The following is a 72,089-nucleotide window of genomic DNA, read 5'->3' as shown; positions in this document are numbered from 1 at the left end:
GTGATAAATTTACCCCAAAATGGTACACCAGTGACAAATTTACCATTCGTTAGTTTTCGTTAAATTTAATAGTCAAATTGCTAAATTAAATGGCACGTGGCAGTTCATGGGTGTACCACTTTAGGATTTTCACCTTTTGTTTGCCACATGTGTATCAATTTAGGATTTTTCGTGATATTAACCCAATTTAACGAAGGGCAAATCTATCATAGATGTACCAGTTTAGGATTTTTCGTAGTCAAAAAATTAGTTTGGGATAAATTTATTATTGGTATACCAGTTTAGGATTTTTGATTGTCAAAAAATAGTTTGGGATAAATTTGTCACAAGTGTACTAGTTGAGATTTTTCGTGGTTAAAAAAATAGTTTGGTGTAAATTTGTCACAAGTGTATCGGTTTGGGGTATTTCATAGTATTAACCATTTTGATTAATCAACTCTCATTTGAGTTACATACCAATTTTTTTTAATTATCCTCTTTTCTGTTAAAATATCATCTTTTTTATTGTCTTGCTTACCAACTTTTCAAATTTACAGTCTTTCAGAATTTAGCTCAATTAGATTGATAAACAATTTTTATCCTATAAAATCACCAATTGCATTGTCAACTCTTACCTCTGATGACCCAAAAAAAAAAAAAAAACGAAATCTGAAACAATTTACTAAATTATTTATTTTTTTGCCAACGACTTAAAATCTATAATCTATGACATCTATTTAACAACCTTTCCTTGTGTGACTTGTCAATTTTTCTCCAAATAAGTTTTTTTTTTAATCCAGGGGCACGACTGTAATTAGCTAGATACTTAGAGGGCAACTAGCACAGCAATCTACCGATATTACCTCTGCTTAAATATAAGTTCCATATGACAAAACTTGAATTAACAATCATAAGTTCATAAGCCAATAGCATGGGAACCCCCTTAGCACTGAATTAATCCCATGTTGGGTTTCTCCCGATTAAGTCGCCCATTATTCTCACATTGCCAATTTAATTTTGAGTTGTTTATTAATATTTTTACGCCCAATACTATAAAAAAAGCTCCAAATTTAGCATCTGCCTCAATTATATCAAATTTTTTTGTCTCATAAAAAATCCACGGCATTTACTTTTGTTCAAATTCTACTGAGCTAATATCCAAAAAAACCATCAACTTTAGCATATGTTCATCAACTTTTACTTTTCTCTCAATTTTTACCACTATTAGCCTTCCGTGTATAATCACCGTTGGTTAATCCTATGTAGTATTTTCATGTCGTTAATGAATTACATCTTAGCAAAGCTGACATGAAAAAACCTCTCAAATTCTTTTTTGTTGTTTGCTTCCCCTACACATTGCCAAGAGATATAGAGCCACTCAAGATGTCACGTTTTAGATTCTCCCGGGCACTCAACAGTCCAAAGAATAGCTAGATGTGGAGATATGATTATTCAGATGAACGATTTCACATCTCTTCATCCTTGAAACTTGTTGTTTTCAAATTTCAAAGATTCATTGATAAGTTCAAATTCGAGCTACGTGATTTACTAATGGTGATTATGGACGGAAGACTAACAGTAGTAGAATTGGGACAAAAATAAAAGTTGGGAGTTTTTTATAAAACAAAAAAAGTTTTAAATATAATTGAAATAAATGCTAAAGTTGGGTTTTTTTTTTTTTTTGGTATTAAGCTAATAGAATCGAGACAAAAGTAAAAGTTGGGGGTTTTTATGAGAAAAAAATATTGGATATAATTGGAACAGATGCTAAAAGTGGAGTTTTTTTTTTTTTTATGGGTGTTAGGCCTTATTTTCTAGGGTTAATACCACGAAAAATCCCAAATTAGTATACATGTGATAAATTTACCTTAAACTATTTTTTACCACAAAAAACACCAAATTGGTACACCTATGAAAAATTTACCCTAAACAATTTTTCGTCTACCAAAAACTCCAAACTTGTATATTTGTGACAAATTTACCATAAACTAAATATTTTGACTACAAAAAACCTCAAACTAATACACATGTGACAAATTTATCCTCTATTAGTTTTCATTAAATTGGATTAATACCTCGAAAAATTTAAATTGATACACCTGTGACAAATATTGGGTAAAAACCCAAAATGTGTACATTCGGCAATTGCCAGGTGTCATTCAAATCAGTAATTTGATGATAAAATTTAACGAAAATTAACAAAGGGTAAATATGTTACAGAAACACAAGTTTGGGATTAATTTGTCAAAGGTGTGTCAATTTAGGATTTTTGGTGATTAAAAAAAATAATTTGTGGCAAAATTTATCATAGATATACCAGTTTGATGGTTTTCGTGGTATTAACCCTATTTTCTATCTAATGTAGCAACTTATTTGCCTTGTTTATAAACTTTTCTAATTTACCAACTCTTTTTAGAAATTATTAGCCTCAGTTAGAGTAATTACCAACTTTCTCCAGTTAAATCGCCAATTAGTTATGGTTACTAGTTCTTATTTGAGTTAGTTACCAACATGTACCTTTCTTACCTAGTTCTCTAATCTCTGACCAAAAAAAAAAAAAAAAGTTAACTTTTACGAACTTTTTGTTTTCCTTTCTCGACAACCCTTACATTTATTAACAACCAAATGAAATTACGAACCTTTTTGAGTGTGACTCACCAAATTTTTTCTGATTAAATTAACCAACTAGGTTTTTTCTGTTACCAACTCCAACTTGAATTAGTTAGCATTTTGTTTTTTCATATTACCGACTTCTCTTATCATTGTCAATAAAAGCTTATCTCATCTTATTTACCTCTCTTACTAATGTTTCAAATTTACCATGTGAAATTACCAACCTTTTTTATGACTTGCTAATCTTTCTCCATTTAAGTTGCCATTTTTTGTCTGTTTGACTTACCAAGTAGTTTTGCTTTCTAATGATTAAAACGCTACAGAGAAACTTCTCATATCTAATTATGAAAATTTAGGTATTGTTTAGCAATGCCTTAAATTACCAACTATTATAGGAAGTTGCCAATTTTATTTGAGTGATTTACAAAAAATTTCTAGATTAAGTAACCCAATAAAAGCTCGATTGATTAACTTAAACGAGAGTTGGTCATTAAAAATTTATTGATAACTAAATTAGAGCAAACTTGATAAGTTAATTAAACTAAAGTCAGTAATTTCAATATGCGTAGGTTAATTTAAGGCATAGTTAAGTAATATAAATAGAAGTTGTCACAAGATAAAAATTGGTAGGTAATTAAAAGATAAATTTTTTTGGTAAGTAACACAAATGAGAGTTGTAAAACTCAAAATTAGTTGGTAACTTAGTTGGAGAAAGATTGATAAGTCACTTTAATGAAGCTTGGTAATTTCCAGAAAGATTTAATAACTTTAAGGCCATGCTAAGAAGTGCAAATAAAATTTTGTGAGAAAAAAGAAAAAAAATTGTTAGATATAAAAACATTGCCTAGTAAGTCGAATGAGAGTCAACCTAATACTAAGTCGTAATTAGTGGGAGAAAAGTTGACGAGTCAAACAAATTTAAGTTAGCAATATCTAATAGAGCTAGTAAATGAAAGGGGATGCTACTTAAGGCAAATAAAAATTGGTAACGTAATAGAAAAGTTGGCAAATTAGAAAGGAGAAAAAAACAACTATATGTAACTATCCCAATGAAAGTTGGTAATCCAAATATTGGTATTTCACATTAATTTAGATTGTTAATTTTATGTAGTTAATTCAAGTCGTTAGTAACTTATGCAAACAAAGTTGGTAATTTTCAATAGCAAACTAAGAAAAACAAGATAGGTAATTTCATAGAAGTGTTGGTAAGACACCAACAAGTTACATGGGAAAATCGACCATTTTCTTTACCATCAATTTTATGACACTGACAAACTTTTATTGAAATTTACTAGCACAAAAAAGGGGAAAGTGTAAAAAAATTTCTAAACCTATTGCATTGGTTCCAATTCAGTACTAAACTTATTCATTGTGCCAATTTAATCCTAAACCTTTTGCATTTGAGCTAATTAAGCCCATCCGGCTAATTTTGGTCATATGTTAGTGACTTGGATGCCGATCGTCTTATGTGGTTGGCGGGGACTGATTTGGATATATATATTTTTATAATTTTTAATGATTTTTTAATTTTCTTTTCTTTACTCTTTTTTTTTTGAGGGCAAGCGACCTCTACTAGCCACCGGCGCCTAGCAAGGGCGTTGCGGCCCTTGCCTGGGGTTAGCGGGATCGGTTGGTAACTTTGGTCGGCCCTCAATAAAACAAGAGTAACGAAAAGAAAAAGAACAAAAACAAAAAAAAAAAAAAATGACATAAAATATTCAAAATTTCTAAAAAATTGTTCACGCTTGCGTTGGCCGTGCCACATGGGACGTCTAAAGTCCATGTTAGCGATTTTCGGCCAAAATTGATAGGATGGACTCAATTGGCCCAAATGCAAAAGGTTTAGGACTGATTGGCACAATTCGAACAAAAAAAAAAATTAGCATAATGAAAAGGTTTAGAGCTCAATTGACACCCATGTAATAAGTTTAGAACTTTTTTTTTACACTTTTCCCTTTTTTCTGGGCCGGTATATTTCAATAAAGTTGGTCGGTGTCATAAAATTGATGGTAAAATGTAACTTGTTGGTGTCTTAGGGCGCGCATGGCAACACTTCTGCTTTAAAAATCAACTTCTAGATAGATTGCTAATAAGAGAAATTCATCCGGTCATGATTGAAAATTTATACTTCTGAAACATAATTAACACAAAATCTTCTATAAAAAATTATTGTCGGCGGCCAAAAAATTTCTATTTCATTTTCAAACTTTTTGAATTTCTTCAAATAAAAATTTTTTTATTATTAAAAATATTATTTACTTTTAAAAATAAAAAAATTATTATTTAATTTTTATGCCGATGGACGGAGAGAGCGACTCGGCGGTAGCGGCTGCGGAGGTCGGCGGTAGACCATAGTGGTGAACGGCACGGTGGTTGATGGTGGTCGGCGGTTGGCGGGGGCTCGCGGTTGTAGCCGGCCAAGGTTGGCGGTTTGTGGCGGGTGGCGATAGTCGTGGGCAGCGATGGGTGGAGGTCGGCGATGGGCGCCGGTTGGCAGTGAGGATCGGTCGGTGGGTAGAGGCGGTGCGTGGCGGGCTATGATTGGGCGTGGTCGCAGGCGGTGATGGGCAGCCGTCGGTGGAGGTCGGTGATGGGCAACGGTGGTCGGGCGAGTGGTGGTCGGCGGAGGGGGGCGTTGTGTGGTGATGGCCGGTGGTGGGCGGCGGCAAAAGTGGGCATGGTCGAAAAGAGAGTGAGGCGAGAAGTGCTTCTTGAGGTTTTTTTTTTTTTGGTCTGGAAGTACTTCTTGAGTTAAGAAGCAATTTTTTTAACTTCTCAAATTGGGGAAAAAAACAAATTCAGAAGTGCAAATTCACTTTAGAAGTAGAAATTTCTTTCGAAGTAAAAATTTTTTACCAAACTAATCCCTGCTCCGGAAGTTACATTACCAAATGGATTTCTATTTCAGAAGCATTTTTGTAATAGAAATTCACTTTCGATAGTGTTATCATGCGCACCCTTACCAATAGTTTTATGAAATTACTTACCTTTTTATCATAGTCTGCAAAAACTCCATTAATATACGAAACTTCTAACTTTCTTTGAATGAGTTACTAACGACTTGAATTGGCTAACTTTTACATAAAATTAACAATCTAAATTAATGTGAAATACCAATATTTGGAGTACAAACTTTCATTGTGATATTTACAAATAGTTGTTTCTTTTTCTTTTCAAATTTGCCAACTTTTCTATTACGTTAACAACTTTTATTTGCCTTAATCAGAAACCCCTTTCATTTACTAACTCTATTACTTATCGCTAATTTAAATTGGTTTGACTCATCAACTTTTCTCACACTAATTACTACTTAATATTAGGTTGACTCTTATTTGACTTACTCGTGAATGTTTTTTGTCTATCAAATTTTTCATTTGTCACAAACCTTTAGGATGTAATTCATAAGCACATCGCACATTTGATTGGCTGACTTAGACTCCATTTATTTCGAGGAAAATAAATAATTTTGAAAATATTTTTCTAAAAATGATCTCTTATATCACATACAAAAATGAATGAACAAAAATGTTTACAACATCCAAAAAAATGTTCAAACATAAAGTATTGTCGATAATTAAAATATTTTCAATTAAATAATTATTTTAAGTGATATAAGTGAACATTTGTAGGAAAATATTTTCTAAATAGTTAATTTTTCGGGAAATAAACGGAGCCTTAAATTAAAATTTCAACTCGGACGTGGGAAGTATATTAATAATTTCTTGCTTGTTCAAATGCCAAAACCATTTCGGCCAAAAAAAAAAAAAAAAGACCAAAACCACAAGTTATATTCGGACTTAGAATTTCTGCTTTGATCAGATTTCCTTCAAGACTTAAATTCAAGACATAATCTCAATTAATCACCACGTTGACTTGAGTTTGAGCCAAGTCACAACCTATTAGTTGGAATTCAAATTTTGCTGCTCCTCTCTAACAATCTCTCATGAGCTCCTCAACTGCCACATATATCTTCCAAATCTAAATCGTGCTTGAACTTTGCTATCATCGCAAACCTCATCAGAACGCAAACTTCACTTGCACTTTTAGCTATTACATGTGGATTTCAGACACATATAAAATGAAACCACCTCATTTAAATCTATTAGGAGATTGAAGATGCACGTTGTCAAATTCAGCAAATACAACAACTGTTGGCACTAGAGGTTTCATTACACCACATGCACCATAGGTGTCAATTATTGCGCTAGCATCCGCTAACTCAGAAGCTTTTAGTTACATCTCACTATGAGCCTAACACCATCAAGATTCACATAAACACCGCAACAACCTCTCCTCCCAGAAGTATCAAACCTTACTTCTCTACTAATAACATGTGAATTTAGTTATGGGCACCACAATGATGGGCGCTCTTACCTTGTGGATAGCATAGGATTTTGCACTTTCTTACCCTCCCATCAAATATACTAAACTCACTCAAATATAACATGAGCAAACAAATTAGTTGATCACACTTCCTCATAAGTCAAACATTTCATCACAATCGATGGGAATCTATTCACTAGGTAGCTCGCGGTACTAAGCACATCCACTAAGAATTTCCTAGTCATACTAGTATTGGAGAGTATTTTATAGACAGACTCTAATAATATCATGCTCATCAACTTTATAACTTATTGTGGTTCATTAGCACCAATGCATTGCATTGTGCCACCATATCCTCTACCATGTAGAATTCATCCAACAATTTGCAGCAAAACTCCATAATACAACTAGTTTGCATATGCTTGATCAGTTTATCGATATTCTTTATAATCAATGCTCTCAACTATAGGATACCGACAACAACATCAACCTTATGCTTTAGCACAGGTCCTCTTTGTGTTGTCATCTGCAGAGTATCGTGCTTTCCTTCAAGTAGTGGTCAATAATTGTTAGCATAAATTTGATACTATTCATTGTAAGGAATGCACAATATTCTGCAAACATCCAAGTGAATCAACTCTAGCAACTCTTTGACCAAAAAAGAAAAAAAAAAAACCTCGATCAACTCCATGAATTTTCCGACAGTCGTCTTGAACTGCACTTTCCACTGTTTGCTTGAGTTAGAGCACATGTTTATATTCATTTCCTCAGCCACATAACCATATAGCAGAATTTTTTCATTGTGGGCGTTTAAGCTTCTTTTGCCAATGTGACTTGAACGTATATACCACAATTTAAACTCTTGAATAAAGCATTCAACATCTACATGGCAAAATCCATCACTACCTACCCTTGAAGCTCATATAGGCTCAGTGCGCTTGATTCCTCTCATAATCACTAGGGCACCTTGAATGACCTTTGAAACTACTCATTCTGAATTACACCGACACCTAGCTGAGTTTAGACACTCAAAGAAATCTGGTTCTTCTTTAACTCTAAAAATTGCCTCACTCTAGTCAATGTCTCCAAGGTACTATCATTCATTCTAATTTTGATATCGCCTACACCTACAACATTGCATTCATCATTGCTCTCTAATTGCACTTTACTACTGTCCTTGCACTAATAAGTGGTAAGCCCGTTCTTATTTGGCGTACTTTCAAAGGAACAACCAGAATCTATAACACATTCGTCGGATGACAAGTGGGGATTCTTGGGACTTTGAAACCAAAGTCCCATAAGAAGTTGAATGAGAAATGAGAGATGGAGAGTCCTACATTGAAAAAAGAGTAGATGGGAGATGACTTTAAATATTGAAAACTCACAAATGGGCTTGGGTCCCAAAGGACACCCCATTTTTGTGGAAAGAAGAGGATCTACGCAAAGCTAGCTTGACCCACACGCACAAGCTGCCGCTGCCCGCCTGCCAACTCTGCTCGGTTAGGGCTGGGCCCGGGGCCGTGCGTTCCTAATTTTTTTTTTACATACCCATCAGTTTTATTTTGTTTTACTCTTTTTAAATCGAACGGACACAATTCGAACATTTACTATTGAAAATTTCTGAACACTTCATTCATCCAAAGAGATGTGTTTGTTCGGGAATTTTTTCTTTGAACGAACATGTTGGTTTGGAAGGAGGTGTTTCGGTTCGTAATACTTCATAAACGAAACCATACGGTTTCGTGATTTTCGTAACTCTTCTTTCATTTGAAAGACAAATGTTCAAATTAGTGACTTTTTGTTCTTAGCCTCTTCTTTCGTGACTCTTCGCATCATTATTTATAAGTAAAGCTTTAGCCGTCACATTAGAGACTACTGTCATTTTCGTCATTCATACTTCATTATTAATCATTTGTGCGATTATTTTACGAAGTGCGTTTGAAGGTTTCTTCCGAAGAAGTACCGCTTTAGAGGAAAGACGATCCATTCTATCCTAGGAGGCAATTGTCCAAGATCATTGGGTGCCGATTGAGGGGACAAATTTGTCTTAAGGACACAACGTCATTTTGTTGGGATCGGATCATTCCTCTACATGCAAACTACTCATTTGCGTTTGGTTTCAGGTTTGTCGATCAATTCTACATATACGAACACTTATAGGCTACTACATATACCACAATTTAAACTCTTGAATAAAGCATTCAACATCTACTTGGCACAATCCATCACTACCTACCCTTGAAGCTCATATAGGCTGGTGCGCTTGATTCCTCTCATAATCACTAGGGCACCTCGAATGACCTTTAAAACTGCTCATTCCAAAGTATACCGACACCTAGCTGAGTTTAGGCACAACCAGAATCTATAACACATTTGTCGGACGACAAGTTACTATCAACTATTGCAGCATATCATCAATAGACTCAACACTAATTCTCTTACCCTTCTCGTTATTCATCTTAAGACAATTGCTTATGAGTTGCTCCATTTTACCATAATGACAATAGACAACATAACTGGTTCTAAACTGGCTATATCTATTAACGTTCACACTACTGCTAGTAACTAGTTATTTCTCTATCTTCGCCCACTCGTATTTAGAGAAATGCTCTACAACCGCTGCACCTATCTAGTAATGAAACTGATGTGCCATCAAGCATACTTTGTAGATCTCATAGCGTTTCTCATACATGTTTGATGGGGCATTCATCGGTATGGTAATGGTGCTATCTTATACAATGTTAAAAGTGGCGTTGTGAAACAATGTCAATCGAATAACATCTAACCGTCTATCTATCCGAGAAACCCCAATTTACTTGCTTCATAGACCCTGCCTTCTCTATAGACAAGGGAAAGTGCAGATTCCTTTGGTATAGATAATCTTCATTCTGCATCTTTCAATTTCCAAAATCCTTCTTGTCAAATCTGTTAATTTTTTCACCTTTTCTTCTTTTGTTGCCATCGATCTTCTTCAGCTCAGCCTAACTTGACTCTGATACCAATTGTTGCAAAAACAAAAAATAAAACATAATAATAAACAGAACAAGGAAATAAATCGGATACCGAATTTGCATGGTTTGATTGGTGTGACTAACTCCACAAAATTTGTCAAACTTGAGACATAATATAACATTTTGAATCTGCATGTAAGCAAAGTCAAAACAAGTCTTTCTTCTGCTTGTCTCAGTCAATAGTATGAATCTGCAAAGTAATTTCCTTTCGACTTTTCGCCAATTCCGCAACTTCAATGGCCTTAATGCCTCAGTCCGGGTCAAAGATCAGCTGTGCTGTTCAGTTGTCTTGGAACTTCCGATTTTCTAATTCCGAAAGCTAAGTTTCTGAAATGTCCCCATTTCTCAGTACCTTTCAAGCCTTGTGTTAATGTGGCTGTCTGGAACAAAATAAAAACGCGTCTTCAAAGTCCTCCAATCTGAAAGGAGAAGCTCTAGTGGGAACAAAGGAAAATATCTTCAAATCCCAGCATGTCAATTTCTTGAGGGTATTTTTTTTTTTTTGGGGGGGGAGGAAATCCAGAAGCATTTGAAGAAACTAAAAGAAGAAAAAATGGGTGAAAATCATGGAGACACGAATCCTATGCTAAATAAGATTGGATTACAATTGCCCAACATATTACTCCCCTTTGGAGGCACGGATGGGGATGATTAGCATCAGTCTTCCTGTATTTTACTCCATGTGCAGTCATGCACACGTCAAACATGGTGAAGGTCGAGGGCACTAAATTACGTCCAACATGCACAGTTAATAGCCTTTAACAAATTATAAACAAACAATGCTAAGAAACTAAACTCTGGCACTAAACGAGGGTTAAGGCAAATTAATTTCTTAAATTATCTAAACAACGCTAAAGTAAGTTTAAAATTCAGAATTTTTAAAAATACCGTATGCAAGTTAAATAGGAAACTATAAGCGACCAAGCTAACCAATACTAAGGAAAAAAACGATTTCCAATGAAATGTGAAACTTTGTGACCATAAACAAAGATGTGGGATAAATATTTAGGCTCTATTCGTTTCGCCAAAAATGCAATGTTTCTAGAAATTGTTATCCAGGAAGTTATTTTTCAGGAAAATTAAAATATTTTCCGGTGTTCGGCTAAAACCCGAAAATGATCTGAAAAATATATTTTCCTATTCGGTAAGGAAAATCAACTTTCTCCGAGCACTCCTTTTAATCATTTTTTATTTTGAAAAAAATTGAATTTTTAATTATTTTTCTTTTTTTCTCTTTTCTTTTTCTTCTTTTATTTTATATTTTATTTCTTCTTCTTTTGCCTTGTTCTTCTGCAGGTCGCCAGCTGTCGCCATGGCCGGTGACTGGTGGTGGAAGAAAGAAAAGAAAAGAAATAAAAGAAAACTAAAAAATTACAAAAAATAGAAAATAAAAATTCAAAAATAAAGAAAAGAAAAGAAAGGAAAGGAAAAGAAAAAGAATAAAAGAATTAAAAAGAAAATAAATATGAAGGAGTGGATTGAGAAAATATGAGGGAAAATTTTTTCTCTTCTCAAAAAATGTTTCGCCTCCCTTTTTTTTTTTTTTTGCACGGGTGGAAAATATTTTCCTTAACTTATTTATTTTCCATGAACCGAACGTCGGAAAATCCAAAAAATATTTTTCTAGAAGTTGTTTTCCACAAGACGAATGGAGCCTTCATGTAACGTGGAAGAGGAAGAAATCATACGATTTTGGCCTAGAAAACATTAAAAAGCCTCATGCGAACAAGGAACAATTCAAACCGATAGCGAAGGAATGAATATCTCAATTCTAACGTGCTTAATGGGATCCCACTAAGGGGTAAGGAAAAATCGTCTACTTAGGTAGTGCTTCCGGTCTTGGTCAAAGGAAAAGTCACACTTGGCTGCTTTAATTGGTCTCCTCTACCTGTCCAACTTTGATATTTTCCAGCCTCAAGGGTGCTTCCTCAGATATTCAAGGAAAGTAACATTTGCTGAATAAGATTGTGCGTACGTTACATGCCAGTTCTTCCCTTCGTCCCCTTAAATAACAGTATCAAGGGACTCGGTCATATCCCCCTTTCTCCATAGGTTCAAGTCCATGCACGTGCCAAACCCGAAAATCATGTCGAACTCGGTGTTTCGAGTTCTTTTGCTTCTGCTTTTTCTGGCGGCACAAGCATCAGGAGTTGCTTCTTCACTTGCAAAGCCTGGCTGTAATGAGACATGCGGGAACGTCACCATTCCCTTCCCCTTTGGAATAGGAGACGGGTGTTTCTTGGATGACTGGTACGAGATCGTTTGCCGCCAAAACGACTCGGTTCTCATTCTGAATAAGATTGGATTGCGAGTCCTCAACATTTCGCTCCCCTCTTCCCGTGCATACATGAACGGCATGATTGTCGTCACTCTTCCTGTAATCTACCAAAATGAAAGCTGCGGGAGCCAAGGACCTGTTGTGAGCTTAGAAGGAAGTCAATTTATCTTCTCCCAGACATGGAATGTCTTTAGATCGGTGGGTTGCAACACCCTGGCGACAGTGAATAGTACAGAATCAGCTGTCGTCGGTTGCAGGTTGAGATGCACTGCTAACACCAACGAAGGCTCTATAGATGCTTGCCAGACTACGCCCCCGCTTAACCTTCGGGGCTTTAGCGTGGATTTCAAAGAAGAAGGAGATGGATCGCGGGGGTTCTGCAATCAAGCTTTCCTGGCAGCTACAGCAAACTTGGCAGATTTAGGTATATACACGAGATATGGCGATATGGTTCCGGTGGTGTTGGAATGGGGGATTGCAAATGATACCAAGTATGCAGCTGAGCTTATCAGGCAAGATTACGCAATATACAGCTCGAGCATTACTGATCCTTTCATCTGTGGAAGATATAGTCTCTACAGCGGGTATCAGAATGGAAGCGTGTATCAGGATGTAACTGAGATGCCATTTATGCAGTGCTATTGCGGAAGGGGATATACCGGCAATCCGTATCTTACTTGCTGGGTGCCTAGGTAACATACTTCATCCTATCACATTCCGTATTTAAGGGTACACTCCCAGAATTTCTGCCCAATACTCTACAAAGTGAATGCACTTTCAAACAAAATCGATTGACTGAATATAATTTACTGGAGATGAAGGGGAACAGGACAGTCCTTTTTCATTACACGCACAGTATTTTAGCCATGGGATTAAGAATTTATGAGGAAATGCAACTTACTAGTCTTGCTAATTTTACTCAAGGACATGGGTTTCTCTGCTAATATGTTTGTTTCTCCTTTGTCATCAGATATTGACGAATGTGAAGATTCTTTCTGTGTCGACGGGACTTGTGTCAATGTACCGGGCGACTTTAAATGCGTCGTTGGTAGAAAGACAGCTAACTTCATTCTTATTGGTATGTACATCTTTTACACTAGAATTTTAGACCGCTTTATGTACAAGAGTAATGTTGGAAAAAGAACAGCATATCATATATTATGTTCAGATAAGGACCAGAAATGAGTTTTACCTTACCGTTCGTTCTAACATGATTGTCCATTCGACTGGTGTTGATTACAGATATATTTCAATTGATTGTATCTATCAAAACAATTTCACAACTACCTTTGCATACCAAAACTTATACCATACAGGGAAGTCCAAGTGCTTTTCTAATGTCGCAGCTCCATATCTATCGTAAGATATCCAAGGTTCCGGTTGATGTTATCACTATCACAATCAAAATTCAAGATGAATGCTGGTAGGAACTTTTTCACTTCCATCAATTGCTTGCTAAATTTCTTGTAAGGGAGGTCAGTTGTCCCGTGCACATGTATGTAAAAATTTCACCTGATGAGATTTAACAGGGGACCAATGAATTTTTCACGTTTGCTAAGATAAATGCGCATGAAAGGAGTCACTCTTTTATGTTTTGCTTCTAATCAGCTTCACTTAAGTTTTTGATAATAAGTGCCTTTATAGATTCTTGACAAGCAGGGTACACTTTTCTCAGTTCTGCCACTTAAATTTTTTGCAATGCAGGGGTTGGGGCAGGCCTTGCGGCACTACTTTTGTGTCTTTTCCTTTGGAGGTTGTACAAATATATCAAGAAGAGAAAAGAAATCAAGCTCAAGGAGTTCTACTTCAAACGCAATGGCGGTCATTTGTTGGAAAGTGACCGATCTTCACTAGAAGGCAATGTCGAGAAAAGCAAATTGTTCAACTCCAAGGATTTGGAGAAGGCCACCGACAATTTCAACGAGGATAGGATACTCGGGCAAGGTGGGCAGGGTACCGTTTACAAGGGTATGTTAACAGATGGAAAAATAGTTGCGATTAAGAAATCGAAAGTGATAGACAAGGAAAAAGTTGAACAGTTCATAAACGAAGTCCTCCTTCTCTCACAAATCAACCATAGGAATGTGGTTAAGATTTTGGGGTGTTGCTTGGAGACAGAACTCCCACTTCTAGTGTACGAGTATATACCAAATGGCACTCTACATCAATATTTGCATGACCCAAATGAAGAGTTTTGTGTATCGTGGGACACACACCTACGAATTGCAACTGAAATCGCAGGAGCCTTGTTCTACTTGCATTCAGCAGCCTCTATTCCCATTTATCATCGAGACATCAAGTCCACCAATATCCTCTTGGATGAGAAATATCGGGCGAAAGTGGCCGATTTCGGCACTTCCAAGTCTGTTTCCCTAGATCAAACTCATGTAACTACATTGGTGCAGGGGACTTTCGGCTACCTAGATCCGGAGTATTTCCAATCAAGTCAATTTACAGACAAGAGCGACGTGTACAGCTTTGGAGTTGTCCTTGTTGAACTCTTAACAGGGCAAAAGCCAATCATGTCGCTGAAGGAAAAAGAAGGAAGGAGCCTCGCGACCTATTTCATAATTTCGATGGAGGAGAATCGCTTGTTCGACATCGTCGATGCTCGGGTGTTGAAAGAAGGTAACAAGGAAGAGATTGCCACGGTTGCCAACCTTGCGAAAAGGTGCTTAAACTTGAACGGGAGGAACCGGCCTACAATGAGAGAAGTGGCGATGGAGCTGGAGGGTACAAGGAAGCTCCCAAATCCTCCGGGTATTCAGCAGAATCAAGAGAACCAAGAGGCAATACAATCTTATGATGCTGCTTTTGCATTTAGCAAGTCAAACATTGCTTTAGATGTCATTACAATTTCGGATGTTCAGCCACTCTTACCTAGTGGGTCGTGGTGAAGATCTTTCCTGTTCCCTCACTCTCATGAGTCATATCGCTCTTGCTCGTGGAAATCGGTCTCCGCAGCCAGAGAGAGAAAAGAAAGGAGGGAGGGAAACTAGTTCAGTTACTTTGGGTTGGTTAGTTGTTTATGTTTATGAGCTTGCTCTCAGCATTCCGGATTAATAAGCTGTAATACCATACCTATCCCTTATTTGTTCAGGTCCGGTTATGATCTGGGCATAATTGCAACCATCTTGCTCGATCACGATGCGTGTGATTTTACTTTGTCTTGAGATCCATGAATAATGCTTGTGTGTGATTTTTCTGCCTTCTTTTCCATCGGGTTCGCCTGTTTATTTTACGAAAAATACATTTGGAGAGCGAAAAATGAGCGATGGAAATATTTTTCGATTAATAAAAAGAAAAACCTTCTAAAATAGAAAAAAATGATTTTCATTTTTGAAAAAAACGGAAATCATTTCCCAATCTTTTTTCTTGCGTTATCGTCTCCTCAGGCTCACAGGCCCTCCTTTCCCCATCTTTCTTCCGCAACTTACCATCTCAGCCCTCATCTCCAGAGCTGCTCCTCCTCCATCTCTTTCTCCTCCTCCGCCTCCTTTCCCCATCTTTCTCACGTAGGCCTCGACCTCACCGTTCCAGGAGAGGGAGCAAGCACTATCTGGCAGAAGCGCTCGCGGAGTGATGATTCGGTTTTTGAAGGGGTTCAAGGAAGAGGAGGAGGAGGCATAGACGATCTTCGATTTGGGGCTAGCACTGGCGGCAGATGGCTTTCGGTTGGTCGTGGACGATTTGGGCGAGGCCAGACCAGATCTGGTTTGACTTCCGACGAGGAGCTCGAGCCTCGCCGCCAGATCTGGTTTGATTTTCGACAGCGAGCTCGCGGCCTCGCCGATGGCTCGCTTGAGGCTCGCGGTCTCACTCCAACCGCTTTCCGACTCGTCGACTGGCAGGGCAATCTTGATTTCCTCCACCATTAGCCTTTTGTTCTGCTGCTGCTTCGCGTAGGAGAAGAAAGGAGGAAAGGAGGAAGAAAATATAATTTTAAAAAAAGATAAAATAAAATAACTAAAAATTAATTATTAAAAAATAAATAAAGGAAATAAGATTGTACGGTGCAAATTGATTTTCTTACCAAACGGCAAAAAACATATTCCAATTTATTTTCAGGTTTTAGCCAAACATCGAAAAATATCTTCATTTTTTGGGAAAAAACGACTTCCTATAAAATATTTTCCAAAGAAGTTATATTTTACGTGAAACAAATAGAGCCTTCTTCCTCTTCTTTTTTCTGCCCAGCCATTCCCATTTATCATCGAGGTAAGATTTAATCGATAGTATCTATCGAAACAACCTCAAAGCTCTTGTAACCACACTAGTGCAAGGTACTTTTTTTTTTTTTTTTTTTTGATGACCCAGGGAACCCCCGCACGGCCGGGTAAACCCGGGGAACAAACCTAGCCACCACACACGTGCCACGGGTAAGTCACCCCGCAACCTCCCGGGATTTGAACACTCGACCTTTTGCGAGAGGAAGAGTGCGCAAGCCAGCTGCGCCACCTAGGTGGGTGGTTAGTGCAAGGTACTTTCGTTTACCTAGATTTGTAGTATTTCCAATCAAGTCAATTTACAGATAAAAGCGATGTGTACAGCTTTGAAGTCGTTAACCGGATAAAAGGAAAACTCGTCGCTGAGAAAAAAGAAGGGAGAAGCCTTGCAACCTATTCAGCATAATCAAAAGAGTCGTGAGGCGACTGAATCTTATGATGCTGCTTCTATTTATAGCAAGTCAAATGTGGATGCAGATATCATACCATCTTCCGGATGTGCAGCCCCTCTTCCCTAGCGAGACATAGTGAAGATATGTTTTGCTGGGTCACATTGCTCTGTTTCCAATGGAAACCGGTCTTCAAAGCAAAAAGAAAGAGAAAAGAAAGGGGGGAGGAGAACTTGTTTGTTCACTATTTCGAGGATTTGGTTAGTTATTTATTGGTTATGAACTTATTCTAGGTGTTCGGGATCAATAAACTGTGTTGGGTCATACCTGTCCCGAATTTATTAAGATTACCTTTGTCACGAGACATGTCTTCGTAGTACTGCTCCATCTCTTTTGTACATGCGATTGCTCTCTAACAATGACTGAAAATTCAAGCTAGTGACAGGGGAATAGCAGCACAAAGATCATTAACTAGAAACAACCATAGTATTTAACTTTCCTTTCTGCTAAACCATAACTGAGTCCGGAATATGCGATTGGTCCGGACATCTTCTAAAAGGACCAACCACACTGACCACACCCAAATCTAATAAAAAAAACATATGTATTGTTTGGAGACGTCAAGGAGAACTTGACATGTGGTCCTTTTCATTGTTGTCACATGTCCCACTGATATTTTCTACAAACTCTAAACAATTTTACTCAAAGAATCTTTCGAAGAAAAATGACATTGGAAAGTTTCATCGTTGCTATTCTTAAGTAGCCCCAAAAAAAAAAATCAACAATAAAACTTTCTAGGCTTCTAGCCACATTTTCACGAAAAGAATTCTGTGAAAATAAAAAATACTAAGACAAAATGACACGGCACAAAGTTGTATTGCGCCTAACTAACAAAATTAAAAGCTTTTAACAATTTATAAAAAAACAATGCTAAACTAAGATTAGAAAGATCGTATTTATGTTAAATCAGAAATTCCAAGCAACCGAGGTGATAATACTCAAACTTAAAAAGATTGGCAATGAATGTGGAATTTAATGGCAATAAGCAAAGATATGGAACAAATTTAATGTGTAAGAGGAAGAATTCACATGATTTTTGATCTATTTAAAATTAATCATTTCTTCAACCAAAAAAAAAAATTAAAAAGATCCATAAGTACAAGGAACAATTCAAGTTGTTAAGGAAAGCAATTAATATCTGAATTCTAATGTGTTTAACGGGGTCCATGACAGAGGCCCTGAAAAGTCATCCATCTTTCTCACGAGAGAGATGATGACAAAGTTATGTAGCCAAATGATGGGAAAAGTCAAGCCAGGCTGCTTAAATTGGTGTCCTCTACGGCTCTACCTATCAAGCTTTGATATTTCTATCTTCAGGGAAGCATCCTCAGAGACATATAACAGTATTGAAAATGAGATATCGTTAGTCTTCCTGGCAATGTATGGGCGTTTCGTTAGCAGCATTAAGGCATAGGATCTTCGTTCAGAGGTCCAGTCTTTCAGAGTCTGAACATCCATTTATGTACGGCGGAACAGTTAAGTTCAGTTTGATAGCTAGAGACCTTCCACTGATTCTTACATTCTTTGACTCCGTTTGATTCGCGAAAAATATAACATTTTTGAAAAATATTTTCCAGTCATTTTTCAGGAAAATGATGATATTTTTTATATTTAGCTAAGATCTGAAAATGAACTAAAAATATTTTTCATCTTTCGGTAAGGAAAATCTCATTTGATTTTATGCGTTGTCGTTTGGTCAAAAATTGCTGATGTGCACTTGCGTTAGCGTGGACAACTTTTGTAATTTTGCAAAAACATTTCATATTTCAAAATATTTTTATTTTTACATTTCTTTCTTCCTCTGTTGGTCGCCAGTGACGGGCACCTTGCCCAAGGCGGAAGGGCTCCATCTCGTCAGATTCGGCTAGGTGGAGCTCACCCGTGACCGGCAAGGTCAAGCCTTGCTGGCCTTAGGCGAGGCTTGGCCTCAACCGAGGTCGAGCTCACCGGCCACGGATGAACCGGACCGTGCTCGATCTAGCGAGGCTCAAGCTCACCAGCTTCGAGCGAGCTTGAGCCTTGCCTGTTGTTGGTGCTCGACAGAGGAAGAAAAAAAGAAGAAGAAAACAATAGAAAATTGTTAAAAGTTCAAAAATAAAAAGAATAAGAAATGAAATGATTGGCCGCCACTATTTTCACGCCATATGACTATTTTCCAAAAGACAAAATGGTCCTCAATCATTCAATTGACATTTACGGTGGTGGCCTCGAATTTACTTACCTTACTTTCTTTTTTTTTGTTTATCTATTTCTATGCAGGATTTAGTTGCCAAAAAGACAAAATTCCCATGTACATTAGAAGGAACTATATTTTCTTTAGTAGTTAGGTTTTATTTCCATAAAAATGAGTTTTTCCAAAAAGAGAAATTTCGAAGAATCCTAATTCTTCTCTATGTTGTCAGTCAAATTTGGACAGTCGACTAGAATCTCAAAAAAAAAAAAAAAACATAGCGTAGAAAATGTTTCCACACAATCATATGCTTTATAAATTTTCACTTTGATTGTAGATATCAACATCAAATCCCGTCTTATCAATCTTCAGCCAAAAAAAAAAAAAAATTCTTTGAAGATTTTCCAAAATAAAACAACGATTATATTCTCCAACTTGAAATTTTAAAGATTAAATTTAATTAAATAAAAAATTGTATAGAATGCCAAAATTTTGTTAAAATGCCAGTGAAACCTCATTATTTCTCAAAAATAAAATTTAATATCATCTATAAAGTGCTTATGAAAAAATATCAAGATGTCTTATCATGCTTTTCAGTATATTTCTAGATATTTTCATAACAACTTACATACTTTGTGTCAAAGTATCTAGCAAATAATAAGGAAAAAAGAGAAATTCTTTTATAAAGTTGGTTAAGAGACTAGATATATATTTTAGATTAATCAAATTAAAATTAAAAATTCACCAATAAAGTGAGCTTTTGAGATGAGAAAGAGAAAAAATAGATAAGTTAAAAAAGAGCAATGATGAAAAAGAGACTTTTAATTTCTTTACACTATCAAATAATTTGTCTTTTTTACTTACTGTCGGCGAGATACTTTTACACATAGCATGTAAAATGTTAAAGGAATATCTAGGAATACAATAAAAGAATGAAACATGTGAAATGCTTTATTATGGCAAGTATATTCCAAATATAAATAGACAGAAAGAAAGGAATGGGGAGGGCTATTTTATCTTTTTAGTATAAATAGGGGTAGATTTAGTCATATAAGGAGTGGAAATACCGTTGTGTAAATGATTTACTCTTTTCGAAAAGAAGAAACGATCTTTCCCGCTTTTGAATTTATTTTTTTTTCCATTGGTAAAAAATATTTTGCTTGAGTAGTTTATTTTCTGTAGACCAAATACCGGAAAATCTAGAAAGTCTTTTCCTCAAAGTTGTTTTTCGTGAAACAAATGAAGCTTTAGAATAGTCGTGGCTTCCTTCCTCTTCTTGGGAGCATTAGAAACTTCATGTGGGATTGTGCTCTTAGCATAGAACTTATGTTTCTATCAACCTGTTTGGAGAGGAAATTGAAGTTTTCCTGCTTATATCTTTGATCAAAAAAGAAACTTCATTGGTGGTCTAAGTCGCACTTGATGGGCTGCCTCAACACTCAACTGTTCATTGAGTTGTGCAACTATGCGAACACGTGCACTTATGGTGGCTCCTCTGAGGTTTGAACACGTTAACAATATGTCTTGAATCTGATCCTCGAACAGGGAACTTTATGAATTTGAATAGGCTTCCAAGTTGGAGTGGCTTCCTAAAAGGAGTTCCCTATTGTGGATCTAATTTTTGTTTATAAATAAGGAGTGAGTCTTCTTTGTAAGAATATCCAAGAGGTTGCCTTTTCGTGAATCAATCCGAGAATGTTGAAGCGAATAAATATTATAGTAAGAATTGTGGATTTCTTTGTGAGAATTTGGTGGGATAATCACAATGTGAGTTTTTGGTGTAATTAGGGGTTTAAAAGCACCGAGGGTATTTAAGTGACTTGAGTGTGTTTATTATCTTGGTTATATCACTTAATTTATACTAAAAACCTATCTTTTCGTGGATGTAGGCCATATCGACCAAGCGCGTAAATCGGGTATTCGATTTATTTTCTTGTTTGGTCTATTATTATGTTCGATCCCTTGTTTCCGCAACGAAATTGGGACATTCGATCATTTCTGATTGGTTTAGTTTCAATAATCCAATTTGTTAACTCAAAAGAACTCAAGAAACAAAACTCACAACTAACAAATCTTGAAAAATTCATTAAGCATGTACTAGATGTGCGTGTATTTGTTCTTTCGGTTGTTGTAATGCCGTCAAGTAACTACCCATCACAATGCATTTCATAAAAAACCAAAAGAGATCCGAACCCGTCTTGTCTTCAATTTTGGTTGAACTTGGTTCGGAAAAAGCCCGAACTGAATTATATGAAAACAGGTACAACTGCACATAGAACATAATAACAAGCTCCACGAGATTTCCGTAGCTAAATTATGGTCATCTCCGTGACTAAATCTGGAAAAACAATTTACTTGGATCTTTCCGCTAAATCTACATTGAACCAAGTAAAAAATGAGTCTGACAAAAAAAAAAGAGAGTAAAAAACGAGACTTTTTCTCTTTCTCTCAGTTAAAGAATCAAGCTTTGCTAACATAATAATTCGTGGGTGACTGTGAAAATTGTGAACCACATATTATTAAAAGAATGGACCCCACGACAATTTACTTGGAACTTTCCGCTAATCCCACGACTGCAATGGCCTTGATGCTTGAGTGCGGGTCAAAGATCACCTCTGTGGTTCAGTCGTCTTGAACTTTCCGACTTTTCTTACCCCGAAAGCTAAATGTCCGAAATGTCCCATTTCTCAGTACCTTCCAAGAGTTGTCCTAATGTGGGCTGTCCAGAACTAAAGACCGACTCTTCATAGTCCCCGAATCTGAAAATGACTTTAGGGGTAATATCTTCAAATTTCATCATGATAATGTCTCGTGTTTTTCTCAACTAGTTTCTTTCTCATATTTCCAACTGAGACTGAAAAATAACACGTTGCGATAGGAAATCTGGTCGATCGCATTCTTCTCCTTTTGGCTGCTAAACTAGGCGACCACTTCAGTAGAGAATTTTCTATCCCAGGAAGGATCTGAAGCTTTGACTATTCTGCTCTAGGAAGCATCCTCAGGCACGAGAAAAAGGCGTATAAACGAGCGCGTCATCTGTTCAATCCTCGAACAGGTCCGTGATTCCTGAGAAAAGAAGCAGGAACAAGAATGTTTCAGATTCTTCTCCTTCTAGGATCACTTCTACTTCGTGAACAAGCATCACTAGCAGCTCCTTTGGCGAAGGGTAATTGCACCCAAAAGTGTGGGGACATCACCATTCCCTACCCCTTCGGGATTGGAACCGGGTGTTTCCTCGACGAGTGGTACGAGATCACCTGCCAGGAAAGCAGCAACGGCACCTTCCCAGTACTGAACAAGGCCAACTTGAGAGTGCTCAACATTTCGCTACCTGAGTACTTTGGCAACAAGAACGGCATGATCAACGTCAGTCTTCCTATAATCTACTCTTCGAATGCGAGCTGCGGGGGAAATGGAAGCTTCACGCCTGTGAGCTTGGAAGGAAGCCAGTTCGTCTTCTCTGACTCAATGAACGTCTTTGTTGCCGTCGGTTGCGACGTACGTGCTCTGTTGCAAAACACGCACTCTGCTATAATAGGATGCGAGTCCAGTTGTGAAGCAGAGGACGCCGTTGTTAGGAACGCAAGTTGTTCGGGCAGAGACGGATGCTGCCAAACCACGATTACCTCAGATCTTCAGGCTTTCAGTGTCGATTTCCAGCCCAGCAGTGGAACAGGAGGAAACAATGAATGCAACTACGCCTTCTTGGGAGATAGGTCGCAATTTGTGGCTTCGACTACGGACTTCAATGAGTTGAAGGCGAGTGGGCGTTTCGCGGCGGTGCTAGAATGGGGGATAGCTAATACCTCAGAAGCTGCATTAGAGGTCTACAAGTACTACCAGGCTACAGACGCGGGGATTCCTATTACTGCAGCAAATATAGCTTCAATTCAGACTACTCCGTGGAGATGCCGTTTTTGCAGTGTTCTTGCTTTCCTGGCTTCGCCGGTAACCCCTATATTAAAGATGGATGCGAAGGTAAAACCAGTTAACTTTTATCGCAAAATCATCGGAAACTTTATGTCAAAACTCTCTAGTAATAAAGGGGAACAGGATAGTCCGTTCGTTACAATATTTAACCATGGAATTAACAAGATATATTGCTTCACTTTTGTCATCAGATATTAACGAATGTGAAGATCCACATCGTTGCAACGGGACTTGTGTGAACAAACGGGGCAGTTTTGAATGTGTAGCTGGTAGAAGGACAGCCATTCTTATTGGTAAGTGTATCTTTTTAACTTAGAATTTCGGACTGCTTTGGACTCGGAGAAAGAACAGAATAGCATAAATCATGTTTAGAAAAAGGTTACAGAAATAAGTTTTACCATACCTTCGTTCCAGCATGATCGTCCATTCGCCTTGTGATGATTATAAGTTACAATCGAAACGACCTCAAAACTTTCTTTTCGGACTAATACTTCTATTTGATAGATATGAGAACACTGGAACTTTTCTAATCGGATTAATCGCTCCTTTTTTTTTTTTTTTTGTTGCTTCTAATCCGATTCACCTAAATTATTGATGATAAGTGCCTTAATAGATTCTTGACAAGCAGGGTACAATTTGTGGACTTTTTGCCCCTTAAATTCTTGTAATGCAGGGCTTGGGGCAGGGCTTGGGGCACTACTTTTGTGTCTTGCGTTATGGAGGCTGTACAAATACGTCAAGAAGAGAAAAGAAATCAAGCTCAAAGAGAAGCACTTCAAACGCAATGGTGGTCTTTTGTTGGAAAGTGAGCTGTCTTCACCAGAAGGCAATGTCGAGAAAAGCAAATTGTTCAACTCCAAGGATTTAGAGAAGGCCACCGACAATTTCAACGAGGATAGGATACTCGGGCAAGGTGGGCAGGGCACTGTTTACAAGGGAATGTTAACAGATGGAAAAATCGTTGCAATTAAGAAATCGAAAGTGATAGATGAGGGAAAAGTAGAACAGTTCATAAACGAAGTCCTCATTCTCTCACAAATCAATCACAGGAATGTGGTTAAGTTATTGGGGTGTTGCTTGGAGACGGAAGTCCCACTTCTAGTATATGAGTTCATACCAAACGGGACTCTATACCAATATCTGCATGACCCAAATGAAGAGTTTCGTGTATCGTGGGACACACGCTTACGAATTGCAACTGAAATCGCAGGAGCCTTATTTTACTTGCATTCAGCAGCCTCTATTCCCATTTATCATCGAGACATCAAGTCCACCAATATCCTGTTGGATGAGAAATATCGAGCGAAAGTGGCGGATTTCGGTACTTCCAGGTCCGTTTCCCTTGATCAAACTCACGTGACCACATTGGTGCAAGGGACTTTTGGCTACCTAGATCCCGAGTATTTCCAATCAAGTCAGTTCACAGACAAAAGTGATGTGTACAGCTTTGGAGTTGTACTTGTCGAGCTATTGACGGGACAAAAGCCTATCTCGTCGTTGAGGGAACAAGAAGGAAGAAGCCTTGCGACCTATTTCATAATCTTGATGGAGGAGAACCGCTTGTTTGACATGGTCGATCCTCAAGTTTTGAAAGAAGATAAGAAGGAAGAGATCGAATCAGTTGCTAACCTTGCAAAAAGGTGCTTGAACTTGAATGGGAGGAACCGGCCTACCATGAGAGAAGTGGCAATGGAGTTGGAGGGGATAAGGAAGCTCCCAAATCCTTCGGCTGTGGATCAAAATAAGGAGAACCGAGAGGCAACTGGATCTTATGACTCTGCTTTTACATCTAGCAAGGCAAACGTTGAGATGGATGTCATTACATTGTCGGATGTGCAGCCACTCTTGCCCAGTGGGACATGGTGACTGTTACAACTCTAAAAGAAATCGGTCTTCAAAGCAAAAGAAAGAAAAAAGGAAGGAGGAGGAAAACTTGTTAGGTTACTAATAGGAGGATTGGGTAGTTATTTATCGATTATGAACTTATTCTCGGTGTTTGGGAGCAATAACCAGTTAAGTCGTACCTATCCCAAATTTTATTCAAATCCTGTAATTAGCTAGGAATTATCGTATTGTTCCAATTTGGCAAATACTCATAATCTAGCTCGAGCATGATGCAGTGATTCTACTTCATCTTGTGATCCACGAATACTTGCTGTGGATCTAATTATTGCAGAAATTACATCAGTGGGAGCAAGCATCTTTGTTGCACCAGCCTTGACCATTCAATTAGGTTGTTACTCGCAAATGCTTAAAAGTGACTTCAGCACATTTTGGAAAAAAAAAAAATCACTTCTCACTAATATGATTCGTTTGCCCTGATCATTTTTTTATGTCATGCCATAGGTTTGCGTGATACTACTCCATCTCTTATGTATTTGCGGTTGCTTTGTGTTGATGATTGAAGAATTCAAACAAGAAAGAGACTCATAGGAGTATAAAGATAATTAGTGGAAAATTACCGAGTCTTTAATTTTTTTTTTTAAACCATCGATTGTCCGCCGTTTTTGACATCCTCAGGCTTTGATGTTTCGATGAATTATCAAGTCTTCTTGTGGGGACCTGGATGTGACAACGTTACCTGAATTGCAGCCATTCACGTGGTTCATGGACATCTTTTGCCCTTTTTTGGGTGGCCCAGAAAATTCCAAGGTACTTCTATTGATGGCTTCAGCAAGAAAAGTATTAGGGCGAGAAAAATCTATCCCGGATCGAAAATTCATTTTAGAAATTATAGAATAATTATCGCTGCCCTTAAATTAATTACACGACGTCCACGCTCGAGGACGATAAAGAAATAGCTTCTTCTTTAATAATGAAAGAGACCGCGTCACTCGCATATTACATCACGATTAAAGACATTAAAAGCAAATCACTTTTGTTTTAATAAAAGTGAGTTTTGCTTTCTACCTTTTGGATTGACAAGATGCCGAAAATCATTTCATTCGTCAAGAACAAAAATCTTAGTTATCATGGTATAAGTTTGTCGGATGATTTTTTTTTTTTCGTTCGGGAAGAGATTCTTATTGTAGAAAATGGCTTTGGTTTCGAAAAAAAGGACAAAAAATGAATGGGAACACGAGAGCATCACAAGATACTTCGTTTCTTATACTGATGTGATTTTTGTGTTCGTCTTGACCAAGTGATAATTATCAAACTGATAACTCTCCTTCCATGTGTTAAAAATTGTCAAGTACAATCTTTCTTTCTAGCTCAATTCTAATGTGCTTAACGATGTATAAGATGAAGGGTTCTGAAAGGTCATCCAGTATGGTAATGATCCAACCAACCCCTCACGGCTCCTTACTTACCAAAATGGTCTCCTACGGATGGATTGGTGATATCTATATAAAAATGATAAAAAAAGCTTTAGAAACTTAGACGGAAAATAGAGTAATACAAGCGGGCTCATCACTCTACCAGCGTTGTTCATCATTTTCTCTCCTGTACATTTGTACATCTAAAAGTATTCTGTGTAGTGTTCTTGCTATTTTATAATCAAGTTATAAGCAAGTGTACGAGGGTGATAGCAATACTTGTAACTTGATGGTGTAGTCTATCATTTGATAGGAACAATACGTGTTGATTGTAACTTGGCTTGAAAATTACTAATGGTCCAACCATTGCTGAGGCTATTGCCTAATAAAGAAGATGTAGGCTTTCGGATAAGACCGAATCTTTATAAATCTCTGTGGAATCTTCTCCATCTCTTCATTATTATCTTCATCAGTCCATTATTAACTATGCTTGTCAGTAACACTTCGCACCTTTTACCACTGATCTGCCACTAATCATTGTCAAACTGTTGTTTTGATGTTTTAAGAGTCATAATTAGGTTAATTCCCCAAGAGTCTGTTCGGTTTTGGGAATTCTAAGAGTCTTTTGTTTATGTTTTGTTTTATCTCTATAAATAGAGGTGTGATCTCCATTGTAAGACATGACTTTAATGAATGAGAATATTAGAGGTTTGCTTATGTTTCTGAGCATATCTTGGAGAGTGGATACTTCTATTTCGGTTTCTTTATCCTCGGAGATCGGATTACTCCGTGGTGGTGAGCCAAGAAACCCTTTATCCTTGGCTGGTGGTTTGTCTTTTACGCCTTGGTGGTGAGTTTCTCTATCCTGAATTCCTTTATCCTTGGCTGGTGGTTCACCTTTAAGCCTTGGTGATGAATTTCGTTGATCCCGATCTCGTTCTTTGGCTGGTGGCGCGTCCTTTACGCCTTGAACAGATTGTATTCTATCTTGCATTTTAACATCAAACCTTCGATCCATCCCTACATACTCTGATCTTCTACACTTTCTTCCATAATCAATCAAAACACACTTGTCCTCCCTCACATCTGCATCATCATGTTGCTGTAAACCAATGGAAATCGGTCTTCAAAGCAAAAGAAAGAAAAAAGGAAGGAGGAGGAAAACTTGTCAGGTTACTGATAGGAGGATTTGGTATTATTTATTGGTTATGAACTTCTTCTCCGTATTTGGGATCAATAAACGGTTAAGTCGTACCTATCGCAAAATTTAGTCAAGTCCTATAATTAGCTTGGAATTATCGTACTGTTCCAATTTGACAATACTCATAATCTAGCTCGAGCATGATGTAGTGATTATACTTTGTGTTGTGATCCAAGAATACTTTCTAGCTTGTTACTTGTAGATGCTTAAAAGTGATTTCAGCACATTTTGAAAAAGAAAATCACTTTTCACTGATATGATTAGTGTGCACAATCATTTATTTATGTCATGCCATAGATTTGCATGGTACTGCTCCATCTCTTATGTATTTGTGATTGCTTTGTGTTGATGACTGAAAAATTAAAACTAGTAAGAGATTCATAGAAGTATAAAGATACTTAGTGAGAAATTACCGGGTCTCTAATTTTCCTCTTTTTTTTTGTGTATAAGTGAGTATTTTGTGGTGATCAACTGAGAATTCAAGCTAGTAAGAGACTAATATAAGCGAGCATGAGAACTTGTAATCTCATCAATTCAGAGTGAGCTATATGCCATAGGATATTCTCGTCAATTAGAGAAGGCCACCGACAATTTCAACGAGGATAGGATACTCGGGCAAGGTGGGCAGGGTACAACTTATAACGGAATCTTAACAGATGAAAAAATAATTGCAATTAAGAAATCGAAAGTGATAGATGAGGGCAAAGTCGAACGGTTCATAAATGAAGTCCTCATTTTCTCACAAATCAACCATAGGAATGTGGTTAAGATTTTGGGGTGTTGCTTGGAGACAGAAGTCCCACTTTTAGTGTATGAGTTTATACCAAACGGGACTCTATATCAATATCATCACGACCCAAATGAAGAGTTTCGTGTATCATGGGACACACGCCTATGAATTGCAACTGAAATCGCAGGAGCCTTATTCTACTTGCATTCATCAGCCTCTATTCCCATTTATTATCGAGACATCAAGTCCACCAATATCCTCTTAGATGAGAAATATCGAGCAAAATTGACTGATTTCGATACTTCCAAATCCGTTTCCTTCGACCAAACTCACATAACCACATTGGTGCAGGGGACTTTCGGCCCAAGTAGATCTTGAGTATTTCCAATCAAGTAAGTTTACATATAAAAGTGATGTGTACAGCTTTGGAGTTGTACTTGTTGAGCTATTGATAGGACAAAAGCCAATCTCATCACTGAGGGAACAAGAAGGAAGAAGCCTGGCGACCTATTTCATAATTTCGATGGAGGAGAACCGCTTGTTCGACATCGTCGATTCTTAAGTTTTTAAAGAAGATAAGAAGGAAAGGATTGAATCAGTTGCTAACCTTGCGAAAAGGTGCTTAAACTTGAATAGGAGGAACCGGCCTACCATGAGAGAAGTGGCAACGGAGTTGGAGGGGATAAGGATGCCCCCGAATCCTTCGGGCTTGGGTAATAATCAGGAGAACCGAGAGGCAACTGGATCCTATGATGCTACTTTTACATCTAGCATGGCAAAAGTTGAGATGGATGTCATTACATTGTCGGATGTGCAACCACTCTTGCCCAGTGGGACATAGTGAATATCTGTTTCCCGATGGTTATATTCTCAATCAATGGAAATGATCTTAAAGAAGAAAAGCAAAAAGGAAAGGAGTTAGGTTACTAATAAGGCGCATGTAACACTAATTCTATTTCATGGGCTTAAAGTGTTTGATAAAATTTGATCAAGTAGAAATCGTTTGGTAAAAATTGACTTCTTAGGATTTTCACTTAGCAAGATTTTCACTCAGATTTTCAGCCAATTTTAAGAAGTAAAAAATTTCTTATCGCCCGCACTTCGCCCGCCATCATCGTCTGAGGCACGACCATAATAGCCACCGCCCACCCACCGCCGCCGCCACGCCGCCACCGCCGACCACCACCCACCGCCGCCACCACCGCCGCCACCATCACCCACCCACCACCGCCGCCACCGCCGCCAGCCGCCACCGGCGCACCGCTGACCATCGCCCAAAATTTTGTTAATAATGTTTCAAAAATAGAAATTTTCAACCTTACCAAACGAATTTTTCCGATCGAAGTCAAGGAATAAAAAATCAACGTCTACTTTGAGGAGAGAGAAATCATTCGAGTTGATTTCTGAGAGAAGTCTTACCATGCGCCCCTAAGAGGATTTGGTTAGCTATTTACCGTTATGAACTTATTCTCGGTGTTTGGGATCAATAAACGGTTGAGTTATACCTATCCCAGTGTTTATTCAGGTCTGTAGTTTAGCTAGGGATTATCCTACGTGCCAATTCGGCAAGTTTCCGCAAATTGCAATAATCTAGCTCGAGCATGCACTACAAAAAAGTTTACAAAAACCAAAATACTAAAGATTCAACGAAAAACGCAAAATAACAAAAACTAAAGTTCACGTTAATTAGTGAAATTTTCGACAAACACCGTGGCAATTAGCAAAATAAGTTTGCTAATTAGCCGCAATTTACAAACCTTCGGGAAATAGAAAAACTAGCCTAATTAGCCAGAAAAAATTCGTCGCAAATTTAACACTAATTTAGTGACAAATTCGTTCATCCAAATTTACGAAAAAACAATGTTCGTCGCAAATTTGGGACGCCGGATAGCCACGGATCTTTTGAAAATAAAACCCAATAGTGACAATTAATTTTTGGAAAATTAGCAAAATTTGATTTCATCACTAAATTGATTTACTTGGACGAACCCGATGAATTTTTGCGCACTAGTGAAATCAAATTACCACAAAATATTATTCATCGCTAATTGCAATTAATGGCAAAAGTCATCAATAAACTGAAAATGAGCATGACATTTCAAAAAAAGCCAAAAAGCATTTAGTGAGAAATTAAAATAATTTAGTGATAAAATACACAATTTTTATTAATTCTTTAGCAAGGACTATGAATATGTTTAGGGCAATTTAGTGACAAATTTTATTTTTCATATGATAAAATCATTCTACTTTGATCTAAATTTAATAAAAAAAAATAATTACAATATATTTAACATGATAAGTACTAATAATATCAAAATTTTATAATAATAGAAAATCGAACATCATCACATTTTCACAAGAATACAAAATATTTTCTTTAGGAACACAAATAGTCTGATAAGGAGCCTCCAAGAGGTGACATTCACTTGACAACAATGCCAACGAATCAGACCACCTCAAACAATCAAGACAAGCCAATGTACAATCAAACCCCAAGGTATTTGCCAGCCGGGATCTCTGAGGTAATAAGATCGAGTTCTGAGAGCACCTCTTCCTCAACATTTATTAGCTGCATCCACACACGAACATGTCACAAAAGGTAAAAAACCAAAAAAATAACATCTACTGAACGTAAAAAAAAGGGAGCCAAAAATAACAAAAGGTCTCACAACTGACTTTCAATTTCTATGCCAACGCAGTAATATTTTTATTTTAACATACTAATATGGCATCAAACGGAACACATCAAAAAGACAGGAATCATATCAAAATTTGAACATGGAGTAATAATCAAGAAGAAAGGATCCAAGTTACCCCGGTAAACAATGATCGACTAAATCCCACAGTAAGATTAAGGAAAAAAAATCCACCATTAAAGAATCATACAAAGCATCTCAACACAAGCCCTAACTAACACAAAAAAGATAATAAATAAACACAAATGCCCAATTGTCAATCAACAAGAAGTCGCAACTTATAATATTTTCACTTTCCCCAAAAAAAAACCCAAAAAAAATCAACGAACAAGGATTGCAGATTGTATTATTTTACTTTTTAGCAAGAAAATCCAATGACAAGGAAACCAAAGTTCAAACAGCAAATCTAAATCAGGTGATGTAAGGATATATTAGAAGCGACGGAGAACTACCGCAACAGCACGTGATAAGAAAATCTCAAGTTGCACATTTACAACATACCTCCAGGCGTTTCCATTGAAGTATGCAAAACACGTTCAAAGTACTGACATATGAAAAAAAACAATGATGTTATCAAAAGAACCAAAAGGTGAGGACATACCAAGTTACAATTTATTCAGAAAGCAACACATCGACTGCAAAAAGCCCCACCACACATCTTCGGTTGTAGTAGTCAATAGACAGCACGAGAATAACCAGAGAATCCAACAAAAACAAAAAAAAACCAGTGTATTCTGAATCTGATAAAGTCATGGAATACCACAAGTCAACCCTTAATACGAAAGAAAAACGAATATCAAGCCCAAAGGACCAGAATCCATTAAATAACACCATAGGCAGCCAGAATGAAACGGAGTATACAAGACCCCCAAAACACAAGCATTGGCAAGAACCAACCCAGATATGCAATATTTCCACATGTGTAGAAGCTTAGATCAGTACAGTTACAAATTAATCAAATGGAAGTAGTGAAGCCAAAGCACGCAGCAAATCCAATGATGTTCCACAAATCCAGTCAAGAGAACATTTACAATGACATAAATCACCACGTATGGTACTATAACTAGAAACAAGCGAATTCGGACAAGAAGCCCACAAGCAGATGCCAATAAATTACAACAAGTAAAGGATTATTAGCATGAATTCCCAACCAGTAGACAAACGAACAACGAAAGAAAGACGAACAGGGACGGCACGAGCCACTGGGGCAAGAATGAAGGAGGTCGCATCGCATGTTGCTATGGCTTCCCTAAGTGCAACGCCTTTTTCCTCGCCCAAAAACAAGTGACGCCTTTTTCCTCTACACCGCAGGACCCATCACCCCGTTGGTCGAACCCCAATACAAATCAAGTCTCACCCATTGGCCGCCGAATACGAACGCTACCAAACCAGTCACACCCAATGAGCGATCAGCTACTTACTTGCGAATAGGAAAGGAAGGAACAACGCGAACCAAACCCAAAAATCGTTAGTTTAGCATCGACAATCTTCGGAAGCAGGACAAATGAAAAAAGGACAAGCGAAAGGTTCCGACCAGATCAGAAGGACTCAACGGTTATGCCTAAAATCAACATCGATAGATCATTCCGTAGTCGCGGTCGAAGAGGAAAGGAGTGATGTTTGAAAGGCGAGACCGCAGTTCTTTTCTGTTTGCCGATAGACAATCAACGAACCGAAGGTTTGAGTCGGCGTGGAGAAAAAATAAGAGAAAAACACAAAACGAACCCAACAACAAAGCCCTGGAGCATAGGAGAAAAGAGAAGAAGAGAAGGCGTTGAATGGACGAGAAGATGAGTAAGCGAGACGAGCTCCGAGTTGGTTGACCTGAGAATTGAAAGCGAAAAAATGGGAGAAGAAGAAGAGGCGAGGTTGAGTACGGCGATGATGAGGTGGTTCAAGAGGGAACCCTAATTAGAGGAAAATTTAGCGACAAAAAGTGATTCGTCCAAATTATCGACAAAAAGAATCGTCGCTAATTTAGCGACAAAACGAATTTCGTGGCTAATTAGCAACAAACATGTGATCGTCACTAACTTCAAGAGCCAATTTGACGAAAATAATGTTCTAATTAGTGACAAACATGAAGTTCGTTGCTAATTGCTAATAGCCAATTAGCCACAAACAGAAGTTCGTCAAAATTAGCAACAAAAATGATCGTTGCTAATTTAGCACAATAAATCATTTCGTCACTAATTTGAATATTTTCTTTTTATTTATATTTCAAAAATTAGCGACAAAAATGTGATTCGTCGCTAATTTTAATATTTTTTTCTTATTTTATTCATAGCTAACTTCACAAATCAACATTCGCGCTAATTAGCACAACAACAATTTTCGTCTAAGTTTTAAGAAGAGAATTGCCAAAAACGTTGTCATCTAATTAGTGACAAATAGGTTTCGTCGCTAATTAGCGATGAAAACATTGCTCGTCACTAATAATTTTTTATTTTTATTTTTATTTTTATTTTTATTTATATCTTATTAGCACAAAAACAATTTCGCCACTAACGTAGCGATAAAAAGCAATTTGTCGCAAATGAACATTTCTTTTATTTTTATTTCTATCATATTAGTACAATAATACATTTGCGCTATTAGCGATAAAATAATGATTCATGCTAATTTTAATATTTTCTTTGTTATTTTTATTCATAGTGCTAATTAGCAACGAACGGTGATTTTCGTCGCCAACTTTCAAGAAAAGAATTTACGACAAAAAAGATGTTCGCCGCTAATTAGCAATGAAACGTCAGCTTTTCGTCACTAATTGGCAACAAAGCCTATTTTCGTTGCAAAGGAGATAGCGACAAATAATCTTTTCATGGCTGTTTTCGCCGCTAATTTGCGACAAACTTTTTTTTGGCAATTTTCATCTCAAATTAGTGACGAAATATTTTTCGTGGCTATAGTCGTCGCAAATTAGAGACAAAATTTTTTTCGTGGGCATTTTCGCCGCAAATTAGCCGCGAAAAAAAATGCGCTAATTGGCGATGAATTTTTTTTCGTCGCTATATTCGTCCCTAATTAGCGACGAAATTGTTCGTTGCTAATGTCGTCGCAAATAGCGACGAATCTTCATTTTGTTGCTATTGTCGTCGGAAATTAGTGACAAATTTTTTCCGTCGCAAATTTTTCGTGGCTAAATCCATGTTTTTTGGTAGTGATGATGCAGTGATTTTACTTCATATTGTGATTCACGAATGCTTGATGTGGATTTGATTATTGTAGAAATTACATCAGTCTGGTCATATGTTGCATTTGCACTCATTATGGTACAAGTGATTTCAGCACATTTTGGAAAAAATTCAATTTTCACTAATATGATCTGTTTGTGCAGGATCATGTCATAGTTTTGCTATCGCCATCTATTTTGCATATGTGGTTGCTTTGTGTTGATGACGGAGAAATTCAAACTAGCAAGTGACTCAGAGAAGTGTTAAGATAATTAATGAGAAATGACCGAGTCTTTATTTTCCTTTTCCGTATATATGATTGTTTTATGGTGATTGATATAAAATGATCAAGTCTTTAATTGTCGAGAAAAGCATCAAAAAGTTCTAAACCTATTGCATTTATATCAATTCAGTCCTAAACCTTTTTTTTTGTGTCAATTTAGTCTTAAACCTTTTGCATTTGTGCCAATTTAGTCCGGAACCTTTTATTGGTGCCATTCAATCTCAAATATTTTGCATTAATGCCAATTCAGTCTTAAATCTTTTGCATTGATACCAATTGAGTCAATTTGGCCAATTTTGACCTAAAATGGCTAGCATGGACGTTACTTGTCCTACGTGGTACGGCTAGAGTCGGTATGGTTTAATAATTTTTAAAAAACCAAAAAAATGCTTAAAAATATTAAAAAATATTAGAATAATATAAAAAATGTTTACGATAGCGCCGGTCATGCCATGTAGGATAATTAATATCCATGTCGATGATTTCCAATCAAAATTGATCGGATTGACTCAATTGGCATAAATGCAAAATATTTAGGACTCAATTGACATTAATGCAAAAGGTTGAGATTGAATTGGCACCAATAAAAGGTTGAGGGCTGAAATGACATTAATGCAAAAGGTTTATGACTGAATTGACACTAAAAAAAAGTTTAAAACTGAATTGACACGCAATAGCTTTAGGACTTTTTTTGACATTTTTCTCTTTAATTGTCTGTTCGGCTAAACCATTAGTGGGTCCTAAACATGCAATTGGTGTAGAAATCATCTAAAAATGGCCTAATCAAACTGACCATATCCGTCCAAAAAAAAAAAAGACCATGAAGTTTCGACCAAAAAAAATAAAAACTGACCATGAAGAAGATTCCAAGAGAAGAGAAAGACATAAACTACCATATTGGGTCAAGTCAATGAGGATTTGACATCCTCAAGCTTTGATATTTCGATGAATTAGCAAGTCTTCTTATGTGGACCTGGTTGTGACAACGTTACTTGGTTTGCAGCCATTCACGTGGTTCACGTACATCATTTTTCCTTTTTTGGGTGGCCCAGAAAATTCCGAAATACTTTTATTGATAGCTTCAGCAAGAAAAGTATTAGGACCCAAAAAATCTATTTTTGATCAGAAATTCATTTCAAAAATAGAATGCTTACTATTCGCGTCCTTAAATTAACTGCACGATGTCCCATGCTGAAGACGATAAAAAAGAAGGCTTCTTCTTCAATAATAAAAGAGATCGCGTCACTCGTACATTGCACCACGATTAAAGACATTAAAAAGAAACCACTTTTGCTTTAATAAAAATGAGTTTTGCTTTCTACTTTTTGGGTTGACAAGATGCCCAAAATCATTTCATTCGTCCAGAAAAAAAAATCTTAGTTATCATGGTATAAGTTTGTCGGATGATTTTTCCGTTCAGGGAGAGATTCTTATTATCAGAAAATGGTTTGAGCTTCCCAAAAAGGACAAAAAATGAAGAAAAAAATGAAGGGGAACATGAGAGCATCACAAATAATTCGTTTCTTATACTGATGTGATTTTTGTGTTCGTCATGACCGAGTGATAATTATCAAACGGATAACTCTCCTTCCATGTTTTAAAAATTATCAAGTACAATCTTTCTTTCTAGCTCAGTTCTAATGTGCTTAACGATGTATAAGATAAAGGGTTATGAAAGGTCATCCACTGTGGTAATGATCCAATCAACCCCTCACGGCTCCTTACTTACCTAAATGGTCTCCAACTGATGGATTGGTGATATCTATATAAAAGTGATCAAAGAAGCTTGAGAGGGTTAGACGGAAAATAGAGTAGTACTAGTGTTGTTCATCATTTTCTCTTCGATAATATGTACATTTGTACATCTAAAAGTTCTCTGTGAAGTGTTCTTGCTGTTTTACTTAAGTAGAAAAAGGGTAATTAATAACATTACCTACATTTTTACAAAAATGATTCAATTGAAAGTAATTACATGTATTAAAGACATATGTCCTCCACATGGAAAAATTACCAAAAAAATTTTTAAGCTTATTGCAATTGTGCTAATTTAGTCTTAAATTGTATAATGTTAGTTGAGTCCATTGGCTGGAAATCTCTGACATGGATACCAGTCGTCCTATGCAGCATAGGCGGTGTTGACGTGGACAAATTTTAATAACATTTTAGTATTTTTTTAATTAATTTATTTATGTATTTTCTTTTTCCTTTGTTTTTTTTTTTTTCCCCCTCTCAATTCGAATGTTCTTCAACTCCGTATACATATATTTAAAGAATCTTTAGAATTAAAATGACATTAGAAAGCTTCGTCATTTCTATATTTAAGTGAAGAAAAGATTAATAATAAGACTTTATAGGCTTCTAACCACATTTTCACCAAAATGATGCAATTGAAACTAATAGCATATACTAAGACAAAGGGACAAAATTCAAACTCAAACATTAGAATCATAATTAAACTGCATCTAACTAACAAAATAAAAAGCTTCTCACAAAATATAAACATACAATACAAAGAAACTAAACTCTCACACTAAATGAGGTTCAACTTAAATTAATTTCTTAAATAACCTAAACAATGCTAAACTAACGTTAATATTGAGAATTCAAAGAAGGTCTTAATCATGTTAAATCAGAAATTCTAAGTGACAAGTACTTAAAAGAAAAGGATTGGCGATGAAATGTGAAATTTTGTGGCAATAAGCAAAGACGTGGAACAAAGATTAACCCAATGCTGAAGGAGAAGAGAAGAACCCATAAGAGTTTGGTATAGGGAAAATTTAAAAAATCTAAGGGGTACGAAGAACAATTTAAGCCGTTAAGGAAAGTTATGGATATACCAAGTCTAATGTACCTAACCAGGTCCGTCCACAACAAAGGATCCCGAATTGTGATCTGTTTTGGCAAATGCTCCAAATCAAGTCGAACTCGATGTTCTAAATTCTTTTCCTATATCTGAAGTTACACCAGAAAAAAAAAAAAAGAACTCCTAGATAATGAGGCTGATTAGATACGCACACACGAATGACGAACCCCATTGATCATGTCCTTCGTTGTGGGGAAGACTCCTCGTGACCACAATGTGCAACTTTTTGTGACTCGACTTTCTTGGGATGTTGGCCTAAAAATATCTTTCGGTAAAAATATTAAGCAGGACCCTCTGGTCGCTAAAAATGAAAAATAAAACCGTACAAAGAGTTCGGAATATTGGAGTTATCCCATATCGATTCGGAATTAGGCTTTCATTTACACTTATAAATTGATCACCAGCCCCTTTCCACATTTGATATGAGATAACTCCAACATGAAATAATTTACACATTATGATCCAAAGCATTAGCAAATGAATTAGAGTATTTTAAAGCGGAAATCTTTATTAGTTTTCTTCAATCCCAGTGCCATGGGACGCAATCTCTTCCATTATTGAAGCAAAAAACGTGGCACATGATTCACGTACATCTTCCACATTTTTTCAAAAGTGCTGTTATTGATGGCTTGCGCAAATAAAGCATCGGGCTTGTTACATGATGTACCGCAATGAAGGTGAGTTTTGCCTCAGCAATGAGAGAGAGATTACAACACTCGAACATCGGGAAAGAAACCGCCACTTTTGCTTTAATCAAAAGTGAGCTTTTGCTTTCACTTACCTAAATTATTCCGCACTCGAGACCAATGAAGGTGAGTTTTGCCTGCAATGAGAGAGAGATTACAACGCTCGAATATCGGGAAAGAAACCACTTTTGCTTTAATCAAAAGTGAGCTTTTGCTTTCACTTTCCTAGATCGAAAAGATGCCAACACCCCTTTTCATTCGTCAAGAACAAAAAATCGTGGCTGTCGTACGGTGATTTTGCCATCCGATAAAGGAGTTCTTGTGGTGGAAAGCGGTTTAATTGTTTAAGAAGGAGAGGAAAAAAAGTTGGAATATGAGAGCGGGGTCATCTAAAGTTAGTTCATTTGGGATAATGATTTGATTTTTGTGTTCATATTGATATAGCAAAAAGTATTAAACTGATTTCTTACCCAAAAAAAATTATTAAACTGATTTTTGTGTTCATCTTGTACATGGAATGCAATTCTAAGTCTTTCCGATGGACAATATCTAAAATTGTCTTGTGCCATTCAAAAAGTGTTTATAAATTGCATTCAACATATTTTGAGGATTTAATTGCATTATCAATAAAGCTAGAGGAATTAATTGAATCAATTGAAAAATTTAGGACTCGAATGCACTTTTGCTAAATGATTAGGACTTGATCGAATCGATTGAAACGTTTAAGATTTGATTGATGTTGACACCTAAGATTGGCCCTAGCTTGGGAAAGCCAAAGAGCCCAAGGAACATTATGGGTTTGAAGGCAATACGTAACACTGAGGCAAAAGCAAAGTAGATAAGCTAGACGATCAATCGCTTAGTGGATAAGATAAGCAGTTATCGAGCCTATCTAAGAATTTAGGGATAAAATATATGAAAGTAAACTTTACTGACGGTTATCCTTTGTAATTAGCTATAAATAGTTGGAGATGAATCCTTGTAAAGAATCCACAATCAATAGCACTTATCGATTTACTCTGCATTTTAAGTTAGGGTAAAAGCCACCAAAACCCTAAATTATACCCATTGTGACATATTTATCCCAAACTTTTTGTTATGACATACAAAACCCTAAACTTGTACTCATCTAATCACATTTATCCCAAACTTGTATCGGTAAGGGACACATTTACTCCAAACTTTTTATTGTGACATCAATAACTCTAAACTTGTATATGTGTGACACATTTATCTCAAAATTTGGGGTAAATGTGACACACGGCTACAAGTTTGAGATGTTTGATTTCAACAAAAAATAAATTAGGGTAAATATGTCACATGGGTAAAAGTTTGTGGTTTTTGGTGTCACACAAAAAATTTTTGGAGTAAATGTGTCACAAGAGTAAAGTTTGGGGTTTTTGGTGTCACCCAAAAAAATTTGGAGTAAATGTGTCACAATGGGTATAATTTAGAATTTTTTGTGGCTTTTTCCCTTTAATTTATCTGCTTTTAGTATCTTGTTCTAGTTTTCTTTATTGTTCAATTTGTCATTCATTCACGTAGTTACTTCATGTCTGGAATCGCCAAAAAACACGATTAAACATCAAAGCTGATGATCTAAACCTTCGGTAAAAGATATTTCGTCGTGGACATTTCTGGTGAAACAATTACATTCATATAAGATTTCTGACAATTAGGACTTGTGATGCAATTCTTTTCCCAAAGGAAACATCGCAGAGATACAACGAAGTAATAGAGCTGAATAAAAGTATGAGTACAGTACATGAAAATTCTTCCCTTCTTCCCCTTGAATAACTATATTAATGGACTCAGCCCATATGCCTTTCTCCGTAAGTTTAGGCTTATGCACATAGCAAACGTGAAAAATCATGTCCAACTCGGTTCTTCAAATCCTTTTCCTTCTGGTTTCCCTTACGGCACAAGCATCAGGAGCTGCACCTAAACTTGCGAAGGCTAACTGTGCTGAAAGATGCGGGGACGTCACCATTCCCTTCCCCTTCGGAATAGGAGCCGGGTGTTTCTTCGATGACTGGTACCAGATCGCCTGCCAAGAAGACAACACGGTTCCCATTCTAAAGAAGATTGGATTCCGAGTTCTCAACATTTCACTCCCCGATGGAGACGTGGATGGCATGATTAACGTCAGTCTTCCTGTCATGTACTCGAATGCAGGCTGCGGGGGCGACAGACGTGGTGCGGCGGTAAGCTTGAAAGGAAGTCAATTTGTCTTCTCCCAGACAAGGAATGTCTTTACAGCGGTCGGTTGCAACACCCTGGCCACAGTGAATAGCACGGAATCAGCTGTTTTCGGTTGCAGGACGAAATGTGCTGGAACCAACACCAGCATTAACCGGGATAGTGCCTGCACCGGGAGGGACGGCTGCTGCCAGACTATGCTCCCCCTTAACCTTCAGGGCTTTAGTGTGGATTTCAAAGAAAAAGGTGGGCATCAGGGTTGCAAGTACGCCTTCTTGAGGTCTGACTTTACAGGTTCATATGATTTGAGATTGAATAAGACGGTTCCCGTGGTGCTGGAATGGGGGATTGCGAACAATACCAAATATGGACGTAAGCTTATCCGGCAGTCGGAGCGTCCTAGTTATCCTTCCGTCTGTCGCACATCCAGCAGCGACAACAGTGAGATGCTATTTACGCAGTGCTACTGCACATGGGAGTATGGTGGTAACCCATATCTTATTAAAGGTTGCAAAGGTAAACATAATTCATCATTCCTTTTGTTTGTTTTTCTGCCCAAGATTACACAAAGTGAACGCACTTTTAAACAAAATCGAACGAATTATATTGATAATAATCTAATGGAAGCAAAGGGGAACTGGACAGTCCTTTCGTTAGAAGCACAATATTTTAGCCATGGAATTAACAATTTATGACGAAATGCTAACGTACTAGTTTTGGTAATTTTACCCAAGGAGATGAGTTTCGCTGCTAAAATATTTGCTTCTGGTTCCCCTCACGGTACAACCATCAGGAGGTGGAGCTCCACTTGAACCTGCACCTGGACCTCCAAGCCACCACTGTGTTGAAAAATGCGGGGACGTCACCATTCCCTTCCCCTTCGGAATACAAGCCGGGTGTTTCTTGGATGACTGGTACCAGATCGCCTGCCAAGAAAACAACACAGTTCCGGTTCTAAATAAGATTGGAGTGCGAGTTCTCAACATTTCACTCCCCGATGAAGACTTGGATGGCATGATTAACATTAGTCTTCCTGTGGTTTACTCAAATGCAAGCTGCGGGGGTGACGGACGTGGTGTGGCGGTAAGCTTGAAAGGGAGTCAATTTGTCTTCTCCCAGACAAGGAACGTCTTTACATCGGTCGGTTGCAACACCCTGGCGACAGTGAATAGTACGGAATCAGCCGTTGTCGGTTGCCGGTCGAAATGTGCTGGAGCCAATGCCAGCAAGTATAGTGCTTGTTCCGGGAGGAACGGATGCTGCCAGACTAGGCTCCCCCTAAATCTTCAGGGCTTTAGTGTGGATTTCGAAGAAGAAGAAGGTGGACATCAGGGGTGCAAGTACGCCTTCTTGAGGTCTGGTTTAACAGGTGTACATGACTTGAGATTGAATTTTACGGTTCCTGTGGTGTTGGAATGGGGGATCGCAAACGATACCAATTATGCACTCAACCTTACCCAGCAAGATGACGACTCAAGCTATTCTAATTTCACCTGTGACAGATACAGTGTTGACAACAGTGAAATGCTATTCACCCGGTGCCGCTGCCGACGGGGGTATGGCGGTAACCCCTATCTTATTGGAGGATGCCAAGGTAACTTACTTGTTGTTATCACAGTGAAGTGGCTTGTTCATTCCCAGACTTTTCCGTGAAAATAATGCACTCACACTGTTTAATGATCACTTGAACACCTTTCTGCCTTCCTTTCTTTACTTTTCTGTCCGAGATTATACAAAGTGAACGCAATTTCAAACAAATTTGATTATATATGTAATAGCTTACTAGAAATCAAGGGGAACATGACAGTCTTTTCGTATCATATTTTAAGCCATGGAATTGACAATCTATAAGGAAATGCAACCTACCAGTCTCGCTACTTTTACCCAAGGAGATGTGTTTCACTGCTAATATACTTATTCTATATTTGTCATCAGACATTGATGAATGTCAAGATCCAAGTACATGCTCCGGGACTTGTGTGAACAACCGAGGCGGCTATGACTACGTCGATGGTAGAAAGACAATTAAATTCATTCTTATCGGTAAGTAGATCTTTTAACCTAGAATTTTAGACAGGTGTTGGTGGAAAAATAAGTTTTATCTTATTCTTCATTCTAATATGACTGTCCATTCACCTGGTGATGATTGTAGATAAGTTTCAATCAATAAGATCTATTAAAACAACCTCAAAACTTTCTTTGACCACTAGTACTCGATAGATAAGAAAATGCTTGAGCTTTTCTAATGTTGTCGCTTCATATCTATCAAAAGTTGTCGAAGATTCCTACTTATTCTTGCATATGTCGATTGGGATTATTACAACCATTGTAAAGATGAATGCTGCTATGAACATTTTCACTTTCATCAATATGATTGCTGAATTCCTCGTAAGGGAGATCCGTTGTGCGGTGCCGATATATGTATAAAACCTTCACCGAATGCAACTTAAACAGAAGACAAATTAAATTTTCATGGTTGCTAAGAAAATCAACATGAAAGGAGACTTTGGTCAATCACTCTTATATGTTTTCCTTCTAATTAGATTCACTTAAATTCTTGATTCTAAGTGCCTATAATTTATTCATGACAAGCAGGTACAATTCTCTCACTTATGCACCTTAAACTTTTGTAATGCAGGGGTTGGGGCAGGCCTTGGGGCTCTACTTTTGTGTCTTTTCCTATGGAGGTTGTACAAATACATCAAGAAGAGGAAAGAAATTAAGCTCAAAGAGAAGCACTTCAAACGCAATGGCGGTCTTTTGTTGGAAAGTGAGCTGTCTTCAGCAGAGGGCAATGTCGAGAAAAGCAAATTGTTCAATTCCAAGGATTTAGAGAAGGCCACTGATAATTTCAACGAGGATAGGATACTCGGGCAAGGCGGGCAAGGTACTGTTTACAAGGGAATGTTAAAAGATGGAAAGATAGTTGCAATTAAGAAATCGAAAGTGATAGACGAGGGAAAAGTCCAACATTTCATAAATGAAGTCCTCATTCTCTCACAAATCAATCATAGGAATGTGGTTAAGTTGTTGGGGTGTTGCTTGGAGACGGAAGTCCCGCTTTTAGTATATGAGTTCATACCAAACGGGACTCTATACCAATATCTACATGACCCAAATGAAGAGTTTCGTGTATCGTGGGACACACGCCTACGAATTGCAACTGAAATTGCTGGAGCCTTATTCTACTTGCATTCAGCAGCCTCCATTCCCATTTATCATCGAGACATCAAGTCTACCAATATCCTCTTGGATGAGAAATATCGGGCAAAAGTGGCGGATTTCGGTACTTCCAAGTCTGTTTCCCTCAATCAAACTCACGTGACCACAGTGGTGCAGGGGACTTTCGGCTACCTAGATCCCGAGTATTTCCAATCAAGTCGGTTCACGGACAAAAGCGACGTGTACAGCTTCGGAGTTGTGCTTGTTGAGCTATTGACGGGACAAAAGCCAATCTCGTCGCTGAGGGAAGAAGAAGGGAGAAGCCTTGCAACCTATTTCATAATTTCGATGGAGGAGAACCGCTTGTTCGACATCGTTGATCCTCAAGTTTTGAAAGAAGATAAGAAGGAAGAGATTGAATCAGTTGCTAACCTTGCGAGAAGGTGCTTAAACTTGAATGGGAGGAACCGGCCTACCATGAGAGTAGTGGTAATGGAGTTGGAGGGGATAAGGAAGCTCCCAAATCCTTCGGGTGAGGATCAAAATCAAGAGAACCGAGAGGCAACTGGATCTTATGATGCTGCTTTTACATCTAGCAAGGCAAACGTTGAGATGGATGTCATTACATTGTCGGATGTGCAGCCACTCTTACCCAGTGGGACATGGTGACTCTTATGACTCCTAAAGAAATCGATCTTCAAAGCAAAAGAAAGAAAAAAGAAAGGAGGAGGAAAACTTATTAGGCTACTGATAGGAAGATTTGGTAGTTATTTATCGGTTATGAACTTATTATTCTCGGTGTTTGGGATCAATAAACGCTTAAGTCATACCTATCCCAATTAGCTTGTTAGTTGCATATGCTTAAAAGTGATTTCAGCACATTTTAAAAAAAAAATTGTTTGTACATTATCATTTATTTATGTATGCCATAGGTTTGTGTGGTACTACTCCATCTCTTATGTATTCGTGATTGCTTTGTGATTATGACTGAAAAAATTCAAACTAGTAAGGGATTCATAGAAGTATAAAAAAAATTAGTGAGAAATTACCGAGTCTTTAATTATAATTATTTTTTGTATATGTGATTATTTTGTGTTGATCACTGAGAATTCAAGCTAGTAAAAGACTATTACCCGTACAAGGATCATTGATAAGAAATGATCCAGTGTTTAATTATCTTCTCAACTAAACCATAACTGGGCCCTAAAAATGCTATTGTTGTGGAAATCTTTCAAAATGTTCAATCAAACTAACCATATTATATTTGGGAGATAATTGCCTAAAAAGTCATAAACCTATTGTACAGCAGACAATTCAGTCCTAAACTTTTTAATTTTGCCAATATCATCACATATCTTTTGACGATTTACTAATTTAGTTATCAACCTTTTGATGATATGTCAATTTAGTCATTTCGGCTAAATTTGATCGGAAATCGCCGACGTGGTGGTCTAATCAGCCTCGACCTTTTTACGTGGCACACCCAACGCCGATGTGGACAATTTTTTATATAGACATTTATATTTTTCTGGATTTTTTTATGACTTTTTTGTCTCTTTTTTTTTTTTTTTTTGATAACATGTTGATATTTGTTTGCATTTGAGACGGCGGATAGAAGGACCCAATTTATGTATACCTATATAAATAAGGGCGTGACAATATCTTTAAAGAGAGATCTCTGTGTCCGAGCAATTACACTTCTTCTTTCTCTCCTTTTTTTTGTATGTTTTGTGGTGATGACTGAGAATTCAAGCTAGTAACAAGCCACTACCAATGTAAAGATCATTTATAAGAAACGATCGAGTCTTTAATTCTCTCTTCTGCTAAACCATGACTGGGTCCTGACATGCAAAATTGGTGTGGAAATCATCTAAAATGGCCAAATCAAACTGACCATGGGACGTCTTGGCCGGCACAAAGAAAGAGAAAGACAACGACTACCATCTGTAATAAAGTATACGCATTGTGGTGGTGCTCTTTGGAGAAGTCGAGTCAACGAGGACTTACATCCTCAGGCTTTGATATTTCCTATGATTTAGCAAGTCTTCTTATGTGGACCTGGATGTGACCACGTCTCCGGATTCGCAGCCATAAACAGAGAAAACGCCAAAGTGCTTTTATTGATGGCTTGAGCAAGACAACTACAAATTAATGGCTTCTGCTTCAATGACGGTCGAGGTCGAGGCCATTAAACAACCTTTACCTCGCCAAATCGAAAGCTTTTGACCAAATATAAACCCACAATGCTAAGAAACCAAACGAGGTTTTGCTCAAATTAATTTCTTAAATAACCAAAACAATACTAAAGTAAGATTTCCAGAATTTAAAGAAAGGCCGTATTTATGCTGAATCAGAAACCGTAAGCTGTCGAGCTTATCAATACTGCACAAAAAGATCGACGATAGAATGGGAAATTTTGCGGCAATGAGCAGATACGTCGAAGGAGAATGTGAATCACACCCCAACAAGTTAATCCAGGATACCACAGTTACTACCGCTAAGTACCACCCGAGACACTAGAAACGAGCCCGTCAACAAAATATGGCTGCCCAAAGTTCACTTTCATGGCATTAGCACTGATATGGCTGAATGTTGCAGGTTACGAGTTCCGAAGACTCGGGAAAAATGAAGATTTTGCGAGGGCAAAATCACCCTAAATGTTTATTGGAAAATCCCAGAAGCAATGACGTTTATTTTTGTCTTGAGAGAATACTTCCCATTATGAGGTAAGGGAGGAGCAGAAAAGTTACATATTAAAAATCTACTTTCGATGCTCAAGGTAAAAGCGATTTCGGAGGAAAAAAATACTTTCCGCTAATAGAGTTTGAGAATGCAATTATTTATGTCATGCGATACATTCCTCCTAGCCTTTTTCCGTTTATTTTGTACATGTGATTGCTTTGTGGCGATCGCCGAGAACTCAAATCACTAACACACTACTAAAATAATATAATTTGTTTGTTTCGCGAAAAATATGATATTTTTTTGAAAATATTTTCCAATTAAACTGACCATGTTACATCTTGGCCGGCGCGAAGAAAGCTCTTGGAAAAAGAGAAGAGAAAGACGACTTCCTAGTCTGATGAAATGTTTTGGGATGCTATTTGGAGAAGTCAAGTCAATGAGGAAGTGACATCCACAAGAAGCTTGTGGCTGAGGAAAGTCTGTCCTATCACTGTTGCAGACTAGGTCGATGGCCTTTCTTTCCAAGTTGTCCATTAATTTGCAGCATGCCGGTCTTTCCAAGTTCGTTTACGTGCAAGTTGGTTCCATATAGTTGGCAAATTGAGTGAACCCTTTGACGGGTTTTGGACAGAATCATTCCAGGTTTTGGTTTGTGTATTGGGAATCACACGTTTGATTCATAGATTGCCGAGTACCAAGTATAAACAATTTCATAGTTGAGTCACCTTGAACTTTTGATTCACCTTGATCAATAAAGAAAATGGTTGAAAATTCACCAACGTACATCTGCATCATCTATTTTCTTGTGACCCCTCGTGTGGAAGCTTTCATCATGCACTTGCACATAAGTTGAAGTAAACATTTTGTGTAATTAGGATTAGAACAAGTTTTTCCTAATTGACTCCTGTTTTCTCGGGGGGAATTAAGGTAATTGCGTCCCTTTATTATGTATAAACTTGATTTCGCGCTTTCAACATCTCCATTTTTCAGTGTCTTCGAAACTTGAAATGTGCTACTTTAGCCATAAATGCTAATGTTATGAACAAAAAAAAGAAATGGGAGCAGAAGTTGGTATAAAAAGCAATGTCTGCAAACAAACCAGTCATCAAGCACTTGTTTGGTCATTCTATAAATTCATGGAAATTAAAAGAGGACTCTAAGATGGGAATGCACACAGAAACCCAATACATTTAACCGGGGAGATTGTCTAGAGGGAGTTTAAGTCCGGGCACATCGATATATCCATTTGGACCTAGATTCACTCAAATGCTTATGCCAATGAGTTGTAGGCCAACTAATATATTAACAGCTTTAGGCAACATCAATTCTCCGACGTGTGACTTCTCTAACATAACTTACACGTGCATCCTAACTTACTCAAAAATGAAATTGTGCATACTTGGTACTCGGTAATCTAGGAATGAAGCGTGTGATGCCAAACAAAACATACAAACTAAAACCTAGAGACGTCATCTTGGATCTCGGTCCATTGACCCAATGTGCAATCACAACCGTAGAGCAAGTGTGACTTTTAGATAGGATGGGGTCCACATGATTAGCGGCGACGATGGATGGGGTCCATCAAATTTGAAAGTAATTTTGTCACAACGAAAGACATCCTCATGATTATTGATTTCAGCACATTAAAGAAACAAAAATTACGATCCGCTAATATGCATTGTGTCTTGCGATGGCACTACTCCGTCTGTTTTGTATATGTGATTCCTCAATGGTAATGACTGATAAATCGAACTAGTAACAGACTAATAATAGTATGAAGATCATTAATAAGAAACTATCAAGTCTTTTAACATTTATCGAATTTGAAAAAGAGTTAGAAGAAATGGTTCGGTCCTCTCTAATAACTTCCACCACGTCAAGGTGACACTTTACCATTGAGTTATATCAAGAAAGATTTTATTTTAATTTTTTTTTCTGCTAAATAATAATTGGTGTGGAAATATGCTAAAATGACAAATCAAAATGGCATCTTGGCTGACAGAAAGAAGGCTCCTTGAAAAAGAGGGGAGAGAGACAACTACTTCTATTCTATCCTCAAGGAAGCATCCTGAAAGCTACTAGGAAGTAACACCAGGACATGAAAAATCTTCCCTTCTTCCCCCTGGAATAACTATATCAAGGGACTCAGCCCATATGCCTTTCTCCGTAAGTTTAGGCTCCTGCACATAGCAAACGTGAAAATCATGCCCGACTCGGTTCTTCAATTCCTTTTGCTTCTGGTTTCCCTCACGGCACAAGCATCAGGAGCTGCACCTAAATTTGCCAAGGCTAACTGTGCTGAAAGATGCGGGGACGTCACCATTCCCTTCCCCTTCGGAATAGGAGCCAGGTGTTTCTTCGATGCCTGGTACAAGATCGCCTGCCAAGAAGACAACACGGTTCCCATTCTAAAGAAGATTGGGTTGCGCGTCCTCAACATTTCACTCCCCGATGAAGACATGGATGGCATGATTAACGTCAGTCTTCCATGAAGGAGTGGATTGAGAAAATATGAGGGAAATATTTTTAGGAGTGGATTGAGAAAATATGAGGGAAATTTTTTTCTCTTTTCTCTTCTCAAAAAATGAAAACATTTTCCTCACTTTTTTTTTTTTGCACGTGTGGAAAATATTTTCCTTCACTTATTTATTTTCCGTAAACCAAACGCCGGAAAATCCGAAAAATATTTTTCTAAAAGTTTTTTTTCACGAAACGAACGGAACCTTCATGTAATGTGGAAGAGGAAGAATTCACGCGATTTCGGTCTAGAAAAAATTAAAAAGTCTTATGCGAACAAGGAACAATTCAAGCCGATAACGAAGGAATGAATATCTCAATTCTAACGTGCCTAAAGGGATCCCGCTAAAGGGTAAGGAAAAATCGTCTCCTTAGGTAGTGCTTCCGGTCTTGGTCAAAGGAAAAGTCACACTTGGCTGCTTTTAATTGGTCTCCTGTACCTGTCAATCATTTCTGATTGGTATAGATTCAATAATCAAATTTGTTAACTCAAAAGAACTCAAGAAACCAAACTCACAACTAACAAATCCTGAAAAATTCATTAAGCATGTACTAGATGTGCATGTATTTGTTCTTTCGGTTGTTGTAATGCCGTCAAGTAACTACCCTTCACATTGCATTTCATAAAAAACCAAAAGAGATCCGAACCCGACTTGTCTTCAGTTTTGGTTGAACTTGGTTCGAAAAAAGCCCGAACTGAATTATATGAAAATAGGTACAACTGCATATAGAACATAATAACAAGCTCCACGAGATTTCCATAGCTAAATTATGGTCATCTCCGTGACTAAATCTGGAAAAGCAATTTACTTGGATCTTTCCGCTAAATCTACATCGAACCAAGTAAAAAATGAGTCCGACAAAAAAAAAAAAGAGAATAAAAAACGAGACTTTTTCTCTTTCTCTCAGTTAAAGAATCGGGCTTTGCTAGCATAATAATTTGTGGGTGACTGTGAAAATTGTGAACCACATATTATTAAAAGAATGGACCCACGACAATTTACTTAGTAACTTTCCGCTAATCCCACGACTCCAATGGCCTTGATGCCTGAGTGCGGGTCAAAGATCACCTCTGCGGTTCAGTCGTCTTGAACTTTCCGACTATTCTTACTCCGAAAGCTAAATGTCCGAAATGTCCTAATGTGGGCTGTCCAGAACTAAAGACCGACTCTTCATAGTCCCCGAATCTGAAAATGACTTTAGGGGTAATATCTTCAAATTTCATCATGATAATGTCCCGTGTTTTTCTCAACTAGTGTCTTTCTCATATTTCCAACTGAGACTGAAAAATAACACGTTGCGATAGGAAATCTGATCGATCGCATTCTTCTCCTTTTGGCTGCTAAACTAGGCGACCACTTCAGTAGAGAATTTTCTATCCCAGGAAGGATCTGAAGCTTTGACTATTCTGCTCTAGGAAGCATCCTCAGGCACGAGAAAAAGGCGTATAAACGAGCGCGTCATCTGTTCAATCCTCGAACAGGTCCGTGATTCCTGAGAAAAGAAGCAGGAACAAGGATGTTTCAGATTCTTCTCCTTCTAGGATCACTTCTACTTCGTGAACAAGCATCACTAGCAGCTCCTTTGGCGAAGGGTAATTGCACCCAAAAGTGTGGGGACATCACCATTCCCTACCCCTTCGGGATTGGAACCGGGTGTTTCCTCGACGAGTGGTACGAGATCATCTGCCAGGAAAGCAGCAACGGCAACTTCCCCGTACTGAGCAAAGCCAACATGAGAGTGCTCAACATTTCGCTACCTGTTTGGTATGGCAACAAGAACGGCATGATCAACGTCAGTCTTCCTATAATCTACTCTTCGAATGCGAGCTGCGGGGGAAATGGAAGCTTCACGCCTGTGAGCTTGGAAGGAAGCCAGTTCGTCTTCTCTGACTCAATGAACGTCTTTGTTGCCGTCGGTTGCGACTTACGTGCTCTGTTGCAAAACACGCACTCTGCTATAATAGGATGCGAGTCCAGTTGTGGAGCAGAGGATGCCGTTGTTAGGAACGCAAGTTGTTCTGGGCAGAGACGGATGCTGCCAAACCACAATTACCTCAGATCTTCAGGCTTTCAGTGTCGATTTCCAGGCCAGCAGTGGAACAGGAGGAAACAATGAATGCAACTACGCCTTCTTGGGAGATAGGTCGCAATTTGTGGCTTCGACTACGGACTTCAATGAGTTGAAGGCGAGCGGACGTTTCGCGGCGGTGCTAGAATGGGGGATAGCTAATACCTCAGAAGCTGCATTAGAGGTCTACAAGTACTACGCTACAGACGCGGGGATTCCTATTACTGCAGCAAATATAGCTTCAATTCAGACTACTTCGTGGAGATGCCGTTTTTGCAGTGTTCTTGCTTTCATGGCTTCGCCGGTAACCCCTATATTAAAGATGGATGCGAAGGTAAAACCAGTTAACTTTTATCACAAAATCATTGGAAACTTTATGTCAAACACTCTAGTAATAAAGGGGAACAGGATAGTCCGTTCGTTACAAAATTTAACCATGGAATTAACAAGATTTATTGCTTCACATTTGTCATCAGATATTAACGAATGTGAAGATCCACATCGTTGCAACGGGACTTGTGTGAACAAACGGGGCAGTTTTGAATGTGTAGCTGGTAGAAGGACAGCCATTCTTATTGGTAAGTGTATCTTTTTAACTTAGAATTTCAGACCGCTTCGTGCCTGAGAAAGAGCAGCATAGCATGAGATGATTACAAGTTTCAATCAAAAGTAACTATCAAACCAGCCTCTTTGAGAACGCTCAAACATTTCTAATCAGAATGGCTGTCTTTCTGACTGCGTTCTCTCTATAAAAATGGTACTTTCCATCTGATGTATATGTCATGATTTGTTTGAAGCATCGAATTCAATTTTCAAACTATGTTACTTCCAAAAGATGATTATTTTTCCTTGGAAAAATAGAAATTTTGTTGATCTATATGATGAACATTTTTTGTGATATCGACGGTGAGAAAAGTCCAGTAAGAGTGGGATTTAGATGTGGTACCATTAAAGACCAGTCATCAATTTGACTAGATGGTTTACACATCTAGTAAATTTTATGACTCCGTCCTCTGCTTTTTATGACTCCATCCTATGCTAAATTTCCGGAATGCAGGCCTCGGGGCGGGCGTTGGAGGATTAGTGCAAGTGTTGCTTCTCTCACGGTGGTTATGCAAAGTCATCAAGAAAAGAAGAGAAATTAAGCAAAAAGAGAAGTACTTTAAAACGCAGTGGGGTCTTTTGTTGCAGCAAGATCTATCTTCATCGCCTGAAGGCAACGTCGCGAAAAGCAAAATATTCCGTTTCAAGGATTTAGAGAAGGCCACTGACCGTTTCCACAAGGATAGGATACTCGGCCGAGGTGGACAAGGGGTTGTTTACAAGGGAATGCTGACCGATGGAAAAATAGTTGCAGTCAAGAAATCGAGACTGCTAGATAGGGAAAAGGTTGAAGAGTTCATCAATGAGGTCATCATCCTCTCACAAATCAATCACCGGAATGTGGTTAAGCTATTGGGGTGCTGCTTGGAAACAGATTTCCCACTTTTAGTATATGAGTTCATACCAAACGGGACTCTTTACCAGTATCTGCATGACCCAAATGAAGAGCTTCTCTCATCGTGGGACACGCGCCTACGAATTGCGACCGAAATTGCTGGAGCCTTATTCTACTTGCATTCGGCAGCTTCTATACCCATCTATCATCGTGACATCAAGTCCACCAATATCCTCTTAGATGAGAAACATCGTGCTAAAGTTGCAGATTTCGGTATTTCCAAATCCATATCCCTTGATCAACGAAACTCACGTAACCACATTGGTGCGGGGGACTTTTGGATACTTGGATCCGGAGTACTTCAGAACAGGTCATTTCACGGACAAAAGCGACGTGTACAGCTTTGGAGTGGTCCTAGCTGAACTCTTAACGGGTCAAATGCCAATCTGTCGGCTTAGGGAAGAAGAAGAAAGGAGCCTTGCGGCCTATTTTGTAGTTTCGATGGAGGAGAATAGTTTGTTCGATATTGCTGACGCTCAGGTTTTGGAGGAAGGCAAGAAAGAAGAGATTGTAGCTGTTGCTAAACTTGCAAGAAGGTGCTTGAGCTCGATTGGGAGGAACCGGCCGACGATGAGAGAAGTGGCAATGGAGTTGGAGGGAATAAGGAAGCTCCAAAGCTCTTCGAGTTTCCAACGAAATCAAGAAAAGATCGAGGCCGCTGAATGTCGTGACTCTCGCTTCGCATCCGGCAAGTCTTTTGTGGACACCAGTGTAACTACTTTCTCAGATGTTCAGCCGCTCGCACACTGGGAATCATGGTGAAGGCAGTAAATTCTGTCATAGCTGTTTCCTTGTTGCTGATGTTGGGATCAAAAGTGTTTTAAGTAGTACCCTTTTTAAATTTTCTTCCGCGGGTCCGTGAATAGTGGTCTTTAATCCAGTTACTGTGAGAATTACATTAGAGTTCCGAATGCATGCTTGCAAGCAAGCGTCCTAATTATTAAGGAGATTTCGCCCCATGTTGAAAAAAAAAAAAAGTAGTTGTGACGCGATTTCAATTTCAGATGAACATGCAAAATTCTGTTCTGCCTGCGAAAAAAACTCCGAGAATTCTCGTGTTGGTTGATCATAGTTGCCGGTAACTTTCCAATCTTATTGGTACAAAAAAGAAATGAGCGTAACTTACTTGTCAGGTAAACCGGTAATAAATTTCCAACATTGTCGGAACCAACATTCATATGAAACAACAAAATTATCAAATCCTTTGAAATTTTACCAGTATCGCAAATGAATTATCAGCACCATAGGAATTTACCAACACATTAAAATAGCAGTAAATTACCAGCATCGGTGGAAATTTTACTACGATGGTAGCCACTATCAGAATTTTCACCAGTATTCTGATAATGTAGTATATTGCTAACTCGTCTGTCATAAGTGTATTATGGTTACAATTAGGAATTTAACAAAAAAAAAGGAGCCCATTCTACTTCTCTCGGACAAGGAATCCCTTTGTCGCAGTCGGGTGTGGTGTTCTCATTCTAATGAGGGACATGGAATCGGGATTGAGTCGATAGCCAACTTTGTACACCGCCGACTGGGTACTACTTACCGGAATTGTTTCCAGGAGCAATGGGAGTTGCCAACAGCCAGCGATCCCCTCAAACCTTTAGGAGATGCATGTTTCCTTTCCCCACACGTGATTAATCGAAGATGTGAGTGTAAAAGGTTTCTCTCTGTTGCTATGCAGATTCAAGTTTGAGATATTGTTGAATTGTCGATGCAAAATGATCCCCGAATAAATGGGGAGTAGACATAACATTGAGTCCATGTGTGAATTGATATGTTGTAGAGTAGTTAATATTTTTTTCTATTTTTTTATTTCCTTTTTACCTTTTACTTTTTTTTTCCTTTTTCCCTTTACCGGCTATCGCCGGCCTCGAGCAAGGGCTGCCCTCGTTGATTGCCTGCCTTGGGTGAGGTGCACCTAGCCTTGGGCTAGAGAGGTCCGCCCTCAACGGCTCGACCCCTGTCGTGGGCGACACTTGCCCGATTTGGTAAAGAGCTTGCCTCACCAACCCTTGCCATGGGTCGGGCATTCTCGACTTGAGGTTGGCGACCTTCACTGACAATAAGCTTAGGATTAAATTGGCATAATTAAAATATTTAAGATTGAATTGACTCCAATGTAATAAGTTTAGGATTTTTTTTTACATTTTTCCCCTTAATCTTTTGATGCTGCTTTTACATCTAGCAAGTCAAATATTGATATGGATTTAATTACATTCTCGGATGTGCAGCCATTCTCATGAGTCTTGCCCAGTGATACATGGTGAATATCTGTTTCGCCTCTTATGGGTCATATTGCTCTAATTCTAATGGAAATCGGTCTTCAAAGCAAAAGAAAGGAGGAAAACTTGTTAGGTTAATAATAGGAGGATTTGGTAAGTTATTTATTGGTCATGAATTTATTATCGGTGTTTGGTATCAATAAACGATTTAGTCATACCTATCCCAAATTTATTCAGGTCCTATAATTAGCTAGGGATTATCGTATTGTACCAATTTGGTAATACTTTGCAAATTTCTAAGCATGATGTAGTGATCTTACTTCATCTTGTGATCCATGAATACTTGCTGTGAATGAAATTATTGCAGAAATTCCATAAGTAATTAGCTTGTTACTTGCAGATGCTCTAAAGATGTATCCCGTACTCAAGTTAATTTGGTCATACGTTGCATTTGCATTCATTATGGTGAAAGCGTTACAGCACATTTGGAGGGAGAAAAAAAAAATCACTTCTCACTAAAATGATTTGTGTATTATTTGTGTCGTGCTATAGGTTTGGGCAGTAATACTCCATCTCTTTTGTATATGTGATTGCTTTGTGCCGATGTCTGAAAATTCAAACTAGTAAGAGGCTCATTAAAGTATATAGATAAATGATGAGAAATCATCGAGTCTTTAATTTCCTTTTCCTTAACCATAATTGAGTCCGAAATATGCTATTGGTCTAGAAATCTTCTGAAACGACCAATCAAACTGACCATGTTATTACATCTTGGCCGGCACAGAGCAGGCTCTTGGAAAGAGAGAAGACAAAGACGACAACTACCAAATCTGATAGGATACATCCATTGTGGCCACTTCGGAAAAGTCAAAGTCAATGAACAAGTCTTTCTTATGTGACATTTCCGAATGTGCACGCGTTTTCCCTATTTTGCAGGGCCCACAAAATTCCAAAGTGCTTTTATCGGCGTCTTGACCGAGTACGATAGAAATGACTTCTGCTTCAATAATGGGAGAGATTGCCCGCACTCACCCATCGCGCTCCGACTGAAAAATGATGCCCAAGCCCATTTCATTCGTCAAGAACAAAATTTTTTTATCGTCGAAGTATATTTTGTCAAACGATTCTTCCGTTCACAACCAGATTATTATTGCGAAAAATGATTTTCTTTTTCAAAAGGTGACAAAAGGAGAATGGGAACATGAGAGCATCACAAGCTAGTCCATTTCTTTTACTGAAAATTATCACGTACGATATAAATTTTTTTCTAGCTCAGTTTTAATATCCTTAACGAAATCCTCCGTAAAGGGTTTTTAAAGGTCATCCATTTTAGTAATGATCAAATCATCCCTTAACGGCTCCTCACTCACCAAATGAGTCTACAACGGATGGATTGGAGACATCTATATTAAATGGATCAATACTAGCATTATTCATCTTTTTCTCTCAGACAATATTGTAAATCTGTCCATCTAAAAGTTTTTTTATGTAGAGTTCTTGCTGCTTTATAATCAAGTTATTAGCAAGTGTACAAAGGTGGTAGCAGTACTCACATCATGATTATCGTTCGATAGAAACAGTGTGAGTTGATTGCAACTAGACTTGAAAATTACTAGTGGGATTCAGCGAGTACTCAGGCTATTACGTAAGAAAGAGAATGTAAACTTTGGGGATTAAGCCGAACCTCTATATATCTCTATGCAAGCTTCTATATCTCTTCCTTATTATCTTCATCAATTCATTATTAACCATTGCTCGTTGATAACACTTGCACCTGTCACCAATGATCTGCCACCGATGATTGTCAAACAATTGTTTATTGTCCTCCAAAACAAAATTCATTGGAAGTTTGAAGTTGGAGGGGACAAGCAAGATACAAAATGCTTCGAATTCAGCAATATCAAGAGAATTGTGAGGTAAAATGAATCTTATTATGCTCCTTTTACATCGAGAAAGTCAAAACATTGGCGCGGATGTCATTACATTTGCATGTGGCTGAAGTTGCAGGTGACAAGTATCGAAGACACTGAGAAATGGAAGTTTTGAGAGTGCAATATCAAGGAAACATAACGAAAGGGTTAGAGATGGAGGATACGTACCGCGATTATCTTAATTCACTCGGAAGAAAGCAGGTGACAATGAGAAGAATTTGCGACAAATACTAATCACACAAAATGGTTGCTTCAAATTATGGCCATGCGCATGATCAAAGTTGCCATGAGAGTGGTCACAGGAAGAGAAATGAAACCATGAAACTGTTTCATCATCTTGATGCAGATGTACTCCGGCGAATTTCCAACCCAATTCCATCAATTTTGAATTGGCAAAATCCCAGAAGCAAAGGAGGTTTCGCCGTCCAAGCAAATTGCGTATGTTAATTTTCTCAACAGAAGACTTTCTCATTATTATTATGGCACTTGGCTGCTTAAATAAAAGAGGCTTCTACTTATCTAGCTTAAATGTTTCTATTGTCTAGGATGTGACAGGATGGAAGAAAATCACACCCATGATTCCATCTGTTCCTTCATGGAAAATGAATGATTTGGAAAATATTTTGGGATATGCTCATTAAAAATCCTAAAACTTGTCATCAAAGGGTAATTGAGTCCTAAAACTTTTTAAAAAATGCAATCAAGTTTTAAAGCTTGTTAAATTGATTCAAATGAGTCCTTCCGTTAACTCCGTCCAACGTGGCTAACGGAAAACGCTTACATGGCATATTTTAGTCATTTCTCTCTCCTACACGGCAAATATACTCAGCCAACTTGTCCATGTCAGCAAAAGGAAGTCGTTTTGGGTAAGTTTCTTATCCTATCAAGACTCAAAACGACATCTCTCCCTCAGTCTCCTTGTTAGCTATAATCGGTTTGGTTTTCTTTAGAATTAGTCAAAGTTGTTATTTTGTTGGGATTTTATGGTCATAGTCCTAGATTATAGGGGTTAGTCATGAGTTTGAAGATTCGTGGAGGACGCGTCGATGATTCAACAAAGTTCTTCGGGCAATTCCATAACGTAACATCGATAGAGGTTAATAGAATTTCTCAATGATAAATTTCAAACAACATACTTTGCTTCGTAAAATATACCAATGGTAATCGTGTTGTTAACTTTTCTATTCATAGTATTGTTGTTCACGCGTGCATTAAACGTGTTTGCTGAAAAACATCAGTAACCGTGACTTTTCAATATTGTATCTAATTTTCCATTCAGGTGATTATGGACTCTATTTAATGATCACCTCCAAAAACTCCCAAGTGAGAAAAGCGGGAACATGACCCCCTTAAGCCCATATCCATTTGCCGGCCTTTTATTTACGAATTTGGGCTCCACGTGGCAGACTTGGTGCTGCACGGGGCCCGTGCGGCAGTCCAAATGCCGCACAAGGCTTCCTTTTTTTTTAACTTTTTTTTTATTCTTTTCTTTTAATTATTTTTTATATCTCCTCCCTCACGAAACTGTTGTGCCTCCCTCCAGAACGTCGCGCTTCCAAATCCGGTATGTGTCGGAGGGGGCGATTTTCCCAACGAGCGGGATGATGGAGCTCTCGAAATGGAACGAGATCTCCATGTAGAAGTTGCGCATGCGGTGGAGGACGGCGATCACCCGGGGGAGACGGTGTCGCCACTTGCACCAGGTGGAGCGGCAGTGGTGCTCCAGGAGGACGGATGCGATCCCGGCGTTCCTCTGGCAGAGCACCTCCTGGGGCGGGTTCCACCCCGCGGCGTTCTGGAGGGAGGCGTCGGCACCGGCAGAGGCGAGGGGGGGGTGTCGGAGAGGCGGATGGCAAGGTGGAGTGGGGTCTCGCGGAAGGGGACGTCTCGGCGGTCGACAACGGAGGAGATGCAGTAGGCGAGAAGCTCCTAGGCGACGGACTCGGACTTGGAGTTAATGTCGGCGGTGTCTGAGAGGCGGAGGAGGGAGGAGAGGAGGCGGACGAGGGTCTTGTGTTCGCCGAGGGCGACGGCGTAGTGGAAAGGGCTGTGGGTGTAGTCCCGGGGCTTCACGGAAGGGGACGGCAGCGGCAATGCAAGTGTCTCGCAAGGCTTGTGCGGCATTTCGATTGCCCACGGGCCTCGTGCGGCACTAAGACTGCCGCATGGGGCCCAAATTCGTAAAAAAAGAAAAAAAAAAGAAAATAGATCTATTTTGGTAAATTCCTTTATTTTTAGACCTATTTTCGAAAAAAAGCCCTCCATTTGCGTGGACTTGAAATGACTAAGAACAGGAAATGGGAAAGCGTTGTCGACCAACAGGGAGAATCAGGAATCGAAATCGCAAATTGACATATGGATTGTCGATCAGAATCTCATGGTAAAAAATTGCATTGTTTCCCTTGGTAAAAATCCAGGAAATGGCATTGGTTTGCTGTGCGTTCTAATAGGCCCAATGCCAGACTGCTCCATTCCCTCTCCACTTGTCCATTGTTGTGATGTATTTTTTTTTAGTGTGTGATCATAAGAACGAAAGGGTTGAGCCGCCAAGGTTCACTACAAAATATTAAGTTCACATTACACCTACTTAGCACCACCTGAGATTTTAAAGATATACTTGTCAACATAGCCCATCCGACATGTCGAGAGTCCATAATTCTCTCCATACGAGATAACAGGGCCCTTGATCACAAGTTCCTCAGAGGCTCGATCATGGAATAGCGATATCTTTGGATCTCATGGACAGTTGTCCGGTACAAGACTATCGATGACCTCCATTCTATTTACGTAATGTGGTACAACTGATGGACAGAATTGCCAACTAATGTTCAAAGCAAAGTAACCTCCTATATCATTGCGTAACAAAATGGAAAAAGAATCACATTTTGTTTGGTGTCATCGGAATTTTCTTAATCAGCCTCTTCCACAGAAGCTTCAATTCCGACGAGAACAAATCTAACTCTATGTTATTGATTCAGAAAGAAATTAAAAGCTTAAGTAGGAACTAAAGAAAACCAAGAGGGACGGCATAAAATGTACTCATATAAAATCTAACTCTGTGTGACTTCTTTGGTCTAAATTGTGATAAGAGGGACGGCATTATACATACTCATATAGAATAAGACTGACAACTTCCTAATTTGATGAGACAAAAGATTCGAGACTACCGTTGGAACAAGAACTTCACTATCTATTACATTGTTGAGTGTTGATAATTTGTACAAGTAAAGTGGCTAAGCAAAGAAAACAAAGAAGAAAACTATGTAAAAGAGTGGAGAAACCTATGAGAAGCATACTTCTTGGACATAGCCCATAAATAAGGAATAATATAGGATGAGTAGTAACGAGAAAATGAGGTAAGAGACATAGCTCCGGTCCACAAAATTGCAATTGCACTAATAAAGGGTGACCAAGATGAAACATAGACAGATGAGATCTGCGATGGAGGCACATCTACACCATCGCGTGCAATGAATCCTTCGATGTCCTTGAAGACATAGTTGATGATACATCGAACTTTGGCTTCATTTCTTATACCAAGATGAAGAATTCTTGGCCCCGACCTGCTACGACCCTGGAGCATGCAATGGGATACTTACTCATTCTGATTGCAACCCGTGCTTGTGATCTGGCAAGCAATTGATACAACAAATATGGTCTACTAAGTATCAGTACTCAACTTCGGCTTCAAGACCGTAGAATCAAGTTTGAGAATTACAATGTCAATGAAGGTTAAGTTGCACACGCTCAAGAAGTTAGAAGGATGTGATAACAATGTTACCTCATTCTCACTTTATGAGTGTGCGTAACTTAACCCTCGTGAATATCGATCGCTCTTGAGAAGTTTCGTATCACAAATAATTTGAGAGGCAACATAGTTGATTTTTCTTCTCACTCCATGATGCCCTTTACGAGTGACCTCCACTCGTCTAGTTTCTCAGGTGTTAATACTTTCCCACAAGCAGCTACACTTCATTTAGAAACGCCAGAGCTAGTTGATACTTGATGTTTTGCTTTTCTTTATATAGGTCCATGAAGCATCCCATAAGCCTATCGACCAGTTAAGTTCATGCTTTTGACATGTGAAGTGGCGCTGATCCAAACTGTAATTTGCATGCAGTTGATGAAATTTTAGTAAGTGAATTCCGATTCCAAACTTGAATTCCTGACACCCCGGCCGATTGTACCAAAGCCGGGAGTCGCCATATTTTACTTTGGACGAAACATCAATTCAATCAATGCTCGTTCATGGGATAGAAAAGCGTTCAAAGCGGCAGTGCATTAGTTATGCATTGTAGGCTTATGTCACCAATTTTTATATGTGGAGTGTTATTCTTGAAGACGAAGTTTCTTTCATCCATCCAAAAGGTCAACGAGGGTCCAGAAGAAAAAGAAATTGAATTCCTCTTAATTGAAATAATATAGTTATATTAACTTCACTTATCTAGTTGCTATTTGTCCTTTTTTATTTCTGTGGACAGTGTAAGTCGATCATAACCGGAGATAACTTTTGGCTCTTGATGTTGATGGTAGCAAGAGCAGTTAACGAAACCAATACGGAAAGAAGCAGTTGATCAGCTCGGCCAGTTGGAAACAATATTGTACCAAACGATAGGCTGATAACCTTTCATGTCCTTTCTCCTCGAAAGTAATTGTATCTCTGTCCTTTATTAAATAACTTAATTTTCCTGTTGTTTTAAATTTATAAAAATTGCTATTCTTTACGTATCAATATGTTAATTCTCGTATTCATGTCTTCTGGACAAAACATGTTGAGTAAACCCAAACGGAGCAGATATTTACACCTTCGGCTTGGTTGGATGGTAGTGTTATTTCCGGTCCGTACTTTTATTAGACAATCTCTCTTTCTTTACTCAGGAAATAAATGTCTGGATTCGGGTCTGGCGAGCTATAAAAATCACTTTATTTATCATCTTGATACCCAAAAAAATCAAATGATTATGATTCATCGGGTCTGGCGAGCTATAAAAATCTCAATTATTTATCATCTTGATACCCAAAAAAATCAAATGATTATGATTCATCGGATCCACGAGTCTAAAGAAGAAATTTCCCTCCCCACCAACCCTCACGTGATTATTACTTCGTGGGCCTCACCCAATCTAGGCAAAGCCTTCGCGACTGGTGAGGGTCATCAGCGCAAATTAAAATAAAAATAAATTCAAATAAAACTAGTAAAAATTTATAAAAATTATCCACGTCAAGACTGGACGTACCACGTAGGACACCGATGTCCACTTCAATGATTTACAGTTGGATAGAATCGATTGACAAAATGTGAAAAGTTATAAGATGTCGTGGAGTCATGAGGTTTTACAAAGTTCGATTCCGAACTACAGTTTGGTTGGAACCAATTTTTAAACTTTTGCGAGCGTTGCTACTCACTTTCGAATTTCTCTTATTGGCGATGGTTTTGGCTCGTCTTCAACCGTCTTTTGAGTTTGTGATGTTTCGAATCTTTTATTACTTCAAAAGTTTGAGCTTCTTTTTAATAGTAAGCCCACTTGAATTAGACTTCGGTAGAGAGATATAGTATAATAAAATTGGTGCGGATGGGCATTCGTTGAGCGTGGGGTTGTCCTTTGTGTCAGTAATTGTTGACACTTAAAAATAATCCAAGAAGGCTCGTGACAAGCACGTGAAGAGGCGACAATCAGCTACAGGAAAGAACACCGATGCAAGGTACGTACTGATAAAAAAAGGAGCCACGTGTCAGAGTAAAATTCTGGCGCCATTTCCTTTCACAAGAGAAGCGCGTGGAGAAGAGTCACGATCGGAGCGGTTACCAAAGGATCGGCGGTAATCCCCATGAGGTAAAAAAAAAAGACGCGAAGACCGGGAAACCGTTGGAAGAATCATCCACGTGGCTTATGGAAAAGGATAAAGCGTGGGGCCAAAGGAAGAAACCGCTCGACGGTTATCAAAGAGTCTGCCTATAAATACCTCGTAGTAGCAAAGATGCAAAACACACACAACAAATACAAAACACTCATCTTTTCAACTAGCTCTTAGCCTTTAGTCTAGTATAGCCATAGCCGTAGCCGTAGCTTTTTCAGATTCCCGTCGTCGATTCAATTCCGGAGAGTTTCATATCTAGAGTCAGGTGTCGTCAATTAGGTTCCGACGCTCGCTCACTAGGTTCAGTATCATCGATTCAGTTCCGGTGTCGAACCCTTCATCCATCTTGTCTAGTACCGTCGATTCAATTCCGGTATTGTGTCCTATAATCCCCCATCCAGTGCTGTTGATTGAATTCCAGCATTGTGTCCTATAATTACATTGATCGGCCCGCGACTTTAATTCTAGAGCAGTGTCGAAACTTGCTACACGCCTCGACTATTGCACGTATTGAGATGTCGCAGTTATTGAGAGTCCGTAATATGCCTCTTGTGTTAATAAAGACATCTATTGCATTTGACACTCTCTGTCCAAAACTGGACCCGAAACTCCTTTTCAAAAACGAGCGGATTAAGTTCGATAAAAGATTCTCGCGTTAGCAACCCCTTTTGGGTTATAGTCATTTTGAGCCCGGAACCCATAACCAAGAAAGCTCTGTTAAAGGATTTTGACGCGTAACAGTAGTCATTGTTGTGATTGGCCTTTCTTGAAGTCCACTGTCGACCTGGAGTGAACGTTCTAACCCTGAAAGAGCGTTGCCTAATTGAGTCTTAGTTAATGTGGTTATTTACTTAAGTTTAGATATTGGTTTTTTTTTTTAAATTGATCGGCTTTCAACTTCGTTGGCTTGAGATAACTTTTATGGTTTAGTTTAGACTTTCCCAAGTGAGTGATGCTTATCTCTTTTTTGAATTTGTAAACTCATATTTCAAAAGTGGTAAAGATTAAATAGCATATTTGTTGCATAATTTTGGATCGACTTTTTCTGCATTTTAGTTAGTTGAAAAACGCATTGGAAAGCATTATCTTTCCAAAGGAAAAATGCATTTATTTGTAAAATGCTTTATGAAATGTATTTGAACCCCTTAGACGTTCTAACCGTGTGTGAATTGATAGAACATCAAGTTCAATCCATTTGAACCCCTTAGACGTTCTAACCATATGCGATTTGATAGAACATTAATATTATTTTGACCTTGTTGACTTATTTGATATGTATAAAGCTTTATTGAAATGATATAACTCTTCTTCTTTTTTAATCTTTGTGCGTATACTATTTTGGATTTAGGTTATTAAATTGTGGTATTGATTTTATATATGTGTATAGTGAACGCTCAATGTGCTTAAAAAAGATTAGTACTACTTACTAAGCTGTGACTATCCATACTGTTAATCTTAAAAAAAAATTTAGGTACTTTTGCTAGCTACAAGTAGGATGAGGCACTATTAGCGAGAAACTTTCGATAGTGAGATTTCTGTGTGTGAGCTTAGCTAGTTGTATATATATGAGATAATACTTATTGGATTAATTGAATTCTGAAATGAATATGTTCTTTTTGTAGACTAGAGAAATTCTGATGCCATAACTAACTTGATAACATGTTGGTATTGGTTTGTATTTGAGGTTGTGTCTTTCGGATAGGACGACTCATTTTCCCTATACTTGTAGAAGCAAGGGTGTTACAATATCTTTATTGGAAAATCCGAGAAGCAAAGAGAGATCTCACTGTCCAAGCAATTACGCTTCTTCTTATCTCAACCGAAGACTCCCATGAGGTCACGAACGAGTGACGCGAATTCACGTACATATTTTTACGCTTTTCGCGGGCCCAGAAAATTTCAAAGTAATTTTATTGATGGCTTGAGCAAGAAAAGTACTAAATTGACTCCACGATGCATACCACACGGGAGAACGATGGACATGACTCCTGCTTCAATAATGGGAGAGGTCATTCATTTTGGTAACAACCCGTGTCTTTCTCATGGGAAAAGTCATACATGGCTGCTTAAACTGGTGATCTCCACGTATCAATCCTTCACATTTCTATCCTCAAGGAAGCATCCTTAGACACACTAGGAAGTAACGGAACTTTAGGTTTCACAAAAACGCAAGAAACGATTAGACAAGCGACCAATTCATCATAGTAGTCCCCTATCCATTGCAGAATTTTGAATTTGAGTTACTATGACATCTTGAATTAACTCACTAAGTATTGTTTGCTTTGGCCCATCTCATACACCAAGGTGAGCACCTTCTTAGGAAGTCACCCATCCCGAGAATGCTCTCAACCCGAGTATTAAGGACGAATCGTGAGGTTCGATATGAAACAGGCCAAAGTGGATAATACCTTAATGAGTTATGTTGGGATCGGCGCACAATCGCAACGTAATAAAACAAGCTAGAAAGAGAAAATTGAAACACGAAATGTTATCATAGTTCACCTTTAAACTAGGGTTACGTTTCTCCGAGAATTCCACTATAATTAGCACTTCGCACCTCTCGTTACATCACTCGTCTACAAGCAAAAAGAGCATATATAGCAGAAACTATTAAAAAAAGAGCATATACAGCCTTAAACGATGTATATACCTCACGGGAGAACGATGGACATAACTCCCGCTTCAATAATGGGAGAGGTCATTCATTTTGGTAACAACCTGTGTCTTTCTCATGGGAAAAGTCATACATGGCTGCTTAAACTGGTGATCTCCACGTATCACGCCTTCACATTTCTATCCTCAAGGAAGCATACTTAGACATACTAGGAAGTAACGGAACTTTCGGTGTCACAAAAACGCAAGAAACGATTAGACAAGCGACCAATTCATCATAATAGTCCCCTATCCATTGCAGAATTTTGAATTTGAGTTACTATGACATCTTGAATTAACTCACTATGTATCGTCGGCTTTGGCCCGTCTCATTCCTACTTAGACACTTTCTTAGAAAGTCACCCATCCTTATAAACAAACCCAAGCATTAAAGGACGAAATCCTGAGGTTCGATGTGGGAACAGGCGGGGATGTCACAATACCTTAGTGAGTTATGTTAGAATTAGTGTGCAATCACAACCAAGTAAAACGAGTGAGAATAAGAAAATTGAGACACGAAATTTTATCCCGATTCATCTTTAAAATAGGGCTACGTCCAAGAGAGGATTCCACTATAATTAGCACATTGCACCTCTCGTTACATCACTCAGCTACAAGCAAAAAAAAAAATATAGAGCAGTAACAATTTATGAGTCCAAACTCAAACTACTAATGAAAACTTACGGACCTAAATCATAAAAGCCCTCTGGTCTCCAGTGGGCGCTGCCCCTGAGACCTCCGTCGGGGTGGCTGCCCCGGACTCTTGCCCGCTCGGCATGGAGCGGGTCTCACGTGCTTTCTTGTCTCAGAGGAATATGAATCACATCCCAACAAGTTAATCCATGATACCATAGTTACTACCGTTAAGTACCACCCAAGACACTAAAAACGAGCTTGTCAACAAAATATGGTTGTCCAAATTTCACTTTCATGGCAATAGCACTGATATGGCTTAACGCAGGTTATGAGTTCCGAAGACTCGGGAAAAATGAAGATTTTGAGAGGGCAATATCACCCTAAATGTTTATTGGAAAACCCAGTAGCAAAGGAGATCTCGCTGTCCAAGAAGCAATGACGTTTATTCTTGTCTCGAGGGAATACTTCCTCATTGTGTGGTTAGGAAGGAGCAGAAAAGGTTCATATTAAAAATCTACTTTCGATACTCAAGGTAAAAGGGATTTCAGAAGAAAAAGTACTTTCCATTAATAGAGTTTGAGTATGCAATTATTTATGTCGTGCGATACATTCCTCCTAGCCCTTTTCCATTTATTTTGTACATGTGATTGCTTTGTGGCAATCGCCGAGAACTCAAATCACTAACAGATTACTAAAATAATAAAATTTATTTGTTTTGCAAAAAATAAAATATTTTTTGAAAACTTTTTCCAATTAAACTGACCATGTTACATCTTGGCCGGCACCAAGAAAGATCTTGGAAAAAGAGAAGAGAAAGACGACGACTTCCTAGTCTGATGAAATGTATTGGGATGCTATTTGGAGAAGTCAAGTCAATGAGGAAGTGGCATCCACAAGAAACTTGTGGCTGAGGAAAGTCTGTCCTATCACTGTTGCAGACTAGGTCGATGGTCTGTCTTTCCAAGTCGTCCATTAATTCGCACCATGCCGGTCTTTCGAAGTTCGTTTACGTGCAAGTTGGTTTCATATAGTTTGGCAAATAAAGTGAACTCTCTTTTATACGATTTTTTCGCGATTCACCCAAAAGATTCAGAAAAAGAATAAAATTTAGATTGAAAATGGGAAAAGAACCCATTTACCCTTGGAGAATATCTAATTTTTCATTTTAGCTCAAGGGTATTTCAATCCATACCCCTCTTGGTTGAAATTTGACTAGTCTTTGTGGGGGGGGATTACTTTTTTGCCCTTCTTGACTTTGAAAACCTCAAAAATATCTAGCCTAATTATTATAATAACTTTATACTAATAAATTTTAGTCTTCTTATCCAAAAATCCAAGACAATTTTCTCTCTCTACCTCACTCTCTCTCTTGGCCGAAAATCCCCTATCACCATCCTTCATTGCCGAAAATTTTTCAAGCTTCCACCGGTGTCGCCTTGAACCGCCGCAGCTTAACCTCCATCGTGAACCGCCCGGGACTGTCGGAGTAACTTGGGTTGAAGCCGATCGAGAGGAATTGCCGTAGCCACCGGTTGGGATAAAAAATTTCTCTCGACTTCTCGTTGGAAAATTTTCTAAACTTTGGGTAAGTGGTTTCTAATCCTAGATTAGGTATCTAGGTTGCTAAAGGAACTTGGATTGAGTAGTTGTGATGAAAAATTTGTTGGATTTGTGCTTGAATATGGCTTGGCCGAATTGATGAAGGGAGGAGAGAGAAAAAAAATGTGTTCTTGAGTGAATAGTGAATATGCATGATTGTTGATGGATGGCAAGGATTTAATCTAGCTTGATCTTGCTTTATTTGAATGGTCCGTATTAAATCTTGCTTAGGAAGATTGATCGGACGGCTGGGATTAAATCCTGCTTTATGTAGAATAATCGGGTGGTGGAGATTAATTGCACGTGAGGATATTTTGATCGTACGGTGCTGATTAATTGCCATGTTAGTATGGTTTAATTGTATGGTACGTATTAAATGTACGTTAGTATAATTTTGATCGGACGGTGATTATTAATTGCTATGTTAGCATAATTAATATCGTGTGGCGTAGATTAATTTTTGTGGTAGCATAAATTAATCGTGTGGCCCAATTGGTCGACGGCTTGAGTGTGATCTAATCGGGTCGTCCCGATTTATTATTTATTCAACGTGAGTGAATCACGTGGTCCCGATTGAGTATTTATACAGTACAATTTAATCGAGTGGTCTCGATTGGGCAATTGAGGAAAATTAGAAAGATCGTGTGGTCCCGATCTTTATTTGGAGAAAAATTGGTGAGACCGGGTGGTCTCAATCTACTAATCAAGAAATTTAGCAAGATCACGTGGCGAATATTGATCGATCGATCGGAAGGATTTAAGCGATCGTGTGATATTGGACGAGCAATCGAGGAATTATTGTTATTATAAGGTCTTTATGAGGATTATTTGAGAGGAAATATGGAATTTTACCCTAAAGCATTATAACACGGGGTTTGTATTTTATAAGACCATATTTTGCCTAAGGCGTTATGACGCGGGCTCGGTTATTATTATTTTACCATGAGGCGTTAAAAGCAGGGTTGTGTTTATTATTTTATCTTGAGGCGTTAAACGCGGGATATAGTGACTCGAGGCGTTATTATGCGGGTCCGGACTATATAATGGCGTGAGGCGTTATTATGCGGGTCTGTCCATTTATATATTAGCCTAATGCGTTAAATGCGGGCAATTGAGTAATATGGAATTTTATATGTTAGCCTAAGGCGTTAAACGCGGGATCCGGAGCAACGTGGAATATTTTATTTCCAGTCCGAGTGGTGGAACGTTGATATGGGAGTAACGTGGAATTTTTATAAAGGTGTGGCAATTTTTGGATAAAGAATGGAATATTCTGGAATTTATTTGTGGAATTTTTTATTGTCGGAGAAATTGATGAAATTCGCTCACCTAGGAATTATCTGGAGGCACTAGCGCCCTAACCTAGGATTAGGGGCTTTCTTACTGAGATTTATTCACCCCATCGTGAGCTCTTTTTTTTTTAGACATTCCGCCTCAACATGAATGACCCACCTCGGAGGTTCGGGATTACCCGGGATATGGATACGTTAGTAACGGATTATCTAGTGGGGGAGGACAAGGTTTACTATAGGCACGCGACAACTATCCGGGTGGACACATGAGAGCTCTATTGGAAGGCCCATACGTACGTGGCGTGGACGTACCGCCACGGGGAATTTGACAGTGGGACCACCGAGTGGTTTCGATATTCCCTTCGAAGGAGTAGGGGAATGGGATCCCGTGAATGTTGCACCTCCAGATGGCGTGGTAGTGAATCTCGAGGTTGGACCGGTAGGTTTGGAACCCAACCCGGAAGTTTTGGTTCCGGAAGAGAATAGCGAAGTGGTGGAACCATCTGATGCGGAGCAGCACCAGAGTTGGGCGAGGACAAGTTGGCAGCCATAGATGAGATAGTACCTGATAGCAAGGACGATGCCTAGGGTAGTTGGCCTCTTAGCTTTTGCTTGTTGTTTTATTTTGGGAGTATAGTAGGCTTCGACCACATAATCTTTTGTTGTAGTGGTCACAAGCTTGTACAATGGTCTCTCAAGTCTTAAGTTTGGAAAGTTGTATAGAACGGCTGTTTATGTATATAAGTTTGTTTTTGCCATCTCAAGTTATCGTAGTGTTGTTGGTTTCTATATGGCAATTTGTTTTTGCTTTTGCACGTGTTGTTTTGTTTTTGTTGGCCTTTTGATCCCGAAGAACCGTACGTAAGCGTGGCCGGGTGGGATGTCGGCAAGCTCGCGGGGTTCGGGTTGTGACACAACATCTCCATTTTTCAGTGTCTTCGAACATGAAATGTGCTACTTCAGCCATAAATTCTAATGTTATGTAAAAAAAAATAAATGGGAGTAGAAGTTGGTATAAAAAGCAATGCCTGCACACAAACCAATCACCAAGTACTTGTTTGGTCACTCTGTAAATTCATGGAAATTAAAAGAGGATTCTAAGATGGGAATGCACACAAAAACCCGATACCTTTAACCGAGGAGATTGTCTAGAGGGAGTTTAAGTTTGGGCACATCGATATATTCAATTGGACCCACATTCACTTAAAAGCTTATGCTAATGAGTTGCGGTCCAACTATAATATATTAACAGCTTTACGCGACATCAATTCTTCGACGTGTGACTTCTCTAACATAACTTACACGTGCATCCTAACTTGCTCAAAAATGAAATTGTGCATACTTGGTACTCGGTAATCTAGGAATGAAGCATGTGATGCCAAACAGAACATACAAACTAAAACCTAGAGACATCATCTTGGATCTCGGTCCATTGACCCAATATGCAATCACAACGGTAGAGCAAGTGTGACTTTCAAATAGGGTGGGGTCCACATGATTAGCGGTAACGATGGATGGGGCCCATCAGATTTGAAAGTAATTTTGTCACAACGAAAGACATCCTCATGATTATTGATTTCAACACATTAAAGAAACAAAAATTACGATCCGCTAATATGCATTGCGTCTTGCGATGGCACTACTCCGTCTGTTTTGTATACGTGATTTCTCAATGGTAATGACTGAGAAATCGAACTAGTAATAGACTAATAATAGTATGAAGATCATTAATAAGAAACTATCGAGTCTTTTAACATTTATCGAATTTGAAAAAGAGTTAGAAGAAATGGTTCGGTCCTCTCTAATAACTTCCATCACGTCAAGGTGACACTTTACCGTTGAGTTATATCAAGAAAGATTTTAATTTAATATTTTTTTCTGCTGAATAATAATTGGTGTGGAAATATGCTAAAATGACAAATCAAAATGGCATCTTGGCTGACAGAAAGAAGGCTCCTTGAAAAAGAGGGGAGAGAGACAACTACTTCTATTCTATCATCAAGGAAGCATCTTGAAAGCTACTAGGAAGTAACACCAGCACATGAAAAATCTTCCCTTCTTCCCCCTGGAATAACTATATCAAGGGACTCAGCCCATATGCCCTTCTCCGTAAGTTTAGGCTCATGCACATAGCAAACGTGAAAATCATGCCCGACTCGGTTCTTCAATTCCTTTTGTTTCCGGTTTCCCTCACGGCACAAGCATCAGGAGCTGCACCTCAATTTGCCAAGGCTAACTGTGCTGAAAGATGCGGGGACGTCACCATTCCCTTCCCCTTTGGAATAGGAGCCAGGTGTTTCTTCGAGCCTGGTACAAGATCGTCTGCCAAGAAGACAACACGGTTTCCATTCTTAAGAATATTGAGTTGTGCATCCTCAACATTTCACTCCCCGATGAAGACACGGATGGCATGATTAACGTCAGTCTTCCATGAAGGAGTGGATTGAGGAAATATGAGGGAAATTTTTTTTTCTTTCTCTTCTCAAAAAATGAAAACATTTTCCTCACTTTTTTTTTTTGCACTTGTGGAAAATATTTTCCTTCACTTATTTATTTTTCATAAACCGAACACCGGAAAATCCGAAAAATATTTTCCTAAAAGTTGATTTTTGCGAAACGAATGGAGACTTCATGTAATGTGGAAGAGGAAGAATTCATGCGATTTCGATCTAGAAAAAATTAGAAAGTCTTATGCGAACAAGGAACAATTCAAGCCGATAACGAAGGAATGAATATCCCAATTCTAACGTGCCTAAAGGGATCCCGCTAAAGGGCAAGGAAAAATCGTCTCCTTAGGTAGTGCTTCCGGTCTTGGTCAAAGGAAAAGTCACACTTGGCTGCTTTTAATTGGTCTCCTGTACCTGTCAACCATTTCTGATTGGTATAGATTCAATAATCAAAATCGTTAACTCAAAAGAACTCAAGAAACCAAACTCACAACGAACAAATCTTGAAAAATTCATTGAGCATGTACTCGATGTGCATGTATTTGTTCTTTCGGTTGTTGTAATGCCGTCAAGTAACTACCCTTCACATTGCATTTCATAAAAAACCAAAAGAGATCCGAACCCAACTTGTCTTCAGTTTTGGTTGAACTTGGTTCGAAAAAAGCCCGAACTGAATTATATGAAAATAGATACAACTGCATATAGAACATAATAACAAGCTCCACGAGATTTCCATAGCTAAATTATGGTCATATCCGTGACTAAATCTGGAAAAGCAATCTACTCTGATGTTTCCGCTAAATCTACATCGAACCAAGTAAAAAATGAGTCTGACAACAAAAGAGAGAGTAAAAATGAGACTTTCTCTCCTTATCTCAGTTAAAGAATTGGGCTTTGCTACCATAATAATTTGTGGGTGACTGTGAAAATTGTGAACCACATATTATTAAAAGAATGGACCCCACGACAATTTACTTAGAACTTTCCGCTAATCCCACGACTGCAATGGCCTTGATGCCTGAGTGCGGGTCAAAGATCACCTCTGCGGTTCAGTCGTCTTGAACTTTCCGACTTTTCTTACTCCGAAAGCTAAATGTCCGAAATGTCCCATTTCTCAGTACCTTCCAAGAGTTGTCCTAATGTGGGCTGTCCAGAACTAAAGACCGACTCTTCATAGTCCCCGAATCTGAAAATGACTTTAGGGGTAATATCTTCAAATTTCATCATGATAATGTCTCGTGTTTTTCTCAACTAGTTTCTTTCTCATATTTCCAACTGAGACTGAAAAACAACACGTTGCGATAGGAAATCTGATCGATCGCATTCTTCTCCTTTTGGCTGCTAAACTAGGCGACCACTTCAGTACAGAATTTTCTATCCCAGGAAGGATCTGAAGCTTTGACTATTCTGCGCTAGGAAGCATCCTCAGGCACGAGAAAAAGG

The 72,089-nt window shown here is 38.3% G+C and overlaps 2 protein-coding genes and 4 pseudogenes across 2 annotated transcripts in view; all 6 read left to right on the top strand.

Annotated features, from left to right (window-relative positions):
• The first annotated feature begins 11,940 nt into the window (after positions 1–11,940).
• Positions 11,941–15,338, top strand: LOC115730865 (annotated as a pseudogene).
• Positions 15,339–21,535: 6,197 nt separating this feature from the next.
• On the top strand, positions 21,536–25,190 carry LOC115731363 (annotated as a pseudogene).
• A 1,023-nt stretch (positions 25,191–26,213) lies between these two features.
• Positions 26,214–29,008, top strand: LOC125315960 (annotated as a pseudogene).
• Positions 29,009–39,701: 10,693 nt separating this feature from the next.
• On the top strand, positions 39,702–43,910 carry LOC115732288 (wall-associated receptor kinase-like 1). The gene is made up of 4 exons (XM_048283079.1): positions 39,702–40,583; positions 40,864–41,661; positions 42,003–42,110; positions 42,706–43,910. Exons 1-4 carry the CDS (start codon positions 39,740–39,742, stop codon positions 43,896–43,898), a joined length of 2,943 nt encoding a protein of 980 aa, XP_048139036.1. The 5' UTR covers positions 39,702–39,739; the 3' UTR covers positions 43,899–43,910.
• A 5,756-nt stretch (positions 43,911–49,666) lies between these two features.
• Positions 49,667–53,020, top strand: LOC115733870 (annotated as a pseudogene).
• An 18,523-nt stretch (positions 53,021–71,543) lies between these two features.
• The window catches only part of LOC115731823 (wall-associated receptor kinase-like 1), a 3,763-nt gene continuing 3,217 nt past the window's right edge, over positions 71,544–72,089 (top strand). The window contains exon 1 of the mRNA XM_048283077.1: positions 71,544–72,089. This exon is cut by the window's right edge and continues 951 nt beyond it. The gene's annotated coding sequence lies outside the window, so the exon portion shown is untranslated.

The sequence above is a fragment of the Rhodamnia argentea genome, chromosome 7, assembly GCF_020921035.1.
Source record: "Rhodamnia argentea isolate NSW1041297 chromosome 7, ASM2092103v1, whole genome shotgun sequence".
NCBI lineage: Eukaryota > Viridiplantae > Streptophyta > Magnoliopsida > Myrtales > Myrtaceae > Rhodamnia > Rhodamnia argentea.
Note: the sequence above shows the minus strand (reverse complement) of the source record. Positions and strands in the feature narration are given on the sequence as shown.

Coding starts and splice junctions, on each gene's coding strand:
- LOC115732288 (XM_048283079.1), top strand. CDS start 39,740: ATGTCCAACTCGGTTCTTCAAATCCTTTTCCTTCTGGTTTCCCTTACG. Junction 40,584..40,863: donor TCTTATTAAAGGTTGCAAAG/GTAAACATAATT, acceptor AACCATCAGGAG/GTGGAGCTCCACTTGAACCT. Junction 42,111..42,705: donor AATTAAATTCATTCTTATCG/GTAAGTAGATCT, acceptor TTTGTAATGCAG/GGGTTGGGGCAGGCCTTGGG.